At 37.1% G+C, this 72,089-nt stretch overlaps 1 protein-coding gene across 1 annotated transcript; it reads right to left on the bottom strand.

Moving 5' to 3' along the window:
• Nucleotides 1-32,936: 32,936 nt before the first annotated feature.
• LOC127100687 (golgin candidate 2) lies at nt 32,937-40,100 on the bottom strand. Its single transcript, XM_051037941.1, has 10 exons — nt 39,779-40,100; nt 38,507-39,613; nt 38,076-38,186; nt 37,876-37,935; nt 37,326-37,383; nt 36,105-36,157; nt 35,817-35,906; nt 34,431-34,556; nt 34,052-34,099; nt 32,937-33,970 (listed from the first exon to the last, which is right to left on the bottom strand). Exons 1-10 carry the CDS (start codon nt 39,830-39,832, stop codon nt 33,605-33,607), a joined length of 2,073 nt encoding a protein of 690 aa, XP_050893898.1. The 5' UTR covers nt 39,833-40,100; the 3' UTR covers nt 32,937-33,604.
• Between the last annotated feature and the right edge of the window lie 31,989 nt (nt 40,101-72,089).

The following is a 72,089-nucleotide window of genomic DNA, read 5'->3' as shown; positions in this document are numbered from 1 at the left end:
TACGTTCAGGTTTCTACCTACTTGCACAACTGCAAACTAATCCTATCCAGGAAAGAAGCAAGCATACAAGCATATAATCAATTCAAGCATTTCAAGCAAATATTCACATAGCACACACTATAACCAATCAAGTGAGGCTCACACAATGGGTTTGACTGCCGAAGCAAGTCATCTGTACATGGGTATTATTCGCTCTTAAGCTTGCCATTACGAGGCTAAGGTGAAGCAGATGAAAAGGTGAAGTGAGGATGAGACCTCACAGCTCTTATCCCTGACCAGGGAGAGCTTTTAGACAAAGGAGCGTGGGTCCAGAATGGAGGGACCCTTCTACGCTCAAAGACTCTGACTCGATTGTGCAACAGCACGAGATCTTGGGTTTGTGTCCCAATGCATCAACACACAGCCGTGTGAGCAGAGGGACGACTCACAGAGTAGTGGGGGATAGATTGCATATCCCTTGGCTTCCACCAATTGCCTCATAGAGGACTTCACCTGCTTAGGCACAATATTAAACAATCACAAACATCGCCTCTTAAGGAGGACTTCAGACAGTTTGCCCGGCCAAATAACAGGCCGGGTCTCCAGACTACATGAAGAATAGAAGTCCTACCTCAAGTGGTTTAAAAACCAAGCAGCAGCAAGCAAGTTCTTAAAGAACTGTAAGCGACTAAATGTACCTGAAATCAATCAAGTATCATCAGTACTCAGACAGACAACAATAAACAGCAAATGTTAATCAGTCAGACTATACAAACAACACAAGCACATAAATGCAAGCTACAAGCTCAAGCTCAAGCTTCACAACCTACAAAACAAAGTTATGTTAGTTCACAACACCAAACAATCTCAATTTAATTGACTTGAAGCATTCTCCTTAAGCTTTGTGCATTTCATCCTGAAAAGTCAAACCAAATGTGAGAAACTGGACCACTAGGCCAAGCCTAGGGTCCAAAAGGGAGAAAAAATTCTAAACAGCAAGCAATTCTCAACCAAAATCAAATTCAAGCAATTCAAAAGCAAATGCAATTGGTCCCATGCTCATACCATTCACCATTACCATTTCATGACCAAAACATGTCAACTTAGGTCAAATACAACATCAAAAGTCCAAACAGAATGACTTCAATCAAAAGCATACCAAAACAATTCCAAAAATCCTCCAAATAATTCACACCCAAACAGGACATATTCAAGGTATAGCATGTCAATTTTCAGCTCAATTGGACAAAAGGAACTATGTCAATGAAAATCAAGAAATACAGACACAATTATTCAAACCAAACCATGACATCAACACATGCATTCACTTCAAAAATTCATAAGTCAATGAAAACAATTGAGAAATGAATGGGACCAAAACAGGGATGTCCTACAATGTGTCTACAACCAGCATACCAAGTTTCATATTCATCTAAAACCATATGAGGATTTCACATTAGATATACAAACATGTGTCATATGAACTTGCATAATTGACCAACAGAGATGAAAAATATCAATCAAATTGAAAATGCCACATAAAAATCCAGAAAAATTCACATAGCATCTCAACATATCCATAATCATTCATGCAAAATTTCACTCCATTTCAACAATCATAGGCTAGGCAAAAATATTCATGAAGTTGACCTAGCTAGGTGTGACACAAATTGTCACACCTAAGTTCAAAAAATCATATCTCACTCCACAGGTAACCAAAAACCACAAACTTTACATGTAAATCACCAGCAACACGTCTAGAATCACCACAAAAAATCTCAAGAATTTCTTTTAAAGCATGAGTATTTCACAATGGAAATGGTAGAACATGTCAAAAATGCATACAAGTCAAACATCCATAGACCAAGTCAGCAATTCACCATGCACAACTTGCAAAATCATGTCCATAAAAAACTAGAGACAAAATGGGATCCAAAAAAAAACTCTCATAATTTTCTGATCATTAAAATATTTTTTATGAATTTTTTTAAGATTTGTATGATTTTTTAAATAATTATTGAATGTTTTAATGGATTTAATTTACAGCAGTGGCATTTCTGTAATTCTCTCGCTCAGGACCAAAACGCTGGCGTTTTATTAATGTGGTGGCAGCGTGCGGTTGGTCCAATTTCGCGCTAAACATGAATTTGAATGGGAAAGGCATTTACGCGGATCAAACAGGGAAACAATTCCAGAAAATCAAACTGTTCTTCGCGCCTTCAAGCGTTCTTCATTCCCAGCCACGGCCATGAACAAATCTCAATAAAAATGACCAAACGAGATACCGTTGGAAAGGTCTAAGTGTCAGGATCATGGATATGTAACCTAAATTGCCTAATTCTCCCTACCTCTCACGGATCGAATAGTTTAAGTTTTGCTCTCAAATCTTAAAATCAACATAACTTATCCTATGGTTCACCATTTCTAAAACCAATTGCATCATTGGATTCTACATCAAACAGTCTACAAAACGCATATAACCATTGATTAAATCATGAAGTTCGAAATTCAAGTACCTGGAGATGGCAGTGATGGATTTGATGTTCTTCGCGCTTGTATTACCAAAACAGATCAAGAATGATGATATGTGAGGTGCCTGGAGGTGTTAGGTTCAGCTGCAATTGCTTCTAGTGCACGAATTCTTCAATTCACCATTGATGCATCACATATGGACAGTCACAATTGGAGATGGTTTTGATGTTGAATCCACAAAACAGTTGAAGCATAAGTGGATTGGAAGAAGCAGCAACACGAAATCCTCAAATTGATGGAGAATTGAGAGAGATTTTTGGATTTTTTGCTTTTGTGTTCTTGAGGTTTTTGGTGAATTTGGAGGGAAAAGAGATTGTGATTTTGGGAATTGTGAATTCTGTTATGAATTGGTTATGATTAGGAATATATACACATGATTAACCAAGCCTTAATCACCTTAATTAGCAAAATGGAATGTGATTAACATAAGTGTCACTTTCAATGGCAAGGGCAAAATGGTATTTTCCTATGCAAGCCAATGATAGCTCATTGACAGCTCACACACTCTCAAAATGACATGTGTGAGCTGTTGCAACTTGTCCCATCTTCATTGGATGCATATTTTGGAATTTCACTATGTCATGGTTAATTGTCTAATTTTCAAGTTCATTTCAAAAGTGAAATATCAAACCATGAGGCCTTGACATGTTATGATGATTCAAACCATTTCCAAACAGCATTTGTGATGTGTTGCAAAAATCCCCATTCAAAAATTCCCATTATTTCTCAAGTTGGACCATTTTGCCCCTGGATCTTTAACTGTACACTTGAAATTTGACTTTTTGCATTGACCACTTTTGATGAATTCCAATTATGCACCATGAAAGTACATGTCAAATGGAGTTTGTGCATAAAAAGATCACTCAATTTGGACACTCCATGTGGAAGTTATGCCCCTCTGATTATGGGTCATTTTTGAAATTGAATGGACCATAACTTACCAACCATACATGGGATTTTCAAGTTCTTGGACTTTTTGGAAAGGTGAGAACAAGATCTACAACTTTCATGTTGAACAAATTTTCATTTGAAGCTTCCTTGGACATGTAATTTTGAGGTCAAAAACTTTCCATTTTTGGAAACTTCTATTACAAGTCACTTTCTATTTTTGGCAATCTTTGTCCTGACTTGATTTTCTCCATTCTTAAGCTTTGAAATGTCAAATAACACTTGTTTCAACATGAATGAAGTGTATCCAACTCATTTCTACCTCCAAATCCATAAAATCATGTACAGTTGACCACAGTTGACTTTTTCATCTGATAGATGAATTTGGCAATGCACTGATCAATCTGAGCTCCAATTCTCTAATGAAATGGCCCAAGGATGAAACCCTAGCCTCAATAAGCTCAATATAATCATGAAATGACCCCCGTATACATCATAGACCCCATCTCCTGATCATGCCCTGATTGGCCCAATGCAACTGATTAGGGTTGACCAGTGGTCAAAACCCTAATCTCAAGGAATCTGCTTCAACACTTGATGATATCAAACCATGATGATGATGATGAATCATTTCAAACAAGATGAAGATCAATATCCTTTGAGAATAAAAAAAAAACCCTAACTTGGACCTCCACTTCCTCAGATGATTAATGACCACTCCAATGAAACCCTAGCTTGCACGTGACTTCCTCATCTTCTGACCAAGACTTGGGAGTATGACTTGCACAATGTAACCACACGATATGCAATATGCAATGCCTAATGACCTAAAAACGATATGCAATATGTTATGCTAGTCCCAAGAGAGGAGGGAAAATTTTGAGGTGTTACACTTTAAAGCACGTAATATCATTTGGTGTCGTTTACGTGCTTTAAGTATCAAGTTGTGTTTTGATGTTTTACAATTCGATTATTGTCTCATTGCGTATTTGTAATTTGTATGTTATCTTAACTCATCTGTGTGATTGTACTATTCTTTCCATTTGATTGTAATCGCTTCGGCTACTAAATTGTACCGCTGAGAACCCTCTACATTTCATGATTATATTCATTAGATCCTTGTTGGTATTTCTCTTTTTGAGCCTATAAAAATTACTATTTTATCATTTCCACATGAGTAGCTTGAATCACAAGTTAGAACATTTAAATTTGGATGTTATGGTATTCAATTCGAACCATGTGTTATATTTGATTTGAATCACTCACCTGATGAAAATTGGAGCACCATTCTGGATCAAATAATTCTAATCAAAATTTGAACATGATTCAAACCATAACCTAATTTTATTTGAATCAAGTGCAAATAATGATTCCAATCATTAAGTTCCCTTTCTAGGGTTGTCGAGATTGATTCAAATCATAAATCCTTCTTGATTCTAATCAAACCTCAAAAAGTCCAATTTTCCATCACTTATTTAAATGGTTATTTCTAATGGTGAAAGTAACAATTGTGGGAAACCTATGGTGATCCATATAGACAAAAAAAGTGTGATTTAGAGAATGGGTTGATCAATCTTGTTAAAAATTGATCAAGCTCTTGATAACAATCAAGAAACAAGACTCACTCATCTAGAAACTTGATTGAACCTTGTGTGTGTGTGTGTTCATCATTCACCAAAAACTTAATTACTTGACTAACACCTTGTAATGTCAGCAATTGGTTAACATTATCTGGCACTATCCACCATCTTCATCCTTAGTGTTTTTTCTTTGATCATGTACCATCCTCTATAAATTGAATGTAAGGGAGACTAGTGGTACATTAGGGTATCTAATGTTTTTGTGTGTAGCTGGGTTTTTTTGTAACAGGTACGGGTATCGTTTCTTGAGTGCATTTGACATTGAGTTATTATCTATCAAGATGAGAGTTTCCATTATACTCCAAGGAAGACTTTGGCAAGATCAAGTATAAACGGTCCATGAGCCGGAGTAGGAAGTTTTCCTCTTTGGTGGCATTGGAGAAATACTGCTTGCAGACAAAGTTGGTAATTCTCCAATATACGCTTAGTTAATGGCAATCACTCAGACAAGAAATTGGTGGGATCAGGGGAATCTCCATACACAAACACTTGAAGCATGTTATTATGGATAGAGAGGTTATTGGATCAAGATCTTGAGGGATCTTATATTTTGTTAGCAGTTTAGTGTCTGCATCACCAGAGGGAATTATCGTGTCATAGTTCTTTGTAATCAAAATACTGTAAAGATTTTTTCGAAATAGTGGAAGACCGTGATTATTTTCCGATGGCATCATCCATTGAAGAGTGAACGTAGGCAAAGTGAGGACAAATGTTGAAGCACTATATATCTTTGTGTCTATTTCTGTTTCCATATGTCTTTTAACTTACAAATATTCATTCATATTTGTTATTGCATCATTGTATGATTGCATTGATTGTATACCATATATGTTAGACCCTGCTTATAGCAATTTATTGAATAAGCCTAGGTTTGTGGTGTATCAATCTTATGGAATCATCATAAATTCAATTATGCATTGTTAAGAACATCTAAGTAATGTGTTTTTAAATCGCTTCGTTTAAAGAGACTTTGATTGACGTGTAAGTGACTTGCATTAGAAGCAATCAATCTCATGGTAACTTCATGCACACTTTCATATGGCCTAATTCATTAAGATGCTTATAAGCTCTCGTGTTTTTGTGTTTTACTTCCGTGCTTCTTAAAATCTCTGATTTCGTTTTATGGGACCTAATTTTTTTTCTTCAAATTGTCTAAAGGGAATTTGGGTCTATTCAACCCCCCTTTCTAGACATAGTTGTATCCATATTCTCACCCAACATTTATTTCGGATCAATTGCATCCTGTCATACGGTGAACTGACTTTGATGTGTTTTTTAATCGCAATGTCGCGGTTAGTAAGAGTCGCCACCGACTTTTCTTTTATCCCATAAGGAAAGGTGGAAAAGAACAGGAAAGACCTTAATTTAGATTCTTAGGTTCGGGAGGTACATTATACAAAAGGAAGGTATTATCACCCTTTGTATCCATGGTTATCCATGGGCTCTTAATTGCTCAATCATTTATGTTTTTCTAGTTTGAAAAAGTGTTTGAGAAATGTGTAGGAAATGTTTTTGAAAAGGAGAATTTAACTTTGTAATGATTCTTGTATGAATGTATACAAAGTGGTTATCTCGTTTAGTTTTGAAAGTTGTTTAGAAAAATATAACTCGGCAATGATCCTAGTGCGGATGTATGCCAAATGTTAATTTTCTAAAAAGATGTTTGGAAATGTGTGAGGTGTGAAAAGTATTTTAGATTACGAATGAGCAATTAAGGGTTATACCTATCTGAGGTCTTTCCGGGCATTTCCTATCCTTATGATGGTAAAACTGTCCTTATTATTGAGAAGTAAGTAGTTTTATCCTTTGGATGTAAAAGGGTCATCGTAGGGTCATCGATTGGTCATTGAAGGCAACAGTTGTGAGGATACCTTAGCATTCGAAGGGACGATCATCATTTAACCGTAGGCTACACCGAAGGGTCATCGAGGGACAAAGGCAACATTCGAGGGACTATGATGATTTAACCGAAGGGTCTTTGCTAAGTGTATCCCCATATTCGCGGGACATGACCGTAATACCGTAATATCGTAGGGTAACAAAGAGAGGTCCAAGATCACTCATTTAAAGGCAATGTGTTGTAATTACTTAGATAGCCGTAATCAATTAGGTAATTAGGTCCATATTAAAATCAATACATTAAGATCAATTAAGCCATTAGGGTGGATCTTCGCCATGAAATGAATACATTAAAATCAATTGAGTAATTCAGGGTGAATCTCCATAAGGATCTCCCACACATAAAGTGGGATACCTAGCCGGCCGTTTCCTTGGGAATATGTAAACCTTTGCACAATTCAACACACGGATTAGAGCATCAAAGTAAAGTACAATTGAAAATGGCACTACCACACAACAGTCATAATCTCAGGCCAAATGATGCATAATTATAATAAGTCTTGGTTAGATAGACATAAGGCATAATAGAAAAGAAACAAAGCAGCCACTGTCCCGTTCGCCTCTGCTTCGCCTGGCGAAGGCTCAGCGAATGCTCGCTACAGGCTCGCTTAGCGATGTGCTAGCGAGCGGCCACGGGTTTGGAGTTTGACAGCAGCATGACTTCCGAAAACCTGAACTTGTATGGCACTTGATTACAAGAATAGCATGGACAAACATTCATGATATTCAAGCATATTTAAATTCGCATGTGAAATCAAAGTACATATTCGAAACTTTAATCATGATGCTTTATGTATATAGAGATTACCGATTGAAAGCATAAAACAATAGTGATGCGCAAACCTGCTTGCAACTAAGCTGCTATGTTGAAGAGACTGATCGCTTTTGGTATCGGATGGAGTTGGGCGGTGGTAGCTTCGGAGCGGAGGAGCGGCCTTCAGGGTTTCTTCACTCGGAACTCTCTAAAGTAGCCTCCAGGGTTTCTGTGCCAGGGTTTCCGTCCGTCTTCCTCTGTCCTCCTTTCGTTACTGAAGCTTGGCTATTTATAATGCTCTTGTTGTGACCTAATGGGCTCAGAATGAAGCCCAGAAATTCTGATATTCGCAAGCTTCGCTAGGCGAAGGAGTTGCTCGCCTAGCGAGCAAGCTAGTTTGGGCTTTTACTGGATCTGATGCTTCGCTGGGGCGAGTGTCATAACGAGGGGTTCGCTAGGCGAAGGAATTGCTCGCGTAGCGAGCAAGCTAGTTTGGGCCATTTTCTGGATTGGGCCCGTTATGAGTTGGGCTTTTATTCCTTTAAGATCAGTGCCTTGCAGAATAAGTCGGAGTGCCTTGAAAAATGCCTTGTAATATCAACGGGCAAATTTTGGGGTATGACAGCTGCCCCTGTTCAATATTCTTGAACCGAGAGAGTAGAATGGTATGTGCACCATTCGTGGTCTGGAGGTGGAAGATTATTGAACACTAAAATGCCCCAAAAATTTGCGCTTGTCAACCAGGAGCTAGTCTTGACGGAGATGGGCTTAAAGATGCCATCCAGGGAATTTGATGATGAGAACTTCAGAGTGCGTCGTACATTAGACGATATCTGAAGACATGGATGTCGTACCGAGTCATACGATAGACCGTATAGTGAGTCATCCATTATGCTGTCGACTTCGCTGGGGGGTCAGAGTGTGTTACACGCTGCTGGGGATAAGGGATCAGAATGGATCATATGCTAGACCGTATCTGAATACCAGAGTGAGTTGTTCATCAGGCGGATGACTTTGCCGAGGATGAAAAATCAGAATGGATCGTACGCTTGATCGTCTCTGAGTTGCAAAATGAGACCTCCATTAAGCGGGTGATTTCACTGGGGATAGAAGATCAGACCGGATCGTATGCTAGATCGTATCTGAGTTGAAGATCCAAATGGGTCTTATGCTAGACCGTATTGGAGTTGCAGGATGAGCCGTCCGTTAGGCTGAATCTGATGATAAAAGGGGGTAGTCGTACGCTAGACTACACTTCAGAAATGTACCGTACACTAGGTAGCATCTGAGGAGACGAAGGTCTAACTGGGTCGTACATTAGACCGTATCTGAGCAGAATGAGCCGTCCATTAGGCTGAATCTGATGATAAAAGGGGGTAGTCATATGCTAGACTACACTTCAGAAATGTACCGTACACTAGGTAGCATCTGAGGAGATGAAGGTCTAACTGGGTCGTACATTAGACCGTATCTGAGCAGAATGAGCCGTCCATTAGGCTGAATCTGATGATAAAAGGGGGTAGTCATATGCTAGACTACACTTCAGAAATGTACCGTACACTAGGTAGCATCTGAGGAGACGAAGGTCTAACTGGGTCGTACATTAGACCGTATCTGAGCAGAATGAGCCGTCCATTAGGCTGAATCTGATGATAAAAGGGGGTAGTCATATGCTAGACTACACTTCAGAAATGTACCGTACACTAGGTAGCATCTGAGGAGATGAAGGTCTAACTGGGTCGTACATTAGACCGTATCTGAGCAGAATGAGCCGTCCATTAGGCTGAATCTGATGATAAAAGGGGGTAGTCATATGCTAGACTACACTTCAGAAATGTACCGTACACTAGGTAGCATCTGAGGGCTTGAAGATCTAACTGGGTCGTACATTAGACCGTCTCTGAGTTGAAGGAGTCGTATGTTGAGCTGAATCATAATAAACCGTACGCTAGGCTATATCTGATAGTATTTGTATATGGTGTATTTGCAATAAATGTCTGGGAGGGGCTTAGAGATGCCATCGTTAGGAGGGTGTCAGAATGAATGTTGACATGGAGCATATCTGAAAGATGTATCTGAAGAAGAAAGTAGTCGTATGCTAGACTACACCTCGGAATGTGCCGTATGCTAGGTAGTATCAGAGGATTTGAAGGTCAGAATGGATCATACATTAGATCGTCTCTGAGTTGAAGGAGTCACATGTTGAGCTGAATCAGAATGAACCGTACGTTAGGCTGTATCCGACAATATTTGTTGTGTTTGCAGCAAATGTCTTGAATGTAATCAATAGGAGTATCTGTTTGACTGGATCTTTACTTTGACTGTATCAGGAGGACGATTAACCTGAAAAATAAAGTCAGCTTCATGCTATGTCATGATGCATGAGATGTTTTATGTTTCTGAAACTAAATGCGAACAATGTATGCAGGCGTATGCTGTGAAATGATGTAATGAGTGAATTATGCGTCTGAAATAAATGCGAACATTGTATGCATGTATATGTTATGCAATGATGTAATGAATGCACTATGCGTCTAAAACATTCTTCCAGGGGACTCTACTGGGGAAATAAATCTCAGTCTTCTGGTTGGAGATATTTGTATTGATGACCCTGTCTCAGCTGGGGGTATTTGATTTCTGTCTGATGGCAGGGATATTTAACAGAGCCTGGCCGGGGGTAGAAGAGATGACCAATTTGTCTAGTGATGCCAATTTCTTCTGGGGAATAACTGGCGTTGCCGGGGAATCGAATTAGCAAGGATTCATTGGGGAAGCGTGATTAGACCTTCTTCTCGATCCTGAAGTCGTGTAGTAATTGCTATTACTATTCTAGGCATGCATTTTTGGTAAACATTGATCATATTCAGATGCATAAATCAATTCAAATTAAACCAATGGACGTTTACGCAAACAAAATAGAAAAGTAAAAACGAAATCATCTTTTTGGAAATAAAATTGTATTGATTTGAAAGAGGGCCCGTAAACAGGCAATTTGTGCACAAGGAGACAGAAATCCTAGTAAGAGGAAATTGTCAGGAAAACAAAGAGAAAGCTATGCAGAAAAAGTCCTATCGATTCTAATTCCACTACTGTCATTATGTCTTCAAGCCTCTCATCTCCTGCTGTCGGATAGAAGTGATTAGCTTGTTCAGTCCTTTGAACTTGGGTGAAGCTGACTGGGAACAGGACATAGTCATACGCTTTAATCCCTAATTTTTGCTTGGACCGCCTTTTCAGGTTTTCAGTCCACCAGGATACCCTTTTTTGCCCAAGCCGCCTTTTCAGGTTTTCGACTTGCCGGGTGTACATTTTTTATATGTTTATCCCTAATTTTTGCCTAGGTATGTCGACCTAGCGGGTCTCTTTTACGCGTAGTATTTTTAACTATGTCCGCGTTCACAGGATGCGGGAAATCTTCGCCGTCCATTGTAGCAAGTATCATGGCTCCACCAGAGAATACCTTCTTAACTACAAATGGCCCTTCGTATGTGGGAGTCCATTTACCTCTGGGATCACCTTGCGGTAGAATGATACGCTTGATCACCAAGTCGCCAATTTGATATACCTGTCTCTTGACCTCTTTGTTAAATGCCTGGGTCATGCGCTTCTGATATATCTGCCCATGACAAACAGCCGCAAGTCTCTTTTCATCAATCAAATTTATCTGATCGAGTCGAGTTTGAATCCATTCATCCTCGTCTAAGTCTGCATCTTTCATAATTCTTAGAGAGGGCATCTGAATTTCCACTGGTAAAACGGCTTCCGTTCCATAGACTAAAGAGAAGGGAGTTGCCCCTGTCGAGGTGCGCACTGAAGTGCGATAACCATGGAGAGCAAAGGGTAACCTCTCATACCAGTCTTTGTATGTTACTGCTATCTTTTGTATGAGCTTCTGGACATTGTTAGCAGCCTCCACGGTGCCGTTCATCCTTGGCCGGTACGGAGAAGAGTTATGGTTTTTTTTTTATTTTGAACTACGTGCAGAGTTCAGTTTAGTACCATTATCAGTGATAACTCTTTCAGGAGACAACAGGTTTCTCGAATAGGCATTTGATAGAATCCATCTTAGAAGTCAATAAAGTGGTATGATTCAACATATACTGTCTTAGTCGGCGAGCAGCCCAAGCCAAAGCACAGCAAGCTTTCTCGAGCTGTGAGTATCTTGTTTCACAGTCGGTACCTTTTGCTAAGGCAGTAAATGGCATGCTCTTTTCGACCAGACTCGTCATGTTGCCCTAACACACACCTCATTGAATTTTCTAACACGGTCAAATACATGATTAGAGGTCTTCCTTCAACTGGTAGCATCAGAATTGGAGGTTCTTGGAGATACTTCTTGATTTTGTCAAAAGCTTCTCGGCATTCATCATTCCATACCATCTCTTGATTTTTTCTCAGTAATTTGAAGATGGGTTTGCAGGTAGCAGTCAAGTGTGGGATGAATCGGGCACCGTGGTCCAGATTCACAATTTCGATCGATGCCTCATGCGGCTGAATAGTCCTTTCTTCTTGCAGTAGTCTGGCAAGTTCTCAGGTACTTCACAATCTTCCTCACTTCCATCTTCGGCTTGGTAGATCGGATTTTCAAAGTCATAATGAACAGTAGCAGAGTTATTACCAACAGGATCCAGAGTGGATATGGATCGGCAAATTGTTACGTGAGTGTGTGCAAGAAAACATAGCTTGTTTGAAAAAAAGACAGGAAAGATAAAGAGCGCAATATTTGAATGCAAAAAGTCCATTGATTTATTGAATATGAATATGCTTATGAAATGACAAACCCTTGAAAAATTAGCTATTATGCCCCGGGTATAGACACAATGCTTTGAAACACAAAAATAGCAATAACAATTACTCCTGACTAAAGGAAATCGGGATAGTGTCTTCAGCCTTCCAATTATTGAGTCCGTCACCAATTATTGGGAAAATCCAACTATCCAAGTTGCAATTGCTATCAGCATCTTCTACAGCATTGACAGTCTTGTCATGGTTAGGCAGAGGAGCAGTGATGACATTAGGAGTCTCAGGCGGATCCAATTCAAATTCTCCGGCGTCGATCATATCCTGAATTTTATTCTTCAACGACCAACAATCGTTTGTATTATGCCCGGGGCTATCGGAGTGATACGCACACTTGGCGTTGGGATTATAACTAGGAGAAGTAGTGTTGGGTTTTGCAGGAGGATCTCTAAGGGTAATTAAATTTGCTTTTAGCATACCCTGCAGTGCTTGTGCTAAAGTCATATTGATCTTCGTAAACTGCCTTCTTCCCGGGTTAATGTGCCTCACAGATTTCTTGTCTTTTTTCTTCTCGAGCAAGAGAGCCTTCAGTTCTTCCTGCCCCTTGGATAAGTTCAAGATCATCTCCTGGAGTTGAGCATTCTGAGCATGGAGATCTTTGATAGTTTGTTCAAGGTCCATTTTTTCTGCTTGGAGGAAAACCGTGAGAACATTGATCCCTTTAGAACACCTGTTATGCAATGTTATGCTATGCAATGTATGAAATGTTTTCAAGGACTTTTGGAATTTAATTTTTTTTACAAAATAGAGCAAAGTTAAATCCCTAAGTCCTCGAAATGGTTAGTTCAATGCCATGATGTTATGATGATGTTATGATGTTATGATGTTGTTATGATGTTATGATGTTAAGTAAATGACAAGCACAAGCAATTCACACAACCATCATTCCTAGGTTTTAAGGCTTGCATGAGTTCCATAGGTAAGTACCCTCCCCACTGAAGTTTGGTTGGTTCAACCTGTCCTAGAATAGTAACCGGGTTCTAGAAGGATCTCAGATCATCGACCTTTCTTTAAGTCCACTTCAGTGCAACGCCAAGTGGTTGACCAAAGCTTCCCTAAAGTCCAATCTCAAAGAGTGTAGTATCGAGTCTCAACCAACCCCAGTCGGAACCGAAGTCAGTTATCTCACTACTTTCTAATGGCTAGGATGAGTCAATTAGGGTTCTAAAGGTCTGGTTAATGCTTTGATGACACCACGCGAATGCCAAATTTTTCCTCAAGTAAACATGAGGAACATCAGGACATCCAAAGTGTCACATTAACCGTAGCCATCATTTTAACCATTCCAGTATACGCCGGATAGTCGCGATGATCTATTGCTACTTACCTAAGGTACACTAGATCCGGGTGTAGGATCTTTCACTCAAAAATACCCTTAAAAGAAGGAACAGTTTAAAACATAAATGATTTTTAAGGTGACCTCTCTCTTTGTAGTTCCCCAGCAGAGTCGCCAGTTCTGTCATACGGTGAACTGACTTTGATGTGTTTTTTAATCGCAATGTCGCGGTTAGCAAGGGTCGCCACCGACTTTTCTTTTATCCCATAAGGAAAAGTGGAAAAGAACAGGAAAGACCTTAATTTAGATTCTTAGGTTCGGGAGGTACATTATACAAAGGGAAGGTATTAGCACCCTTTGTATCCATGGTTATCCATGGGCTCTTAATTGCTCAATCATTTATGTTTTTCTAGTTTGAAAAAGTGTTTGAGAAATGTGTAGGAAATGTTTTTGAAAAGGAGAATTTAACTTTGTAATGATTCTTGTATGAATGTATACAAAGTGGTTATCTCGTTTAGTTTTGAAAGTTGTTTAGAAAAATATAACTCGGCAATGATCCTAGTGCGGATGTATGCCAAATGGTAATTTTCTAAAAAGATGTTTGGAAATGTGTGAGGTGTGAAAAGTATTTTAGATTACGAATGAGCAATTAAGGGTTATACCTATCCGAGGTCTTTCCGGGCATTTCCTATCCTTATGAGGGTAAAACTGTCCTTATTATTGAGAAGTAAGTAGTTTTATCCTTTGGATGTAAAAGGGTCATCGTAGGGTCATCGATTGGTCATTGAAGGCAACAGTTGTGAGGATACCTTAGCATTCGAAGGGACGATCATCATTTAACCGTAGGCTACACCGAAGGGTCATCGAGGGACAAAGGCAACATTCGAGGGACTATGATGATTTAACCGAAGGGTCTTTGCTAAGTGTATCCCCATATTCGCGGGACATGACCGTAATACCGTAATATCGTAGGGTAACAAAGAGAGGTCCAAGATCACTCATTTAAAGGCAATGTGTTGTAATTACTTAGATAGCCGTAATCAATTAGGTAATTAGGTCCATATTAAAATCAATACATTAAGATCAATTAAGCCATTAGGGTGGATCTTCGCCATGAAATGAATACATTAAAATCAATTGAGTAATTCAGGGTGAATCTCCATAAGGATCTCCCACACATAAAGTGGGATACCTAGCCGGCCGTTTCCTTGGGAATATGTAAACCTTTGCACAATTCAACACACGGATTAGAGCATCAAAGTAAAGTACAATTGAAAATGGCACTACCACACAACAGTCATAATCTCAGGCCAAATGATGCATAATTATAATAAGTCTTGGTTAGATAGACATAAGGCATAATAGAAAAGAAACAAAGCAGCCACTGTCCCGTTCGCCTCTGCTTCGCCTGGCGAAGGCTCAGCGAATGCTCGCTACAGGCTCGCTTAGCGATGTGCTAGCGAGCGGCCACGGGTTTGGAGTTTGACAGCAGCATGACTTCCGAAAACCTGAACTTGTATGGCACTTGATTACAAGAATAGCATGGACAAACATTCATGATATTCAAGCATATTTAAATTCGCATGTGAAATCAAAGTACATATTCGAAACTTTAATCATGATGCTTTATGTATATAGAGATTACCGATTGAAAGCATAAAACAATAGTGATGCGCAAACCTGCTTGCAACTAAGCTGCTATGTTGAAGAGACTGATCGCTTTTGGTATCGGATGGAGTTGGGCGGTGGTAGCTTCGGAGCGGAGGAGCGGCCTTCAGGGTTTCTTCACTCGGAACTCTCTAAAGTAGCCTCCAGGGTTTCTGTGCCAGGGTTTCCGTCCGTCTTCCTCTGTCCTCCTTTCGTTACTGAAGCTTGGCTATTTATAATGCTCTTGTTGTGACCTAATGGGCTCAGAATGAAGCCCAGAAATTCTGATATTCGCAAGCTTCGCTAGGCGAAGGAGTTGCTCGCCTAGCGAGCAAGCTAGTTTAGGCTTTTACTGGATCTGATGCTTCGCTGGGGCGAGTGTCATAACGAGGGGTTCGCTAGGCGAAGGAATTGCTCGCGTAGCGAGCAAGCTAGTTTGGGCCATTTTCTGGATTGGGCCCGTTGTGAGCTGGGCTTTTGTTCCTTTAAGATCAGTGCCTTGCAGAATAAGTCGGAGTGCCTTGAAAAATGCCTTGTAATATCAACGGGCAAATTTTGGGGTATGACACATCCACTAGATAAAAGATGATTCAGTTCATACCTTTCACAACTATTAGATGAAATGACTTTTTCTTTTCTCATTTGATGCAATAGATCACTTATAAAAGGGGAAAAGTGAAAGAAGTTCAAATTTTACTTCTTTCAACCTTCCTTATGTTAGTATGTTATGTTCAAGCTTTCTCACATCTATCCATTTTATTTAACATAATCCATTTTTATAGAGTAAATAATCTCCATATGACATTCTCTTTTAAGGGTATGAATCATGCTCTTAGACATTCTCTTAACGTTGATCTCCTTATTATCTTAATTTTTGTTAAGATTATAACTGCATTTCCCCCTTTTTCTTCATTTTTATATGTTTTAGCATGTTTATTTATTAATTTGTTTGATACTTTAATTGTTTCCCCAATCGCAAACCATATGGTGGTGGTAATGGTAGATACATACCCTGTCCCTAAAACATCAGTATCTTTTAACCCCCATGTCTTAAGAGAATGATGATTTTCTCATTTAGACATGTCCCATTAATATCAGAATAATGATCACACATGCTACACATATTATTAGCCTTTTTTACAAGTATAATATTTTAATACCAAGTAGTATACTTGGTTTTGGTTAGAAAATCGATATTTAGAAGTTTGTTTACAACTTTCTTAGTTACTTCGACCATCTAAGGAGATTTTTTTTCTTCCATATTGCATCCCCTAAGGTGCATTCTTGTTAAGGAAGAGTTTATGTAATTCCATTTCAGGATCTATCCCTTACATCTCTGTTTCATTCCACGTGAAGAGGTCAATGTTCTTTTAGAGGAACAAAGTAAGTCGTGTTTTCACATCTTTAAGTAATTTAGACTTTATTTTCATTTTTTTGCAGGGTCGTCCCTCAACAGGATATATATGAATTCACCATCGGGCTCTAGCCTCTCCGAATTAATCCTTACCTCAAATAAAAATGTCTCATTATCATCTCTAATGAGTCTAGGCTCGAATCGTCCTTCAAAATTAATAAGGTTCACTTTTCATGCAATGGTGATTTGAAGGTTTTGATTCGTCGTCGGCCTTCAAATTCAAGTCTAATTTGTAGCTCTTCAACAAAGCTAAAAATTAGCCTTGGTAAGCTTCTAAATCGGCTTATATGGTGGTAAATTTGTCATTCTTAGTATGTTATCTCATCTAGAGGTGGACAGTAGAGGAAACAATGTTTAGCTCATGCGAAATGGATTTTTGGATAATGGATTTATACATTGATTTCAAATTCATTGGCAAAAACTAATTTTTCATAATCCTTCTAATCTTTTCTTCACGAAAGCCACTATAAACTCAAAATAACACTAAAGTATGCTTGTTGATCCATTATAAGGCAAAAGGTTATTCTCCTTCAATTTTAGGCCATGGAAAAGTTTGGAGTAGATGATGTCGCAAGATTTTCATTGGTCTACTAAAACACACAAAACTTAGTAGTTATCCATATTTGTGTGTCGTTCCCGTAAGGGGGATGGGGTGGTTTGTAACTCCATTTAAGAGTTTCCATCATAAAAAACAGTGATTGTTTCTTCTTATTCTTCTTCTTAGGGGCGGATTCTTGATTCTTTGTAGGTGAAATATTATATCTCAATTTCCATGTTATGGAGTTGGAGAATACTTACTCTGAGTTTGGGAATCCCCTTGAAGCTACATTGATAGTTAAGAGATGGTTTGACTTTTGGATTAACTCCTTCATTGTGGAAACGATGACCAACAAACTCTCCTAAGATGGTTTGGATTTCCTAAGATGTACATGATGGTGGAAAAGTTCTCTCGCGATTATAAATCCCATAAATTATGGTGAAAGCCACTAGTTACTCCTTATTTTCATGATCTTCTGACTCCTTTTATAATTTGGTTGTGCTAGAGGGCTTAGTCTTTTTCTTTAGAGGGGTGAATCTCTACATATGTATTTGATATCTAGTCATATCCATTATTCCCTTCCTCAAACTTCTTTAGCTTCGATTTTTGGACGAGGTTTTATATTGTGTTCCTTAGTTGAAATAAAATCTATGTGTTATGATCGTGACTTTTTAGGAACTTGTAAAACTTTAACTTGTCCACCTTGGGTCTATATAACACCTTTTTAGGGAACTCCTCTCATTAATCTTTCAATTTGGAATTCACACATTCTTGAATGACACTCTCTCTTGGAGAGTTTATGGAGGAAGAGGTACTTTACGTACCGAGAAGATGACCATCGATTTTCTATGCCTTTGTTGGGCTTTCCATTGTAATGTTTCTCAATCTCAAGTTTTTCATTTAAGTTATGCATGAATCTAGTTGTGCCCATCATCTCCTCCTACTGACTCTTTCCATCAAGTGGTTAAAATATTTATAGGCCTTTATTGTGATATTTTACTTATTTCACATAAAAAGTCCTTATTGTAGTATGTATATTTTCATCCTATCGCTAACGTCCTTAACTAGGACCATTATTTTTATTGAGTGTATCCATGTATTCTCGTAGAGGTTCGTCCCTTTTCTATCACACGACCCCCAAACTTTCCTTTAACTTTGGCTATCATTAGAATCTAATGAAGTGTTCCATGAAACAACAACAAAGCTCAGTCCACGAGTTTATGGATCTAGGTTTTAAAAGCACGTGATGGTGTCAACAGTTTTGGCATGGTCATTTAGTTATTTAGTGGTGTTTTTTAGTAAACAATCACGAGTTCAGTTCATTTAAAAGATTAAATCGAAAAATCTCAAAGATAAATTGTGCAAAGACAAATTATGGTGAAAAGTGCGTGTGTTTGGGTTTAAATGTTTGGATAGTGACCAATTGAATGAAAAGATAAACTTTCGATAAAGGCAATAAACGAAAAACAAAGTAAATGAAGTAAATGACATTTAATGTAAATACTTTGAATACAAAAGATTTGCAAAAACTTTAAATGGTGGACGCATACTCACATGTATCACAAACCGTTTTACTCTGTAACATGGGTACTTTGGTTCTATAGAGAGTTAGTGAAAATTTGAGACCCCGACTATAATGAATGAGCCTGTATTATATACTATTACAAACAAAACTGTCCATAACAGTTGAATCCTATAAATCTTACATGTATCTCACTACTTAGGCCTTCATGCTCTAACTTGCCTCCACGCGTCTTCAAGGATATAACTGCTGAAAAACCAAGCAAACGTGTTGATAACTGTACTCATAAATGTTTCTAAAAGTGATGCCTTTCAATGTCTAATGTGGATACATCTCCAAATCATATAATCTTAGGACTTAAAAATATCCTAAGTCCTTAACACTTAAAAGTGTCGACTTCGACTTCGTGTCGAAGGGTTGTTATGTGATCTTTCAAGATTATAAACATGTTTGGAAGAGAGAGTGATTATAATCTTGTGGATCATTTCCTAAGACTCCTCTAAACTATTCTTGTCCTTGACTCCACTTACAACTTATTCGAACCTACAGGTCAATACAACCACTATGTCGAAGCTTTTGGCTTAAGCTTTTAAAAACTTAGTAATGTTAACGTAGCTTGACCATCAATTTGTTGACTTTTCACTTAGCTAAAATCATAGGCTAACATTAGATTGATAGTTATGTCACATGACTCTAACAACAAGGGTTTTTACAAATATTTTAAGTTGTGTTGTTCGTTTATCTTGCTAGTGAAATGGTTTTGTCATGGGAGTTTAGAAATTTATGGAGAAATTTATAGGTTTAAGGGTCAATAATTTGATAATGGGGAGTCATTTCTTCATCCTCGTCTTCCATTCCTCTAAGGAGATGGGGAAAGTGTACCTTGACTCCCAAAATGTGACATGGGATGACAATTTCTACCCCACTCCCCGTATATGGGCTTAGAAGACTCAAATGTGTTGTGAAATTTGGAAACAAGAGCGTTTATTTGACGAGGGATAAATATGGAGGTTCCTTGGAGGATTACCATGATTTGATATGAGATGTCAAGGTTTTCATCTACGATTAATGGGAGGTTATGTTGGATGTTCTTCACTTGAGCTAGACATTCACCTTGAGTCGCAATGAGCTAGGATTGTTGTTGCATGAACGTCAAATAAATATTTGGGTAGATTATTGTTTTTTTGTCTATCAATGAAGGGTAAAAATTTGGAATCCTCAAGATCAGAGGGGGGAACTTGCTTCCATGGTTGATTCAGAGTGGTTTTTTGCAAGGACAACAACTTAGTAATGGGTCGAGTTGATGGAACCATATATTACCAATAATTACATTCGCCACCTGATGTCTTGTGAAGGACATGGATCTTTAAATGAAATAGTAGTGAAAAACTATAAGTATATTTTTTTTATAGAAAAGCCCACTAATCATTATCAAAATCAAGATATATGACATAATTATTCATATATGCACATATAGTAAAAAAGTCAACATAAAGTCAATATTTTACATGACGAAGAAATTGACTAAAATTGCATTTTTTTCATTATGAATTTTGAAAAATAAATTCATTTGATTTATCATCAAAATATCCATTTGAATTTTATTAATCATTTTCATGCATCATAAAAAAACAATGTTTCTAGAAAACTTAAAATATCTCTCATTTATTACATTATTATTCCATGCATATATTGTATCATTATTCCATGCATATATTACATCATTATTCACTATTTAATTAAATAAGTTTCTAGAAGGCACTCACACTCTTTGCATAATTCATAAACTACCCTTTTTAGAGCATATAAATAAAATCATTCTCATTCACAAATCTCACCGCCAATCATTCACAAAAAATAAGTCAAACCTCTCTTCATTTTCTTTCAAGTTATTTCTTTCTTTTTATTGAATACGTATGCTCTTATGCTTGTTCTTTATTTAATTCTATTGTATTTTTACTCTTACTTTATTTATTTAGTACCTTAATCATCACCGTTTTCACTGAAAACTCAATTGATTTTAAATCAAGAGTTGAAAAGTGTTCTTAAACCTCCACAAGCAAAAGTGACTTGTTGTTTAAATGGATCTTATGCTTGTTCTTTATTTAATCATATTACATTTTTACTCTTGCTTTATTTATTTTGTACCTTAATCATCACCATTTTGTATGGAAACTCAATTGATTTCAAAATCAAAAGTTGAAAAGTGTTCTTGAACCTCCATATGCAAAAGTGGTATGGTGTTGTTTAAATTGATCTTATGCTTGTTCTTTATTTAATTCTATTATATTTTTACTTTTACTTTATTTATTTAGTACCTTAATAATCACAATTTTCTATGGAAACTCAATTGATTTCAAAATCAAGAGTTTAAAGTGTTCTTGAACCTCCATGAACAAAAAGGGTTATATGCAAATTGATGTTTGTTTTACATAAATAATATATCCAATAACTTCCCAACATCATCCCGAGTATGAATCCATAGTTCGTTTGTCATGAAGGTGAATAAAAAGGGCAAATCAAACAAATATATGTTGTTGCATTTTGTTAATTTTTGAATTTGTTGTTGTTTAGTTTTTTATTTTGAATATACCATTATGTTCGTGAGATCGAGTAGATAAATTTTCATTATTTATTATCTTTTGTATATTATTTATTTATTTATTATTTTCTTATTATTGCTTTATCTATTTATTTTTGTTCTTTCTTTTATTTTCTTTAGTTTTTTAATTCTTTTACCTCTTGTGTTGATAATGTCCCTTCTCCCTTTTATTATTTTTGTTACCTTTTTTATTTCTTTATTTTTTTAGTTAATTTTAGTATATTTTTAGTTGGTGCATAATTGTTAATCCAAAAAGACAAAATGACTATTAAAATTAACCTTTCAAAAATACTAAAGTCAAAGGTGCTTGATCAACATCAAGTACATTTTTTTAAAAATCATTTCCAAATCCTTTTTTGTTTTAAACATAAATTCAGAACCATGTTAAACCATTAAAAATCAAATGATTCTCGATTCAATACCGAGCCCATTTTCAAATACCTTTGTAAGTCGGTAGCTTTTAGCATCACCATCAACCTCACATAGCTTACTCTTGGGCTTTATTACAATGAGAGTTATTCAATTTTAATTAATTAATTAGGTGATTGATTCACCAAACATACTCTTAATTCATCCGCAAACACAAATTCAAACCTCGATTTAATGTCGGGTATTTTATTAAATCGAAACTAATACACTCTAATTACACTTGAACATGATTTAGGAATGAAAGGGGGATGATTTCGAGCCTTCGACTCCTCTCCTCAATTGTTTGGGTACGAGTTCCCTTACTTGTGTAAGACCCCAATTTTGACCCTAAGATCCCTCATGTTATCTTATCATTTACATTGGCTTTGAGATCACACATTGGTATCCTTCTTACCCCTCATTCATTTGGTTTGCATTGGGAGAGATCACCAAGTACATTTGTGATTGTATCATACTTTATTTTCTTTTGTTTATGAAGTAAAATACAAAAATATGTCTATGTGTAGCTTTGTTTCTTTTACAGGTGTATGTGTCAATCTGTGTCCCCACCAAGTTTACAACTAGGGTTTGAGACCCTCAATATAATAGATCAATTAATAAAAGGTTCACAATAGTTCTAAGTATCATATATGGATCCCCATGTTCTTTAATTGTCATTTTGATCAAGAATTCATCAAGAGTTTGAAGCTTGTTTGCTTTAGAAGCCCTAATTCATCTTGGTATCTTGTGTGACTTCCTCATCAAGTTTCTTCATAAATTGGTCAAAGATATAAAGGGATACTCCATTATACATCATTCAAGCATATATGATCCTCCATGAGCCCCAAAGATCAAAATAACTTCAAGTTTGCAAGTTGGTTCAAAGAGGTTGACCATAAAAGTCAATTGGTTAAATTTAGGGTTCCTTAGACCCTATCTCCTACAATTTTTTTCATATGAAAATGATTCCAAGAGAAACGTTACTCTTTATGACATTACAAACAACTTTCATGTTTTCATTAAGAGCTAATTTTGCTTGGAAAGTCATTTTTTATGGTGAAAGATTATAAGTCATTTTGTCTGTGCCCTAGATGGAAGGTCAACTTCCAAGAACCATAACTAGCTCAATTTTATGATATTAAGTCCATCCAAGTTTCATGATCACTTTTAAGATGTCCTCTCCAACTTTGCTTCTTTGAGAAATATCAAATTTTACTTGCAAGGGCATGTGCCAAGAGGAAAAGTTATATGTCATTTTGGGCCATCATCATTGAATAAACAATTTTCCTCAACTTTTAAAATTCATAACTCCCTCATGTAAGATTCAAATGGTGTCAAATTTGCAACCAAATTGAATAGGAATGAAAGATCTACAACGTTTAAGAAGGAACCATTTTCATTTGAAGCTCATAGCAAAAGTTATTCAAGGTGGAAAAAGTGGTCATTTGACTTTTAACTTAGAAAATTCTCAATTATGTTTGATTTCTCCAACTTCCACCTCAAAATTCATCATGATCCAAGCTCCAAATGGAAAAAGTCTCAACATAAAAGTTGCTCCCTTTCATGTTACCTTCCAAAGAGTCCAGGATCATGGCATTTGGAGCATTTTTGAGTGACTTGCGCATGGGTGTAATGCATGGCCCCATTTGGAAGATTTCATGACCAAATTTCAAATCAACATTGCATGGTTCCATGTCATTGTTTCAGCATCACTTAGATTCGATTTTGGACCTATTTGCATCATTCCATGGGCCTTGTACATGCCCATGCAAGCATGCACCATGACATTGCTATTTTTGGCAAAATTTTGAAAAGGTGTGGAAAGCAATTGGTAGCCTATAAGTACATGGTCCTTGAGCTCAGAATAAAGATCCTCTAGCCCAAGCTTTGACCTGCTTCTTCCCTAACCCCATTGAAAGGATAAACTTGAGCATTTATCTTGAAACCGAGTTTCAATTCTCATTCTGTTTTGGAATTGAAACTCCAAGAATCCAAGCCCTTTGATGATCCATTTCACTTCCTGCAAGTTGTTAGAGGCGAGTCAAGGCAAATTGGAAGCAAGATCAAGCTCAATTGAAGCAAACATAAGGTGAACTTTCTGGATTTTCTCTTATTCGGTTCTCCCTCAATTCTCCACTGTTTTGCCTATTTTTTGGTTATCCAAAGACCTACCAATATAGGCAACAATATTGAGTTGATTTGAGGTCAAATCGAAGCAACTCAGTTCATACTCCTCAATTTTCAATTCCATGTATCTTTCAAAATAGTGAGAATTAAAAAATTCTGAGGGCAGATTTGGATTCCTAGCATTTTTCTCTTTAAAATAGTGTATGCACTTTTTATTTTCATGAAGGTTGGTGGTGGACCAGTCCGGAGAGGTCCACCGGAGAAGATGACCGGAGTCCTAGCTCCGGTGGTGTGGTGAAAAGGTCCTATCCATCAGATCATCTCTCCACGTTTTAATCTCAGTCTTTGGTTCGCATTACCACTCCTGCAGTGCGTTGACTTGGTTGTATGATGGACACCACACGAGTGGCCATCAAATTTGCCACCTCAATTAATGAGGGAGATCTGATGGCCCTTGTTTTTTTTTCCCTTTTTATTCTATTTTCTGATTTTCTTTTAATCGCTCATATTTTATTTAATTCATTTTTAATCCAAACAATATGGGACTTTCTTCAAAAATCTTTAAATATTTCCATCTTCCATATTTTGAATTAAAACATTTTTTGAATTAATTTTTGATATTTTTTGTGAATTAAATGATTTTTGACTTGTTTTTAAATATTTTAAAATACTTCTGACTTTCCAAAAATTCTAATTTTTTTTGTCTAAGGTCCTTTGACCTTGTTTGACCAGGATAAATCCCTTGACCATTTATTTGATGATTTGAAGGGATTTAAGGTTTTTACTTTTGAAAAATGCATTTTAATACATTTTAAATTTGATTTTTTAATTGTTTAAAAATATTGTTGAGTCATTTGGTTGACTTTGTGATGTTTGACTTTCTGTTTGACCTTGATCATGGTTGATTTGAACTTCCATTTGATCAATACTATTGAATTTAGGCAATTGATGAAATGTACATTTCATCCCCCAAAATGAATGGATAATATTGATCAGATGAAATTCCTCCCGTGATCAATTTGAGTTTCTATTTCCCCTTCCCTCTTCATCTTCATCCCTATTCTTCCCCAATCCATCATTGACCAATGAATTCTCTTCAAGTTAAATGCTAATTGATTCATCAATGACCTTGTGTCAGATGAATCAACATGAGCCTGACTGAGATATGTCCTTCCCACTTTATTTTTGTGTGTGATATGTTTTAGGAGCTTGGTTCTTTGTACCATGTCTCTAACATGCATTAACACCAATATCTTTATTGTCCGACCTCAGATAGTTATGACTTCTACATAAGTCCAATTACGATTGCTTAACATAAAGCTAAATTTGTCCCAAAAGGCATAGCATTCTTGTAAGTGAGATTGTAAGTCTCCCATTCTTCATGGCATTGTGTGAAGACTTGACCTTTTTTTCATTCATGAGAGCTAGTGGCATACTTGTTGATTTATCCAAGTTGGAGCCCTTCTCATGGATGATGTCTTGGTTCATGTATTCATACTTGTGAATGGATGGTTGAGTGTTATCCAAAGAATGACTTAAACAAATGGAACTCTTCACTAACATTTGACTAACTTCTTATTAATTTTGCTTTATTTTCAAGTCATTTAATTAATACAATTTAAATTTCAGTACCTTTATCATCCATTGTCATTTACATTTCATGCAACTTGTTTATGTTTCAGTCCTTTTCACTTTGCTCACTTGAACCATATCTTGTGATTGTATATATTGTGTGCTTTTGATTTTGTTATGTTTATGGTCTTAGGACCTTAAAAACACTTAATAACAACAAAAACCCTTAAAAAATATCTTGGTGGACTGTTGGACTTGATCTAAACTTTTGGACTTAGAATAGGAAACTTCCCTATGCTTTAAGGACTTGGCCAATGCCATTATTTTGAGAATGAGCTATCCTGGGTTGTACTTTTTATCTGATGCAAACCTTGAAGTGCTCTTGGTTCATCTATCACTTTGTCTCTGTGTTTGATTATTATACTGTTATTATTGTTTATATCTGATGATTATTTCTGAGAGTTTGCCAAGGAATATTTCATCTGATACATTGGAAGACATTGAAGACTGCTAGCTATTGGAGTGCTTGCTTGGATATTATGGCTATCTTTATTTGATGCCTTGGCCTTCATATGATTTTCTTGGATGTTTGCTTATGCTTATTGCTTGCTCAAAAGTCCAAAGGAAATGGGTTTCTATCTGACATTCTTGTCTTGTGGATTGCATCCCATTGGTCAGATATTTTCAACTCTTAACTTTTAATTTTTGTCTAGGGTATTCCCTTCATTTCCTCCCACTTCTTTAATTTCAAAATCTTTCTCTCTTTTCAAAATCTTCCTTGCTTGTGTTTTCAACTTAGACATGTTTTAATGATTAGAAACTTTGACCTTATGCCATTGAATTTTCAAACATTTTCTTAAATAAAACTTGTAAACAAACTTAACCATATTGACTTTAATCTCAAAAGACAAAAAGAACTAACAACCTCATTTAAATGTTTGACCATTTTGTGCTCTTTTCTTTTAAAACTTTGTTAAAATCAATTCACCAAATTCTTTAAAAAGTTTACCGCGAACTACGAGGTTTTGATCCCTCATTTTTATGTTGCTACGTAGGCATAAGAACGAAGGTCTTGTCAAACACAAAAATATAATTAATGAATTATTTTCTCATCCTCTCATTCTATATTTTTATCAAACATCTTTTTGACCAAAACACTTGCACACAAAAAAGGGCTCCCTAGGAGTACCTAGGACACTTTGGGCGCTAATACATTCCCTCTGTGTAACCAACCCGCTTACCTGTAATCTCTGACAGTTTATTAATTTTAATTTGAAAACTTCTTATCTTTGGGTTTTATTCGTGCTTTTGCCCTTTTCCTTTGGAAACAATAAAAGTGCGGTGGCGACTCTGGTTTCATTGACGTCAAGTTAACCAATAGCTTGATGGTCATGAATTTAATGCTACAACTTGATTAGTCAAACAATTGTTGTTTCTCTTAAAAATTCTAAACCAATTAAGCAAACCATTTTCATAATAATTTAAACGAAAAGGGATATGGTCTAGAGCCTTGGATCCCTCTCCTCAAGTACTTGGATATGAGTTACCTTACTCAGTCATTCGAGTATTTGTTCGTTTATCTAAAATGCATCTACCATACACCAACCTATTTTCATAATAACTTAGATGAAAAAGAAAGTGGTATAGAGCCTTCTATTCCCTTTCCTGAATACTTGGATATGAGCTGCCTTACTCGACCATGCGAGTATTCGTCGTCCCCTTAAAATACCTTATCTATTACCAAACCATTTTATAATTAAGGATGAAAAGGGAGATGGTTTAGAGCCTTCAATTCCATCTCATCGATAATTTGGATACGAGTTGCCTTACTCGATTATCCGAGTAATCGTCATCCAAACAAAACTTCCAACATATTAATCCAACTTGTCACCTCCGTGTGATCAAAACTCTTTTCAGAAAGAGCATTGCTCAATCCCTTCTAACATGCATAATAAACTAGTGCTTAAGCTTCTGCCGAGAGTAGACAAGCCAATATTTAGCCCTTAGAATATGATCTAAACAACTGTTCATTAAAAGACACCAACAAACCGTAGTTCTCGAACTACGAATGCTCTGATTTCCTTATTGCAATATAAGGATACGTAGGCATGAGATTGCGAGATCTTGGCGAGCACACTAATAAAAAAACCTCTATTTTCCCCCTTCTGAGGTTTCCATTCATTTCTCTTTTCAATCTTTTATCCACTCGAAGAAAACAAATAACATTAGATAACATTTAAATCATAAATTAGACTAAGAGGTTCCCATTGAGTACAACGGACATGATGGGTTCTAATACCTTCCCCTTACATAATCGACTCCCGAACCCTGAATATGGTTGCGACGACCATTATTCTATTTTAAAAGGTTTTATCGATATTTTCCCATTCCTTCATTGGAATAAATAAAGTTTGGTGGCGACTCTATTTGAAATATTTGTTTTGCGACCATCGCGAAGGATCATATATTTCGAGATGCGATAATATGCTTTATTTTTTTAAGTTATTAATTTATTCTTTTTGAAATAAAATTCTACCCTTTTGAACTTAAAGTTTGGCGTTGTTCGTGTGTCACCCTAGTTGTTATCTTCATATTTTCCACACTATTTTATAAATCATATTTGAGGTTTTAGGGTGTCACATATTTGGTATCAGAGACTGACTGGTCCATTCGGCTAGGTTGTGAACAAATTGCCATCCTTTGTGCACGACATGTGTGCAACACTGTCGGTATCTTGTTTTGTTTAATGTTATTTGCTTTACTATTTTCACTTAGGTAATCTGTTTTGGCTGATTATGCAGAAAAAATGGATGGAGGTAGAAATATCAAAGCAATTGATGAATCTCTTCAAGAAATTGCTCAGGCGATGGCTCTGGAAAACACGACTTTGTAGGCGAATCAGAATAATCAGAATTGGGGTGCTAAAAAATTATGTGGGTTAGGGAAGTTTTAGAGGAACAATCTGCCTACCTTCAAGGCAGATATGATCCAAAAGGTGATAAAACATGGCTTCGAGAGATTGAGAAGAGTTTTTGAGGTTATGGCCTGCAGGGATGCCCAGAAAGTGTTGCTTGGTACTCATATATTGTCATAAGAGGCTGAATAGTGGTGGGAAAATGTGCGTCAAAGAATGGAAGTTGATGGTACTGAGATTACTTGGATTGTGTTCAGAGCTGAATTCCTAGAGAAGTATTTCTCGGTTGATGTGTACAATAAGAAAGAGATTGATTTCCTTGAGCTGAAGCAAGGAAACATAACTATTGTTTAGTATGCTGCTAAGTTCGAAGAGTTAGTGAGATTTTTTTCACACTATAATGGTGTGATGGTTGAAGTGTCAAAGTGCATCAAGTTCGAAAGCGGCTTACGTACTAAAATCAAGCAATTTATTGGTTGTCATGAGATTCTCCAGTCCTTTGTGCTAGTGGACAAGTGCAAGATATATGGTGAAGATAATAGAGTTAGATCTACTCAGTATAAGAGTGTGAGTGAGAAGAATAACGGGGATCAAAATTGTGGCAAGCCGTATGCAAAAGCAAGTGTTAGAGGAAATTAGGGAGCTACAACCAAAAAAGGAATTAGTGGGGGAGCCACTCCCTTTACCCTAACTTGTTTTAGATGTGGGAAGGTAGGTCATCATGTTTCCGAGTGCAAACATACCGCTCCGACCTGTTTGAGATGTGTAAAGTAGGGCCACATTAGTACTTATTGTCAAAACCTGAAGAAGGAACCAGATGTAGGTCAGAATGGTCAGCCCAAAGGGAAGGTTTTTGCTCTTAGTGGCGCCGAGGTCTCATGGTCAGATAACTTGATTCGAGGTACGTATCTCATAAGTGGTATATCTTTAGTTGCAAATAATCGATAAGGGTAACATTGTGTAGGGGGTTAGATAACCAAATGAGAGATATTATCTGAAGTTGTAACACTTCATAATTTCTATTTGAATTAATAGAATTTTATTAGATCTTTATTTGAATTTTTGAGGTATTTTGTGATTTAATTGGTATTATTATTGAGGGCTTATTAAATGAAAATAGATTTTATTCTATATATAAAATATAATAATAATAATAATAATAATAATAATTATGAGATTTGGTAATTATTTAGAATTAAACGGCTAAGATTAGAAATAAATAGGGGAATTAGTGTAAATAAATAAAATAGGGTACATACTTGATTTTACAAAAGGGTGATGGAAAGTTTTAACGTGTCAGTAGAGTAAAAGGAGAATAGTAGGAGAAAAATCCTATAAGAGGAAGAACTTTCATCACCAAAGAGTTGAAGATTCAACTTAATCAAGTAAGAGGGATATTATTTCATGATGGGTGTTTAAGCTTAGGGATAATGGGGTTTTTCTTAATTCTTTATTAGGTATTGTTGATCATTGATTTTAAGGTTTTGTGCAAAACCACCACATTTATGAATTATGTATGGTTGCAATGTTTGTTCCTTAAGTAAGCACACTAACACTTTTGTTTAACGGTAGTCTTGAATTGATTTGTATAGCATAACATGGAATCTGAATAAAAGCCTGATGATTTGAAACTGGTTGCTTCTCATTTATGATAGTGAGGTATCTTGTTGATGTTTTAAAATTGATTGCTTGTCAGGAAAATAGTTACGTTTAATGACACAATTAACGTTATATTGACTGAAATTGAAATTAGTGATTATCTGTAGGTTGAATTTTTTATTTTCGATCTTGATTGGATGATATTTAATGGAAGTTTAATATAAACATTTAGGTACTTGTTAATGTGTTCCAATTGAAATATAATTATAAATTGAATAAGGTTATCATGTTTGTTTGTATGTATGAGATAAGAGGAATTTTACTTTGTATGTTGAAGGGGATTAGATATGTTTAATCCCTTAAATAAAATCTAAGCATTGTTTTACCAAGTATGAATCCGACTATTATTTTGAGTATGAAATGTGATCATTTATAAAAGAATTATGAATTCCCTCTTTTCCAAACTATAATTTTTTGTGTTTTTGTTATAGTGGCTGAACTAAATTGAGAAATTGTTGTTGCCTAGATATTTTGTGAATAATTACATATATAGGTTTGCAAAAACCTGAATGAAAATTAAGGTTGATCAACTGATTACATAACTGCGTCAAGGATGCATTAATTTATAAGGAAAATTTTGAATGTGCTAGTAAGATTAGATCCCTTGCATAAATTGTAGATTGTGTTCTATACAATAGATTCTTATGCATGGTCAATGTTTTCGTTTGAAAAAAAACAGAGATAGATTCTTAGACTATGAAGAATCAGTTTGATATTTGTTAATGCTTTTAATTAATTTTCTCCTGGTATCTCGCGATTATTATGTTTGCTAATTATGACCAGATATTATATATGCTTGAGTTGAATTATAAGTTAGGACACAAACCCGGTGTTAATGCGATATAGTAGTGTATGTGAAAATTTTGTAAGTATTTTGTGGTTCGATAATAGCCAGTGTCGTCTATTTTTAGGTTCTGTAAGACCGATGTTGTTTATGTTTAGGTTTGAGAGAATCAATGTATAACACTATTAGGTAATGATTGATGTGAATCATGTTTAGGTTCAAAGAATCATTGTATAGTATGTTTTAGGTTCGAAAGGACCAGTGTTAGCCTTAACCGGCAGTCTTGAGGATCACTCAGTAACATAACTCTGATATCCAGTGTTGAAGTACTTCGGTCCAGTGTTGTGATTGATAATTGATAATGGGAGAGAGAGAGAGAGAGACTCAGATGGAGATTGTTTGCATTTGTTTGTAGCATCATGCATCATGTATATTGAAGATTAACTTAGAACTTCAGTTCAGTGTTATAGGACTTTGGTCCAGTGTTAAGGATCCCTCAGTAACATAACTTTGATATCCAACGTTGTAGGACTTCGGTCCAGGGTTGTAGGATGGTACCACATGCATGGGAGTAGAGGAAATACACATTCCATAATGATTTGTATGTTGTACATTGTGTTGACTGATTTTATTTGATGTGAACTATCCTTGTTGTTTATATACCGTTAAACTTATGCAATGTATTTTCACCCCTTTCTTATTTATATGTTCTCTACTATTGTACTTGTCACAGGTGATTCTCAGATTGAGGATGAGGAGTGAGTAACTATTTGTTACCGAAGATGGAATAGTTATCATATTCGCTAGTTTGTTTTGCTTATGTATGTCGTATCTTTATCGATTGTTTAGTTTTGTAACATCAGATTGAATTTTTCTATCTTTAAATTGTGTTGAATAAATTACTTTATTATAACTTATTTATTTTTTAAGTTATTAATGTTATGTTTTTTGAAATAAAATTATGCCCGTGAACTTTAAGTTTATAGTTTTTAATGTGACATCCTGGTTGTTATCTTCATATTTTCCACACTATTTTATAAATCATATTTAGGGTTTTAGGGTGTTACACTCCGTCACAGAGATTTTGATGAGATATTTATGGAGTACCATGATCATCTGGTCTTAGAGGAGGTACGTAGTGTTTCAGTTCCTCAGTCATAGAGTACCGCATTCGACTACATCTAATGTTTTTTAAGTGTCACATTCTTACTTGACATCCGATGTTTAGGAAGAACAACCTAAATCAATTCATCAGGAGATATTAGAGAAGGAGCAGGCTAGGGACGACCATGTCGTTGATGTGTTTTCGATCTATCAGCGTATTGTGGATATTGGGAGAACGTGTATAAAGAGAGGAGAGTTTCAGGAAGGCATTCCTTGGAGGACCACTGTAGAGACCATTGTAGCCTAGACACAAATGTCTTGCAGTAAAAGAGGCAGAAGAGGAATCAGGGATCAAATATACCCAATAGTTAACTTTTTCTTTTTGTATTTAAATAATTGATATTTTAGTTTATATTTCGTGAATAATGTATGATTTGCATTTTGACGTAATATATGGTATTTTGATTGAATTACATGAGTGTATGATTTGATTGAGTTATATTTTGGTATCAATGTATGATTTGATTGAATTATATAAGATTTATTAAAATATATCAAATTTTGACAAAAATATTGTTCATAAAATAAAATTTTACTCTCTTGAGATGTGAAATAAAGACGCTTAAAAAATTCAAAATATGTTTCAAGGGTTAGTCCTAAATTTTACCTACGGATTCACTATTCCATTAATACAGGAGGTTTACTTCCTAATATTCCAATGACATTTTGGAATGTTCTAGGTTAACTTCCATAATATTCCAATGGCATTTTAAAATTTTCTAGGTTAACTTCCAATGACATTTTAGAATTTTTGTAAGAGTATCTTCCCCGCTAAGGTGAGAATAGCAATCCACTTATTCATTACAAAATCCAAGTGTACTGAAACAAATAGATTTTTTATTTACTCGAGAAACAATTAGACATATATTATACTCATGAAAAAAGTCATCAAGATTCCAATGCGTTACAGAAATGAATGAATATATAATTAATAACCGTATATATACCAAAAATGAATTGCTTTTTCTTTACAAATTCAAAAGATAATAATCCTTAAACTGCAAGCTGCTGCATCTTCGATTATTAATGCTAAGGTCAAAACAGTGCACTCACAACACAACCATGTCCTTCCAAACCACTGATTAGAGGCTCATTCTGTGGTTGCATCAATGCATCCGTTTCTACACTGTACATACCAAATATCTACTTTTATCATATGACAAGCATTGAAAATTCAAACCCAATCCATCCCTTCTTCAATAAAAATACAGCAGGACATTGCTTATCTCTGATGGAGTAACTTGTTCTCGAGTTAACTTCCACAAATATAATGAGATTGAACTCATGGAGATAGGAAGTTACATAGTCCTATATTTTCCTTCATCACTATTACATTTTTGTGATTATGGTTAAGTACTTTGCAACATTTCTATGTGTTGACTGTGTATGCTTGATGTACTCCAGAGTAACACATCATACCCAATGTAGTGAAGACAACTTAAGAGCCAAGGAAAACGAAAAGCTATAATATACATCACAACACAATCATACTCCTCCCGTGTTATTGATGTTTTCCAATGAGATCACAGCACCAGATCTACCTTCATCCGATGGGCCAGAATGTGATGTCAGAATGTAAATCACCCACAAATGAAGGCAAACAAGGTAAATCACAGCCCATAGTTTGGCCGTTGAGTTCCTTTTTAAAACAAGTGCACCAGTGACAAAAATATAATCTAATTGTTGAAGCAATGACCCCAGGTGTTTTTTGCCAGAGTGAATTCTGGCTTTTAGCATAGGCTTCAATTTTGAATTAGAGAGCTCCCACATTCCAGATTCTAAGTCACTTGATGACGAGGCAGGGTTCATAGCTGACACTGACATGTTCTCATCCAGCAACCTTGACACTGCCTGCTGAGTTGATAATCAAAATTAAAAATCAAATGTATTGTGATTTCAAGAATTAGTATCATGACCTCCGAAAAAGCATACCTCAATTCTAAATGTAAGGCTTGCCTTCTCAGAAGAGAGTGATTCAACCTGTTGACAAGCAGAATAAACTTTTTTAAAATAAAGGGGTCTGAGGTAAGCCAGTAGGTTCCAATTCTGTTTCAATGAACTTGTTTTTTTTTATAAAAATAGTTTGCATTTAAACCGGCTGGATTCTGTAAACCAGATGCAGATGATTTATCGATCATTCTTTTTACAATCTATTTTTTACTGCAATATCACACAAGATTTTATACAAACTGCTAATGTCTTCAGTGGGTTTGTAGGACAGACCAGACTGGCTGGTTGAGCCTGAATTAAAGCAGTGAATCTTGAGCATTTGCAAAAATATTACAGCCAACTGGATGTATGAAAGACTCACCTTAGATTGTTTCTGTATTAAATGATCAGTCATTTGATTAAGCCTTCGCTTGAGCTCAAATTCAACTTCCGTTGGCTCTTCTATCTCTTTCCTCGTCATTTCAATGTCAGCTTCAAGCTTCCTTGCCTGTGAAGTTTAAGTGTATTAAACAACTACAATGCCGATAGAATTCATATTGACTTTGAAGTACTGGCAATATATAAAGAAAATTTTCAACTTAATGAATCATAGTTATATAGGATCAAGTGGTGATGAAATCAGTAAGCTATTGGACAAGTGAGGTAGCTTCCTTTGATTATCTGAATTTGGAGCATCTTGATAATCATTGAGTGTGGTGGATTGCAATCTTTTGTCGTGAAAATTGAAGCTTCACAAGCTAACCAAACCGTCTTAGTCTGTCTGCAATTGAAATCACTTCACTTTAAATTTTCAAAACTCTTTTTTTTTTCATGATCTCTTCTTCCAATTTGGAAAAATTCTCATTTTAACCAGAGTGATGCCATCCTTGACTGTGCATTGTTTGCCTCTGGCACCATCACACCAGATGGAGGCAGAGCTAGGGTTTGCACTTTGCACTTCTACAATATTTTCTTTTTTTAAAATCCTTATAGAAGGATGTATAAGTAAATACTTACACATGTTTACATGCAAGTTGCCTTTAATATATCACAACCGTTAACTATTTTACAATTAAATCTAATGGATAATAATGGCTCTTCCCTGATGAGGCACCTTTATCATGCCACACCTTAGACAAGCCATGGCTAAGGAAAACATTTTTGTTTTACATGAAGTCAAAAGTGGATACCAACTGAGTATAGAATAGATTATATTTTGGTGTTAACCCTCTGGTTTCCAGGGGAAGGGGACACTGGTAACGCAGAATCCGACCGGGAGGTAAGTAAAGCCTGACCAAGAATTGTTCCACTCAGAATTCAAATTCGGGTTCTCTCAAATGATTCGACCTTAAGTAGAGCTCATAAACCACTTGAACTCAAATCACTGGGTTGGGGATAGGATAGATAACACGGCATATATTTGGGCACATTTTATAAGCATGAAAAAGTATGGAGAGCATGCAAAAATTCCAAGTTTCTGGAATTCAGTATATTCCAGTTCTGGAATATACAAGACTAATCTCATTTGATAAGAAGATTCATTTTGATCATTCAAAGAAGATTCATTTTGATCATTCAAAGACTTCTTTATCTTCCTAAAATATAATTTTGAAGTTAGAATAAGAAAAAACCCTATTTAATGCAACAAAAGAAACAGGGAGACACCAAATTAATAAGGAAATACATTACATCTGAAACATAATAGCTCTTCAAGGTCATGGAAAAAGAAGTGAATATGATAGGCACGTGGACAAGTATAAAAGCTTACCTTTTCCTGTAACTGTGCAACTTTATCATTAGTAGAAGAGTGCTCAGCCTCAAGAATTTCTCGTTCAAACTCAACTCCTTTTGAAGCGAGCTACAACATCACAGCATAGATAAACAGATGTCAAGAATACTCAACTACGAGAAAATGAGTATATAAGTTTAAAAGGGGGAATATGTGAACAAACGAGAAGAAAATACCACAAAGACACCCTCTTAAAATCCCCACCTAAGGAAAAAGTAAACAAAAGAAGCCAAAATACCAGATTTAGTAAAGAATAGGGTAGCTTACTTGATTTCGTAAAGCTCCAGTTTGATGAGGATTCCTCGTGCTCTTTTTGAGCTCTACAAAAGTTAAAGGGTTAACCCATTATCAGGCCAGCTCATTAAAACATAATCTCGACTACTCCAGCACTCTAAGTAACCAATTTGCGATGATACATAATGATTATTAAATGTTCACTGATGAATGATAAGCAAAGCTACCATTAATCTATATAGAAAGAAAGACATTTCCAGAACATATTTGTAGTCAACTGTATTCTCGGGCAAAAGTAAGGGAAATCCTAGTTGATGTGTGTGCTTGGGCATTCCTCGTCTCTTGAGCTAGCATATAGAGTTGAGTTAAACCTAGCCCAAATTATAATATGGCCATCTTGGATATGTAATTCAGTCACCTACATTTTTTTGTGTGCTCATAAGTAGCATGTTGAGATCCCAAAGATCAAAGTAGTCCATGTAAAGCTTGAGCAACCCTACCACTTGAGCTAGCTTTTGGGGTGAGTTAGACCTAACCCAAATTCACATAATGTGGCTCCTGAAAACCCTATTGAAGCCTAACACAACCTTGTTTGAAACCTAAATGGCCTGTCCTTTAACTGCATACTAACCACCTATTTTGTCCAACATGTAAGTAGCTAAAAGTTCAAATCATGAATAATCATTGTTCTATTGGGCATATAAATGTACCCAATAATTCCAGTGCATATGCTCATTATGCTGTTCAACAAGCAAGAAAATTTTCCTTTAGGCCTATACTATTAAGTTACTAACCTAAATTATCTTTATAGGCCTATTCTAACCTTTTGCCATTTTTTATTAAGAGCTCGTAGACTAATACATACTTAAGAATTAAGATTTGAAAATAAGTTTCAAGTTAAAATGAAACAAATATATTATAAACCTTGGTAGCTAATGAGCCCCACGAAATGACACAATTAATGGTTGAAATGAAACATAAGGGTCTGTTTACTTTGAAGAAAAAGTGATTTGTTTTCATTTCATGTTTACATTTTTAATTATAAAACGGCTGCTAATTGCCAAAGATTTGTACAAGAAACACTTGATAAACTTATTTTTGTTTTCAAAATTTCCTGTACAAATCTTTGAAATCAGGAAGAACAGAATGAAAACAACGTGGCAGTCTTATGATAAAGAGAGAAAATAAGAAATGAAAACAAAAGAGACCTAGTATTTCAGATTACAAATCAATGGCTTTACAAAAAGGCAGTACCTTCAAGAACAGATTCTTTCAATGCAATTTTTTGTCTGAGTTCTGCTACTTGTTTGGCCTGATACAAAACATATCATAAGTAACGCATAATAATTTAATATGCTTATCCAGATCTGAAGATGACACGCGGATTTGGTTAATTCAACTCTAATATAAAAGTCCCATTCTAAGCCATTAATAAAGCTACATTTGTAATCAAAATATCTTTAGGGAGCTGATAAGCCAATTCAATTGAACTTTTAAGCTTTTAGTTCCAGCAGTGTTTAGGGAATTTTTCCAGACAGTGTCAGAGAGTCAGTATGGAGATAAAATCTTCGATTAATTGTCTCTCATCAGCTTTCATTGTGATGCCATGACCATTTGGCCGTACTATTTTAAGAAATCATAAGTTCCTCTCATATTTAAGATCAAGTGCAAAACTTTGTGATAAACAGTGGCAAGTCTATTTTGTATTCAGTGACTTCAGAATTTTATCAACACTACAGACAAAAACCATGGATTCTATGAATCATGAAAAATGGAAGGAAATCATCTTAGAATCTAAAAATACCTCTACTTCAAAGCTCCACTGTACTGCTGCGAGGGATCTTGCAAGATCGGCATTAGCAGTCTACAACCAATGCATACATTTATCAATGACAAGCTTATCTAGATATTTGCAAAACTAGAGCATCATGAACAACATATTTACCGAGTGTGCTGTAAGCTTTACATTACAGACAGATGGCTTAAATCGTTCAATTAACATACCTCCAGTTTAGCTAACCGCGTAAGAATTTCCATTCTAGTATTATTATGTTTTTGCTTTTCTAACTCAACAGCTTCCATTGTTTCCATCATAGTACTCTGAAGGTGTGAAGCCTGAGGGAAAGATTAAAAGAGGATCAAATAAGTAATCAACACGGCGCAGCTTGTTGCCCATTTACCTTCTATAATAGAAGATCGAGATAAAAAAAAATGTAATCAACACGTCAAAAACATCAAGTGCTATCCAAAACAGTGATCTAGACAGCAATTAATTTCAATGCGAAGTCAGCTCATTATGAGAAGCTATTATCATGCGAAAGCTTGAGTAGTCATTTTATTTTTCTAAACTAGACACCCTGTGCATAACCATTGGTATAACACAGAACTTAAAAGAGTAAATGTAAAGATCAGTTCAAAGAACTACGTAAAACTACCTCTTGTGCTTGTTGTTGAGCTCGCTCCTCAAGTATTTTCTCTAGACTTTGTTTCTCCCCCTCTAATTTGGCCACTATATTCTCCTTTTCCTTGATAGCAATCATTGCATTAGCTGCTGCTCTCTCAGCTAGGATCCTTTCTCTCTTCTTTCTCCTTTCTTCCCTCTCATGTTCACTTTCGGAATCAGATGTTGAACCGGACTCTGTATCCGAATCAGAACTTTCGCCACTTGCCATGGAAGAACCTCTTTTCAAATCATTGGATGTTAAATTGTCAGACACTGAATTAAGCTCACGCCTCCCTTTTATCACATTTTTCAGACGACTGCCAACGTCAACTGGGATCTTAGCTGCACGAACTTTATCAACCCCCCTTACTGGTATTGCCTCAGCAGCAATATTTTTGTCATCTTCCCGTAAAGATTCAGGTGAAGAGAAGTCCCTATAACTAAATCGATGCTCACGGTCTTCCTTTTCCTTATTGTTGACCTCAATCACAGGCTTATCAGAACTTTTATTGCTAACATATTCCGGTCCTCTAGTACCATCCGTATCCAATTCTACATTAGACTGCCTATCGCTCGAACCAGGAGAGGTAGATTCCTTCCCATCATCACTGTTTTTTCCACTCAATTTAGCTCCTTTAACAGAGTCTGATCTCAGCAAAGACCTTGGACCACTGTTACCACTTTTCTGATTCCTCTTTATATCAGACACAGATGAACTCTTCTGCTTCCTACTATTTTGCCTTAAAAATCGAGCTGCAGGTACACCGTTACCGTGAATTCCCCCAGAAGCAGAAGCTGTAGGCTGAGTAGGTGAACTAAGAAGTTCAGTCCAATCACCATCTGTGATTGTAGGGCTAGATTTTGGGGAATGTTTAGGTGCAATCGTTGGTGTAGTTTTAAGCACACTGAAATTAGGATCACTGAGCAATTTTCCATTATAATCATTATTCTCATGGATTTTCTTCTTCAATTGATTCTTCAATTGATCCTTCAGAGGCACACCGCTCCCTGGTTTTACAGGAGCATCGATACTGGCTTGTTCCTCTAATTGAAGCCTCTCGTCGTTCTTCCGAAGAGATTCCGCCGCTTGCTGATCGATCTGAACCGTAGAAGTTACGCAATTGCGAAGGGAAAATTGAAATCAATTAAATGCAAATAGAATAATACACGCTATAAACTGAAATTAATGATGAAAATTGCAATTTCGCGGAATGATTATTAGGGAGATAAAGAACATGAGAAGAGTTGTTGTAGAAGGACTTGCCTGATGGAGAATATTCTCGGCGGCTTTGAGTTTGGAGGAGATCCAATTTGCCATGGTTACGGCAAGTGAGATGTGAAGGATGAAAATGAACTCGGAGATAAAATTAGGAGGTGGTTGAAGAAACGCAGATTTGAAAGGAAGATTTGCGTTTGCAGAAGAGAAAATGGAAGAACATGGTGATTTTCTGTCAAACCGTGATGAAAGAAGAAGAAGACGACGACGGTGAAGAAATGAATTAGGAAGAAGATCGAGAGTGAGATGCGAGTTCGGAAACGTGTTTCTTGGCCCAATTACTGTTTTGGGTCCCACCGAGTATTATCCCAAAGACAATTACATACTAACTAACATCAATATTGTACACTTTACCTCTCGATTTATCCCCCTACTTCCACAAATTAATTTTTTTTTTTACCAAAATAGTCCAATTACTTAGAAAAATACACCCTAGATAATTTGGGCGTTAGTATTCTGATTCATAAATTTTTAACACCAGAGAACTAGCCATGAAGTTATTCGATTTTGAAAACTTTTTCGGAGAACTTAGTTCTCTTTTTTCCGATTCGTATTTTTGACTTTTTTTAATGGCTCGTATTAGAGACCGAGACGAGAGCATTTATCGACGATATGGTGATGAACGACAACCTCAACAGTTAATGAATCGAGAGAAAGATTAAATAGGTGCACCTGAGCCTCGTCTCGTCCATTACATCCATCATTCCCCGGAGGACCGTCTGATATGTCTCTTCTGGTGAGGTATCAGGACCATGTTGCTCACCATTTATGGTTCGGCGAAGTAAGTTAATCTCTATCATTTTATGTTGAGCCAAATTTAATATTAATTATTTATATTTTATAACATATATTATGAATTATTTTTAGGAGAGAGTTCCGAAGAAAGAATTGAAGATTGTTGCACATGCTAGAAAATTGATCAAATGGGTTCCGTAGAATCTCCCACCGGTGATAGAGAGATGATTGTCTGATTCTGGTCTATCCTCTCTACAGAGAACCAATTTGTCGAGGATAAATCAGAATTTAGTATCAGCATTTGTGGAGAGATGGCATCCAAACACATCGTCCTTTCATATGTCATTTGGAGAGATGACCATTATATTGTACGGTGTTTCTTGTCTTCTTCATATACAGTGTATGAGAGATTTTTGTAACCCTACACACGGTTTCATTAATTCTGATGTTATTACTCTAGCTATTGATATGTTGGGTGTTTCGTTGGAAGAGACAGCTGAAAAGGTTCGTAGTTGTAGATGTGCGTATTATAGGTTGGATTGGTTGAAGGTGATTTTTACGCGTCAGCGAATTGAGAGTAGATTTAACTATGCAGCTAGAGCCTGTATGTTATTGTTGGTAGGCTGCACCATTTTTGTCGACAAGAATTTTACTCTTGTAGAGGCAAAGTATTTATCACTATTTAGGGATTTCCCTGGATGTGGTAAATATAATTTGGGCCAACTGCACTTGTCACCCTCTACAAATATCTAGGAGATGCTTCTTTTTATACTTGCAACCAGCTTGGGGGATATGCCTCTTTACTACAAGTACAAATATTTAATTTTAATTTTATTTTGAATTATATTAACTTATTTATAATCATTTTAATTGATAATATTCATGTTGTGTAACAATGTTGAATTCATCAGTATTTTTCAACTGTTGGCAAGAGAGGATTTTCTAAGATTGCTAGTATTGGTAGTCCACTTCCTAGGGCGATGAAATGGATGTACAAGCAAGGCAAAAGGTTGATGAGCTCAGACATGTGTTGGATGGATTGACACATGTTTATGTCATTTGGCGCCCTTTTGAGGATCATAGACAACACCGGTCATTTGATGATATATGTTTGTACATTGATGACTTGAAATGGTATTGCATAGTTATACTTGTTGGTGTAAGCCCTAGAGGCCAATACTTTTGGTACTTGTATCGAATTATTTATTAATAATAAAAGGCTTTTTCTTTATTACGTTTGTTTAATAAAGTCCCTAGAATAGCTAGTCTGTTTAATGTATCAAGTATGACTTAATCATGAGATCACATTAAACATAAGGACATTATTCTTAAAGTATCCGTAGTCGAGCTTTATTGTAAAGTGGGATGACATTAAAGCATTAAGACTATTATGTATATAGACTGATGATCACATCTCATGGATCATGGATAAGGAGTTATCAAGTCTTAAACATAGGTATGAATATTAAGAGTAATATTTATACCGGATTGACCCGCTATGAGAATACTATATAGAAAGTTATGCAAAGTGTCATAAGTTATTCTCATGGTGATAATGGTGTATACCACTCTTCGACCTGAAACCACTATGGACCCTAGATGTAGAGTCGAGTGCTTTATTGCTGATCAAACGTTGTCCGTAACTGGATAACCATAAAGACAGTTGATGGGTACTCCACGAAGCATGCTGAGGGACATGAGTGACCTAGATGGAATTTGCCCATCCTGCGTAACAGGATAAATGTCTATGGGCCCAATATTGAACTGGACAAGGATGACACGATCTATGCCTTGTGTTCAATATAGACATAAGGGCAAAAGGGTAATTATACACATAAGCATTATCACAGAAGGAATTGTCAGATCACATGATATTTTCGTGTCTTGGGTAGCAGTGATGTGTTGCTAGATACCGCTCACTGTTTATTATGTTAAATACATGATTTAATATAATTGCCAATGTCGCGAAAACCTACAGGGTCACACACAAAGGACGGATTGATGAGAGATAGAGTAACTAAGGAACACTGTAAGGTACGGTGCCCTTAAGTGAATTGTAGAACATCGTAAAGGTACGGTATACTTAAGTAGAATACGAAATATGGTAAGGTATCATGAGCTTAAGTGATTTTGGCCAAAATACACTTAAGTGGGCTTTTTAGCTTGAAGCCCACACAAGTGGTTCTATAAATAGAACCCTTGTGCAGAAGCATTCATTGCGGTTGCATTATTTTCGTTTTCTCTCTCTCTCTCTCTCTCTCTCTCTCTCTCTCACTCAAAGCCTTTATTCGTACCAGCTAGCACTGAGATTGAAGGAATCCGTTCGTGTGGACTGAGTAGAGACGTTGTCATCGTTCAACGTTCGTGATCGCTCCGTGGATCTGCATCAAAGGTTTTGATCGTCACAAGAGATCTGCACCAAAGGTTTCAATCGTCACAAGAGGTAAATATTCTATCACTGATCATGACCATTCGTAAGGATCTCTAAAGGAGAAAATTTTAATTTCCGCTGCGTTTTGGATCGCAATTCTCCTTCAATACTATACTTATCTCACGGATGTTTGCATCAATTTATATATAAGCAGTACATACCCTCTTCACCTCATGATGTTGACAAACTCGATGTGGATGTTAAGTGGATTGCATATCATGCGAGCATGATGGATGTCATCCGTCCGACATAATTCACTACTACACCATATGATGTGGCATCCGATTACTTGGATTGGTACTATGAGGTGAGACAGATCCTAATTCCTGTCTATGACGAAGGACCGTAAGATCCGAGGCTATCATTCGTTTTACATGAGCTGCATCGTTATTTACATCGTCATGAGGCGGAAGTGGATGACGATGATTTTGTTGAGGTCTTTCGAGCATTACGTGTAGCTCAGGATGGATTGATACCTCAGGGCGGACCAATAACTAATGCTGATGAATTATGAGACTTATGTACTATTCAGACTTATGTAATATTTTTTAGACTTAAATATTTTGAAACTTCTTTACTATTTTATGACTTATGCAATATAATCCAAAATATAACATGAATTAAATATAACATGAAATCAATCATCAATGCAAACCAAAATATAACAATCACATTTCAATTATAATCTAACATATTGCGGCACTACATGCGTAAGGTATTGCCAATGCTGTAACCATCTAGCAAATCCTATCATTCAAGAAATTGCATTTGTTGTGCGATACTTCTTCCAATCCAATGTGATCGGTGGCAATGGAAATCCCTCATTCATGTTTACCTATTTAGGAAATTAATAAGTAAAACATAAATAAAAGATAAGTAATTAACATAACAAACATGAATATTTACCTGAACCCAATGATCTTGGTTTACAAAACCAATGCAGTAAACGGATACATTAGGTGAAGGTGAAGTCTGTTGGTGTAAGCCCTAGAGGCTAATACTTTTGGTACTTGTATCGAATTATTTATTAATAATAAAAGGCTTTTTCTTTATTATATTTGTTTAATAAAGTCCCTAAAATAGCTGGTCCGGTTAATGTATCAAGTGTGACTTAATCATGAGATCCCATTAAACATAAGGACATTATTCTTAAAGTATCTGTAGTCGAGCTTTGTTATGAAGTGGGATAATATTAAAGCATTAAGACTATTATGTATATGGACTGATGATCACATCTCATGGATCATGGATAAGGAGTTATCAAGTCTAAACATAAGTATGAATATTGAGAGTAATATTTATACTGGATTGACCCGCTATGAGAATACTATATAGAATGTTATGCTAAATGTCATAAGTTATTCTCATGGTGATAATGGTGTATACCGCCCTTTGACCTGAAACCACTATGTACCTTAGATGTAGAGTCGAGTGCCTTATTGCTGATCACACATTATCCGTAACTAGATGACCATAAAGGCAGTTGATGGATACTCCACGAAGCATGATGAGGGACATGAGTGACCTAGATGGAATTTGCCCATCCCGCGTAACATGATAAATGTCTACTGGCCCAATATTAAACTGGACAAGGATGACACGGTCTATGCCTTGTGTTCAATATAGACATAAGGGCAAAAGGATAATTATACACATAAGTATTATCACAAAAGGATTTGTCAGATCACATGACATTTTCATGTCTTGGGTAGCAGTGATGTGTCGCTAGATATCGTTCACTGTTTATTATGTTAAATACGTGATTTAATATAATTGTTAATGTCGCGAAAACCTACAGGGTCACACACAAAAGGACGGATTGATGAGAGATAGAGTAACTAAGGAACACCATAAGGTACGGTGCACTTAAGTGAATTGTAGAACATCGTAAGGTACAGTGTACTTAAGTAGAATACGAAATATGGTAAGGTACCACACACTTAAGTGATTTTGGCATATCATAAGATATCGACCACATACACTTAAGTGGGTTTTTTTAGCTTGCAGCCCACACAAGTGGTTATATAAATAGAACCATTGTGCAGAAGCATTTGTGCAGTTGTAATTTCGTTTCTCTCTCTCGCTCTCTCTCTCACTCTCACTCAAAGCCTTCATTCATAGAAGCTAGCACTGAGATTGAAGGAATCCGTTCGTGTGGACTGAGTAGAGGCGTTGTCACCATTCAATGTTCGTGATCGCTCCGTAGATCTGCATCAAAGGTTTCAATCGCCACAAGAGGTAATGATTCTATCACTGGCCGTGCCCATTCGTAAGGATCACTAAAGGAGAAATTTTTAAATTCCGCTGCATTTTGGACCGCTCTTCTCCTTCAAAGTCATCATATGAAAGAAAGTAAAACTAGGATAACCCAATGAGACAAGAATGACGTTATACCAATTTTCTATCACATAACCCATTTCTGGTAATATCCCTCAACCACACTTCAACAATGTGTCTTAAAGCTGCTATTGATACTGAACCACACAAATTCCCATAAAATGGACTAGTATGCGCGTGCTCAACTTCATAAAAACTCTTCTAAAATGAAGCTCTAATATTTCCTAGTTGTACCTTGATATTTCCATTCATAGCCTCCCAATATTTGCACATATCACCTAAACTGTTCTCCAACATCTACTTTAGTTTCCAATGGCCAGACTCAACCCAAAAAAAATAACTTAAATCAATATACTTAATATTAAGATAAATAAACTATGGCTAATTTCAAACACCGTACCTATTAGTTGCGGTGTTGCCCAAATGCAACACTTGGTTGATCCAAGCTCCGACAAATTTATGCCTCTGAGGAGTCAACCATGTGTCTTTAACACAATCAAAAAATGGTCTAAAATCCATACATGTGTGCTCAAGTTGTTGCAACTATTGATGGTACTCCACCTCATCATTAGGCCTTACAAGTTCATACCATAGTTTCTCTATCGACTCTTGTATATCATTCACAACATACTCCTTGCACTTTGCTTTCACATTTGTGTTAATGTGAAATCGACAAAGCAAATTAACTGCCATTGGAAATATTATTTCAATTGCTTTTATCAAAGCAAGGTCTCTATCAGTTAGAATCACTTTTGTCCATAACCCTTGCTTAGTAAACAACTGTTTCAACTTATTCAATACCCAACAAAAATTATCTATTTGCTCAGACTTCATATAGGCAAATGCAACAACAAATGTTAACTCAGTTGATGTCATACCAACTACTTCCAACAAATGTTGTATGTACATGTTTATCTTGTACGTATTGTCCATAATCAACACACTAGGAAACATATTCAACAACTTCACTGATTCTGGGTGGGCCCATAAGATATCTCTCATAACTTCTGACTCGTCTTTTTTCCTACTCCAATAAACATAATCTGAATCCTATATCATCTTACATAAATGTTGCATTTCCATTCTAGGCCCCCTGATGTCTTTCTGCATCTTACTCTTATGTTTATATATTTGGGTGATCCGAGTCACATTCTCTGGATCTTGTTCTTACAATGACAACAATATGTGTCTTGGTGGAACATGATGTTTTATCAAATCAACAACATGTTGTTGATCATCAGCATTAAGTTGACCTACAAACGAATGACCTTCAAATCTATCTAATAAACCATGGTTGTGAAGTCTATATTTTATGTTAATCTTCCAACCAGAACCATCTTTTGATGGTGTTGACCTAATTTTGAATGGACAACCACATTTATTGGTAGCACTTTGTGTTTCACTATCTCCTTTTTTATATTTTCCACCTCTATCACAACCAAATATAACTTTGTCACTTCTTCCTCTCTTGCCAGTTTTGATGTCCGAACGGGTTATCATAACAATCACTCTATTCCTGATTCCAACCTCCATAATCCACCTAGTCACATTTTCTCGTGTCTCAAATTTTTCTGCAGTTAAGAATATCTCAGTGGTATCTACATGTGTCTGGTTTTTATTGCATATCATCAAAGTCATATCCATACTTGCTAAATATAAATGTAGCAAAAATTAATAAATTTTTATAAATAAAAAATTAGTTCTAGAACATTTCAAGGTAAGATATCCAGTTTAAAAAATATAACATCGGAACACTTACGGAGACGTTATTTGGTTAATGAAAACAAAACGGAAAAAGGTGAGCAACCAACATCACCTAGTTTTAAGGTTTTTGTGATTTCTTGCTTTTGAAGCCACAATGATGGATGTTTTGAGTTTATATGATCATATCATGATGGGAAATGAATTTTGGACCTTTGTGGATGATTTTAGGTCAAATTGGTGGGTGGATAAAGTCATGGAAAGTTGAAAAATCAAGCATGAACCAACTACTTGTAACATGGATTAGAGGGATGTTTAAATGGTTGATTTTGATTGTAATGGTCATTAAATGATGTTAGTGAGTGGTAGGGTGATTGGATGGGCAAAAATAAACAAGGTCAATGATCAAAGGAACCTCAAACTAGGGTTTCTTGAGCCATAAGTTTCATCAAGAACCAAGCCAAGATGCATTAGGGTTTTAGGTGTAGGGGTCCAATTGAGATGTTTCAAGGGTGTAAGGCATGAAAAAACTTTATATTTGAGGGGTATTGATCGGGAAAATAGCAAGTGTACTATTTTTCCTTCTATAGTAATAATGGGGAAATTCCCCGAATGTCGATCTCAAGGACTGCAAGTTAATATTGAGTTTAAATTATCATTCAATTAAACAAAAAGTATTAATTTGGTTTTTAGGTGTAAAAATATAATAATAAAAGCAAAGGTAAATAAGGATGAAAATAAAGGTTTATAGAGAAAAAGGAACAATGCCAGGAAAGGTGTATGATTTATCCTTGTAACAACTCTGAGTCACTATTGCATCAACACATATCAATTACTACCAGTTCTTAAGGGTATTTTCTCCCAAGTCCTTGGTGAGAAAACCTTTAATCAATCTACCCTAATTTCCATGTCCATAGCCAATTAGGGTGAAGTTAAGTTGTATAATATCAAGAATACTCTGGTTCATACAGGGTATCCCTAGTCCTAGGTGATATCTACTGTAGAGTAACCTTATGAAAACCTTATCAATGGCGGTCCAACCTAATTGATAACCATAAATCAATCTCGATTGGTCCGAAAGAGAAAGCAATAAACACATCAAAAGGTTACCGTAAAAACAATATTATAAATGCAAATGTAAACTCAAATTCGTTACAATTCTAAATTAGGGACACCCCCTAGCATTGGGGGGTTTAGCAACTCATATTGTTTAAAACAAATTCAAGATAAAAATTACACATTACAAGTAATTGGATGACTTTGATCTTCAATCGCTCCCGCTCATGAATATCTTCAGCTCTTCGAATGCCTTGATTTCTGTAATCCTTGATTGCTTCACAATACTGTGTTTTGCCGTATTCCAAGATGATTTTTCCTTTGGCAGAAGACCCTCTTTTATAGTGAAAATTCCAAGCAGCAGTTGGACAGGTCCAAAAATATCTTCAAAAATCCCGACGAACAAAAGCCCGAGAAAAACTGAATTTTTGGGCTTGGGCTGACACGACCCGTGTCAGCTGACACAGGTGGCCGTGTCAGCCTACTGTTCTGGTTAACACGCCCCTGGCAGGGGGTGACACGGTTGAGGATGCTGCATGACACGGCCCGTGTCAAGCTACTGTTTTTCTTCACATGTCCTCCCTTGCCTGACACGGCCCATGTCAGGTGACACGGGTGGCCGTGTCAGGCCTCCTATACCAGGGTTTTCTTCTCCTTTGCTTGCCGGAATCTCGCACTGTCTCGTTCTGAGTTCTCTGGTTCTTCTACCTGGACCTGTTCGACAAAAACACAGCTATCTCACGCATAAAATCACGAAATAAAAAGTAAAACATAACAATGATTAAAATTGCTTAAATAAAATGACGGAGTAAAACTAACTCGAAACGTATCATAAATGCTTGCATAGTGTGTCAAAAGCCTTTGTTTTGAGTCGGATCAGTTACGAAAACTCAATGCAAATGGTGACTGATCACAACCCCAAACTTAGCTCATTGCTTGTCCCAAGTAATGTCTCAGACACATTGTCACTCCCCAGAATTCTTTATGTTTTCCACCCCTGCTGAGATCATTCGCTAACGTCTTCCCTTTTCCTTCCACAAATCTTGCTTTTATTTGTAAGTCTTCCTTCGCACTTTCACTTCAAAGAACCGTTTCACCTGTCAGCTTATATCACATTCTCACCAATTCTCTCGGGGTAAACTGTGTACACTCATAATTCAAAGTATGCAATATCACTCATAAGTTTGAATAGTCTCTCTTTTCCTATCACCTACACACAACACACACACTTTTGAGGTCTTTCGAGTTGTAACTTGGCTTGGGTTAGGGGATGGATTATAAAAAAGGAAAACAAGTGGCTTTTGGTTCAGAGTCGATGTCACATCCTGTGTTTGTTTCTTTTATTTCCTCGGTTTTCTTTTCTTATTATTTTTTTCTTCACCGAATGCCCTTTTCCATGCTTCTTTTTGAATCTTCGAGTTATCATTTTTCTCTTTTTATTTTTCTTTCTTTCTCTCGATTCATCAATTTTTTCTTTTTCTTTTGTTTTTGCACTCTCTTGGGCTTTGGGAGCTTTGGGGGTTTTACCCCAAACTTAGCTTTTCAACACAGTTTGAATGTATTATCACGACTCTGAATAGGGTGAGGAAGTGTTTTTGGTCAAGGGGGTACATTTATGGGGTTTAAACAAACAAATGGATATAGGCCCAAATGGGGTTAACGAGGGATATAATTATTCGGGATGGCTAGAAAGGCTCGGGGTTAATTTCAAACAACGTGCCTCAGTATGTGTATCATGCAGTGACAGTCCCAGAGAGTCTATGCAAATTTAGAGTGATAAAGACAAACCTGAATGTCGCTCATGATGATCAATGTGTTTGACTTTTTATGACTCTCTTTGTTTGGTTCAGCTTTGACAGGACCCACAGTACTCATTAGTTTGGTGCGATCTCTTCCTTACTTCGGAATGTACAAGATACTCATGTCGGTTAAGCTGTATATGTTGCGTTCGATCTTTACTTTCAGCAGTGTCAACTTCCTAGGGAGATCCTTCACAACCAACCATGGTGAGTGGTGTGATCCTTTCATCCACTCTCAATCGTGATCATTACTATTTCCATCCTGTCAACACAGACTTGACACACTCGCAGCATAATGTACCTTCAACTAGAAAAATCAAATCTAGAATGCACAAAAGTAAAATAACACAATAACAAAATACTGAGAATAAAATACTAATAAAAGACATAAAATCTCCCCCACACTTGAACTCAAGATTATCCACAATGTTTTCGAACAAGAGCGAAGGAGGGCACTTACAGTGTCCTACTGAGGAGGTGGTTGCGGGAAATGCAACATAAACTGTCGCATCATGCTGCTCATCTCATCCAACATCGCCCCTTGACGGGCTTGCTCGATGCCTTACCGTTGTTGTTCCGTCCTCAAGTCACCTATCTCGGTTTGTACCCAGCTCCATTGGTCAGTTGACCAAGATGATGAACCTGCCGCCTATTGGGTGGGTTCCTGATGCGGTGGTACAAACTGCTCAGAAGGTGCTTGAGGATCTTCTTCTTTTACTTTCGTTCCTTCCACCTAGTCATCCATAAATTTCTCACCTGTAGTAAAATGGTCATTTTCGTGGCCTTCATCCGCGTCGGGGTCAGGGCTCACATACAACCAATTAGCACAGTCAGTAATAGCGACTCTGTCCGGATTCGGCAAAGCGATGATAAACCTCTTATGGATAAGTACGGAATAGTAAGTAGGGGCAACATCAATCATACCTTGTGAAATTAGAGCAGGCATGTCAATTTTGGTGATACCTGCAATTGGCGTGTCTTCGAGTAAAACAACTTGATACCCGAAATGCTCAGCGATTTGGGTGATCATTCCCCTTACGGATATGCCTCCGGAGTTTGCTCGACCGACTCTGCCCAGATAGTCTGTTGTAAAGGCAGCTACATTGATGGCTTTGTTTTGAGTCATCAAGTACATAAAGAATAGCTCTCTCTGAGTAGCTACCCATGTGCTATCGTCTCTTCCAAACAGGCTATAGGCTAAACCCTTATGAGCGTACCTGAAACATGGATTCTGGATGCCCGAGGCTTTCGCACCTTTGGAGGAGTAATCCGTCCTCCCGGTTATGGAAATCCAGAAATCCTTAGGTGAGAACCCGTCTGGGACCGCTCCTGGTCCATTAAGAGGGAGTCGGAGTATTGCTGCTAACTCCTCAACAGACAGCTCATGATAATTATTAAACAACCAGAAACGCAAAGTGCCAAAATAATACCTGGTCGTGTCTATCCACCGTTTTCCAGGTGGAATTCCAACGTGCTAAGGAATTCGAGAGTAACGCGCTCGTATGTCGGCGCTCCCAGACTCATGAACTCGAGCATTCCCAAGACATGGAACATCCGGTATACCTCCATCTTCAGCCCCAGAGCGTTCATAGTATGCTCACACATATACCTCGTCAGCGTGAGTTTGCGCTTCCGGTGAATTTGGTATCTCCGTTCTTGTTTCGGATTGTCAAACACGATGTTGTATGGATTTGGATTTCGACTCAGGCGCTTTCGTGATTTCACCATTTCCGCGAGTTGTTGCTTTCCGGTGAGGATTCTCCGCGGGGGCATTTTGGACCTGCAAAAAATAGAAATTATTTGAACTTTTGAGTTAGGAAAATCCGAAACCGTGGTTAGGATCGGGACGGCGAGTGGAGTAATATTAGTGAAGGGTGTTATGGCGATAGGTGAGTGGAAATGGGGGTTATGGAAGATTTTAGGTGGTGAGGTTTATGAGTTTTAATGGAAGTTGAAAGGTTTTGAGAGAAAGAGATGAAAAATGATGAGAGAGAATAATGAGTTGTAGGAGAAAAATCTGATAATGATAAGGTGAATGGGGAAAATATATGGTTAATGGTGGATTAAGTGGGTGGGTCCCACGAAAATTCAAAAATTTCAAAAAAAATTCAAAAAATTCGCCTGCCTGACACGGCCGTGTCAGCTGACACGGGTGGTCGTGTCAGGCTACTGGTTTCCACAAGGTTTGGCATTCATCTTCAGTGCTCCTGACACGACCGCCCGTGTCAGGCTATTGTTGATAAAAAAAAATTGTTCATTTTCAGTGCTCCTAACCCGGCCCGTGTCAGTTGACACGGGTGGCCGTGTCAGCTAACACGGGTGGCCGTGTCAGGCCACTGTTTTCCATCTTTCTCGTTTGCTTTTCCCTTTCCTGACACGGCCCGTGTCAGCTGACACGGGTGGTCGTGTCAGGCTGTCATGTTTGGCTGTTTTTAGGTTTTCTCTCCGATTCAACTGCTGGTACCTTTGGCCATGTTGATCGTTCTTTTTCATGACTTAGACATTTGTTGATGTGATGTTCCCTCCTTGTAGAGCTCCTGTATAAACCTACAAACACACAAAGCTGATTAGATATAAAAAGCGTGGGTTGCCTCCCACGAAGCGCTTCGCTTAACGTTGTATGGCTCGACGGTCCTTCGTCTGCTTAGGTGAGACAGATTTTATCGATTGGACCACCCTCCTGGTCTTGTATGTACGGTTTAACTCTCTGCCCATTCACCTTGAACGTGTCTTCATTTGCTGGATTTCTTAGTTCAACGACCCTATGCGCAAATACTTTCTGTATCTCAAAGGGTCCCGACCATCGTAACCTTAGTTTCCCTGGGAATAGCTTCAACCTTGAGTTAAATAATAACACCAATTGTCCTTCCTGAAGGTTTTTCTTCTGAATGCTCCTGTCATGCCAAGTTTTGGTTTGCTCTTTGTATATCTTGGCATTCTCATATGCTCGATTTCTGAATTCTTCCAGCTCTTGTAATTGGAGGATCCGAGATTTACCCGCTTTGGAAAGATCATAGTTGAGGAATTTGGTAGCCTAGAACGCCTTATGCTCAAGTTCGAGTGGTAGATGACAAGCTTTTACCGTAGACTAATTGATTTAGGGACATACCTATTGGTGTTTTGAACACTGTTCGGTATGCCCAAAGTGTGTCATCAAGCTTGATTGACCAATCTTTTCGTGAGGCACTGACGGTCTTTTCTAGGATTTGCTTGATTTGCCGATTGGATACCTCAACCTGTCCACTAGTCTGGGGTAGGTATGGTGTGCCGATTCTATGCTTGACATTCTATTTCCGTAGTAGGTTCTCCATCAACTTATTTAGGAAGTGGGGCCCTTCGTCACTAATCAGTGCTCTTGGTACCCCAAACCGCACAAAGATACAATTCTTGAGGAAATTTATTACCACTTTTGCATCATTTATGGGCAGTGCAACTGCTTCCACCCATTTCTACACATAGTCAACCGCAACCAGAATGTATTGCTTTCCAAAAGACGGTGGGAAGGGTCCCATAAAATCTATCCCCCGTACATTGAACAGTTCGACCTCTAACATGGCATTCTGAGGCATCTGATTTCTTTTGGATATGTTTCCTGTTCTCTGACATCTATCGCACTCTTTTACCACTACTTGTGCATCTTTGAACAGTGTAGGCCAGTACAATCCTGACTGGAGGACTTTTACTGCGGTTTTGTCTCCGCTAAAATGTCCTCCATACTCTGAGTTATGACAGGATTTTAAGATGTCCCTATGCTCTTCCTATGGAACACATCTCCTGACTAGGCCATCTAATCCCTTTTTTTAAAGGAATGGATCGTCCCACACATAGAACCTGCAATCATGCAAAAACTTTTTTCTTTTGTTAGAGTCAAAGTCATCAGGTATCAGTCCACCTACCACAAAGTTCGCGTAATCGGCTAACCATGGGATATGCGTAACGGCTAGAATACGTTCGTCTGTGAACTCATCTCTAATGGGGTGCGTTTCTTCTGTTTCTTGAATCAGAGTCATCCGAGACAAGTGATCAGCAACAGTGTTTTCACTACCCTTTTTGTCTCTGATTTCCAGGTCGAATTCTTGTAGTAGTAGGATCCATCGCAGCAGCCTTGGCTTTGATTCCTGTTTGGCAAAAAGATATTTTAAAGCAGCATGGTCAGTATACACAATTACCTTTGATCCCAGCAGATAGGATCTGAACTTGTCAAACGCGTATACCACATCCAGGAGTTCTTTTTCTGTGGTTGTATAGTTCATTTGAGTAGGGTTTAGTACGCGGCTTGCATAATAGATCACATACAAGAGCTTCTCCTTGCATTGCCCTAGTACTGCCCCTACTGCATTATCACTCGCGTCGCACATTATCTCAAAAGGAAGAGACCAATCGGGGGCAATCACTATGGGGGCTGACACCAGCTCCTTCTTCAAGGCCTCGAAGGCTTGCCTACACTCCTTGTCAAATAAGAATGGGGTATCTTTTACCAGCAGACTGGTCAGTGGTTTGGCAATCTTGGAGAAATCTTTTATGAACCTGCGGTAGAAACCCGCATGTCCTAAGAAGCTTCGGATGCCTTTTTCATTTACCGCTGGTGGTAAATTTGTTATTACCTCCACTTTTGCTATGTCCACTTTGATACCTTTGTTGGAGATCTTGTGTCCCAAGACTATTCCTTCCCGTACCATGAAGTGACATTTTTCCCAATTCAGGATCAAATTTTTTTGCTGGCATCTTTCTAACACAAGTGACAAGTTAGTCAAACAATTATCAAATGAAGAACCGAATACTGAAAAGTCATCCATAAATACTTTCATATGCTTTTCGAGCATGTCGGCAAAGATTGAAGTCATACACCTTTGAAAGGTGGCCGGTGCGTTGCACAATCCAAATGGCATTCTTCTATAAGCAAAAATACCATAGGGGCACGTGAATGCAGTCTTCTCTTGGTCTTCAGAGGCAACTGCAATCTGGTTGTACCCTGAGTAACCATCTAGAAAACAATAGTAATCGTGTCCGGCTAACCTTTCCAGCATTTGATCAATGAATGGTAACGGGAAGTGATCCTTCCGTGTTGCCACGTTAAGTCTTTTGTAATCAATGCACACTCTCCAAGAGTTTTACAACTTCTTTGCGTACCACTTCTTTCATGGCTGGGTTAAGTCTTCGTTATGGTTGCACTACCGGTTTGTGATCATCTTCCATTAAGATCTTGTGCATGCAAATAGTCGGGCTTATACCTTTTAAGTCCTCAATTGCCCATCCGATTGCACCCTTGTATTTTTTTTAGCACTTGAATGAGTTCTGCTTCTTGGACACTCTGTAGACTAGCATTCATAATAGCTGGGCATTTTTTTTCAGTGTCTAGAAATACATACTTCAGATTGGTTGGTAACTGCTTCAGATTAACCCCTTTTTTTGGTCTTCAGTGACATCTGATGGTGGTGGTCTTAGATCTTCCCACCGGTGTGGTCTAGATCTAATCTATTCAGGTTGTTTTTCCATCATAGCAAGCACTTCAGACTCTCCTTCATCTTCATTACTTTCAAAAATGGATAAGCTTAAGACCCGGTTTAGTGGTGACTGGGGTCTATGCTGTTCATTTTCTTGAGCAATTATTTGGTCGATTATCTCTATAGTGTTTCTTGTGCCGATATCATCTTTGTATTGCATTGTGTTCCTCACATCTACTTTTAACTCTTCATCATAGACCTTGAGGGTCATAGTTCCTTCCTCAATGTCTATCATGCACCGTCTTGTCTCCAAGAAAGGTTTGCCCAATATGAGAGGAATCTCCTCATCTTTCGGCATTTCCAGAATGACGAAGTCAACTAGGAAGACAAAATTGTCAATTTTTACAAGAACATCTTCCACAATACCACAGGATCGCCTCACAGAGCGATCCACAAACTGAAGTGTCACTCGAGTATCTTAAACATAGCCGATGCCTAATTTCTTATAGATGGACAGTGGCATCAAGCTTACACTTGCTCCTAAGTCAATCAGAGCCTTCTTGAATTTTCTATCACCAATAGTGCATGGAATAGTAACCGATCCCCTGTCTTTCTTTTTTACTGGGATTTTCATGCCTTGGAGAATGGCACTGCATGTTTCAGTTAGGATGATTGGTTCCGTATCAGTGGAACGCTTCTTGGAAATTATGTCTTTCATGAACTTGGCATATATTGGCATTTGTTCCAATGCTTCAGAAAAAGGGATGTTGATTTCGAGTTTTTTGAACATTTCCAGGAACTTCTCAAAATTCTTTTAATGTTGATTTTTCTTTTTCTGTCTTGGAGGGTAAGGGAGTTTGATTACTGGTTTAGGAACCTTCTCTTTCTCCTTGACAGGAGGTGGTATTGCTTCTTCATCTTGGTTTTTTGTTTCCTTGATTTCTAAATCCACCTCTATCAATCCATCTTTTTCTATATCATTTTCCTCTATTGACTTTCCACTTCGGGTTGTGACAGCGTTAACAGTGTTATGTTCCCGCGGATTTATCACCGTAGCACTAGGCAGGGTACCCGGGGCTTGAGAGTTTGAAGCTAACTATTGTGCTATTTGTCCCATTTGTACTTCAAGATTTTTAATGGAGGTTGTGGTGTTTTTCTGATTAGTCCTTGTTTCTTCTTGAAACTGTATGCTATGGGCTGCTAACTTTTCAATGGTAATTTCCCATTCAGCCTTTTTAGGTGCCTGTTGTTGCTGCTGTTGTTGATACTGAGTCTGATATTGCCCTGTACCTTATTCCGAAACATTCCCTCTATGATCTTTCCAGGAGAAGTTTGGATGATTCTTCCAACCTGGGTTGTAAGTGTTAGAATAGGAATTATTCTGCTTCAAGAATTTGATCTCTTCAATTTGTTGGGGAGTCGCAAAGTAGTAGACCGTGTGATGAGGTCCATTACAGATTTCACAAGTGCTCTCCTGAGCTGGCTGAACCTGCGCTATCTGTTGAGTACCTATATTCATAGCTTTCAGCTTTTTGTCTACTTCGGCAGCAACTGTGTCTTCCAGACGGATTTTATTTGTCTCTAATTTTAGATCAATCACCCCATCTGGCTGACTGGTACACCTGTCGTATAGCTCTAAATGCTCATTGGCAGCTATTGCTTCAATAATCCTCTTGATACCAGTGGCTGTTGAGAAATTTATTGAGCCACCGGCTGCTGTATCAATCAACTATTTTGTTTTTATTTTCAGCCCATTAACGAACATCTGCATTTGTTCGGTCTGATCCATATTATGAGTTGGACACGCTACTAAGATCCTTTTGAATCTTTTGTAAGTGTCTCCCAATAATTCACCATCCTTCTGTTTGAAATTAAGAATTTCATACCTTTTTCTCAGGAATACTGATGCTGGAAAGTACTCATTTAAGAATGCAGTTTCCATCTCCTCCCAGGATGTGATATTGCCGACAGGAAAAGAATAGAACCATTCTTCTGCGTCTTCAGCTAAAGTGAGCGGGAACATTCTTAATTTTTTTGCTTCATCAGTATGACCATCAATTTTCAGGGTGGTGCTCATGGTCAGAAATCTTTGCAGGTGTTTGTTGGCATCTTCATTAACCTTTTCGGTGAAAGGTTTTCTTTCCAATTGATTGATCGTGCTAGGATGTAGTTGAAAATTTGTCGCATTCACCGGTTGGTTGATAATGGTCAGTCGACCACCTGGTGCATTTGCACCTCCATAGTCACCCAGAAGTCTTTCCGGAGGTGGAATTGGAGGAACTTCAGCCATTGGTTCCTTGACTTCTAAGTGATTAGAGGTACTTTCTTCTGTAGAATCCACTCTTTGTTCTTTGCGTCTTCGGTGAAGGGTTCTCTCGATCTCTGCGTCAAAAAGAAATTCAGCTGAGTGTTCTCCTCGCGTACACAAATTAGTAAATTTTAAATGATAGAAAAATAATTTTATTGCAGAGCAACAAAATTTTAATTGAAATTAAAATTAAACTCTATATTTTTGGCAGTCCCCGACAACGGCGCCAAAAACTTGACCGGGAAAATAAAAAATGTACTATTTTGCCTTTTATAGTAATAATGGGGAAATTCCCCGAATGTCGATCTCAAGGACTGCAAGTTAATATTGAGTTTAAATTATCATTCAATTAAACAAAAAATATTAATTTGGTTTTTAGCTGTAAAAATATAATAATAAAAGCAAAGGTAAATAAGGATGAAAATAAGAGTTTATAGAGAAAAAGGAACAATGCCAGAGAAGGTGTATGATTTATCCTTGTAACAACTCTGAGTCACTATTGCATCAAAAAATATCAATTACTACCAGTTCTTAAGGGTATTTCTCCCAAGTCCTTGGTGAGAAATCCTTTAATCAATCTACCCTAATTTCCATGTCCATAGCCAATTAGGGTGAAGTTAAGCTGTATAATATCAAGAATACTCTGGTTCATACAGGGTATCCCTAGTCCTAGGTGATATCTACTGTAGAGTAACCTTATGAAAACCTTATCAATGGCGGTCCAGCCTAATAGATAACCACAAATCAATCTCGATTGATCCGAAAGAGAAAGCAATAAACACATCAAAAGGTTACCGTAAAAACAATATTATAAATGCAAATGTAAACTCAAATTCGTTACAATTCTAAATCAGGGACACCCCCTAGCATTGGGGGGTTTAGCATCTCATATTGTTTAAAACAAATTCAAGATAAAAATTACACATTATAAGTAATTGGATGACTTTGATCTTCAATCGCTCCCGCTCATGAATATCTTCAGCTCTCCGAATGCCTTGATCTTTATAATCCTTGATTGCTTTATAATACTGTATTTTGCCGTATTCCAAGATGATTTTTCCTTTGGCAGAAGACCCTCTTTTATAGGAAAAACTCCAAGCAGTAGTTGGACAAGTCCAAAAATATCTTCAAAAAGCCCGATGAACAAAAGCCCGAGAAAAACTGAATTTTTGGGCTTGGGCTGACACGGGTGGCCGTGTCAGCCTACTGTTCTGGCTGACACACCCCTGGAAGGGGGTGACACAGTTGAGGATGCTGCCTGACACGGCCCGTGTCAGCTGACACGGGTGGCCGTGTCAGGCTACTGTTTTTCTTCACATGTCCTCCCTTGCCTGACACGGCCCATGTCAGGTGACACGGGTGGTCGTGTCAGGCCTCCTGTACCGGGGTTTTCTGCTCCTTTGCTTGCCAGAATCTCGCACTGTCTCATTCTGAGTTCTCTAGTTCTTCTACCTGGACCTGTTGGACAAAAACACAGCTATCCCACGCATAAAATCACGAAATAAAAAGTAAAACATAACAATGATTAAAATTGCTTAAATAAAATGACGGAAGTAAAACTAACCTGAAACATATCATAAATGCTTGTACAGTGTGTCAAAAGCCTCTGTTTTGAGTCGGATCAATAACGAAAACTCAATGCAAATGGTGACTGATCAGGTATCCAACGGCATGGCCAAGATTCATGGTGAATCAAGACTTGTACAAGCCAAATGAGGGGTCAATAGCTAGGGTTTGGTCCTTAGGGTGACCAGATGAAGCTTGAGACTTCTTCAAAAGGGACTCACCATCCAAATTGGACTTAAGGAATGAGTGAGATATCTTAAGTGATCCTCCAAGCTTTGTAGGGTGCTTGAGGATGAGGTTAGGGTTGAGGTGGCTTGAGCGCACCTCAACATGATCAGAGGAAATTGGGACTTTGCAGATGAATACCATGCCTTGAGTTTGTGGATTGTTAAAATGTCAATGCATATGAGATTATGTATATGGAATGCATGCTTATGGGTTAAGGCTTAAGAATGTGATATGAGGTATGGCAAATTTTAGGGTATGACAAGGTCCTAAGGGTGGTTGAGGGTGAATTATGTGTTGAACACTTTTTACATCGTGTTATTCTTTGGTTATCATTTAACAACAGTCATGGTTTTCGTTATGTCCTTGTGTTGCGATTGTGTTTTTTCAACTTTGTTTTCTCTATATCGATTTTTTCCCAACACGGTCAGATAAAGACATTTGTGGAGACAAAAGTCATGGAAATTGTCAACATTTATGATAAGTGTCTTAACTTTGGTCTTCTTAAAGCATAATCATTAACAGTTCCTTAGAAATCATTATTTTAAACAATAATTTCTATCTTTTATAAATTTAATTTCCTTTTCAATAGAAATTATGTAGTAGTGATGATAATAAATAGTTGGCATTTATTCTTGTCTTTCTTATTTTAACTTTTTCTTACAAATAAGCATTTTCCAACATCTATGCATAGAGCTCTCAAACTAGAAAAAAATAGACACAAAAGCTCTTACTCCTATGTTTAGTAACTTGAGCCTCAGAGTTTTTGGAGACACCATCTTTACCATTCATCAATCCACGGAGTCACTTGCTCTTTTTTTCTTGAAAGCCATTCATCCTGATCAAATTTGGATCAAGATACAACTATCATGAGATAAACTTTCTCTCTCCAAAATACTCCATCCGTCTCATAAAAAGTGTCCCATTTGCACTTTTTTCATGTCTCAAGATAAATACTCCCTCTGTTTAGTTACAGTAACTTCATTAGCTAAGTAAATCTCTCTCTCATTCAAAAGCTTAATGTTAGAACAAGATTTTGATTCTGCAAAATATCTCTAAGTTTTGATGATAACAAAGAATGAAACAATTTGGTACCCTATCAGTTTTCTTAAGTGTGCAGGATTCTAAGTTAAAATGACTCTGATAAGTCACCTTCTGATTATTAAGAAACGAATATCTAGAATCTGATTTAGGCCAGAAGCACTGGCCCAACACAAAGAGAAACACATATCTGACACCGAATAAAATGCATCTAAGGAGCAGTCATTTGAAGAATCTGACTATGAAGTTCAAGCTCTGATGATCTGATACTAAGAACTCTATCTGAAGACTCTGCAAGAGATATCTAAAGACTTTAACTCTAAAGACTCTGATCATGCTCACCTCACTCTGACACATGCTCAGAAACACGCCATCAAATGTCACCTGGTCAGAAACTTAAGCTAGAAGCATTCAAAATGTAGAACAATCATTTTAAAGAAACATTTGATTATGCTCCAAGACTGCTATGGAAAGGACAATAAATTTACTATATTTATCTCCCCCAGCTGACCCGAAATCTTCATTGATTTCCCCCAACGGCATCATCTCAAGTGCTATATAAGGGCCTCTTCACCACTTACTGAAAGATAGAACTTTGATACAACAACATTATTATACTCTGATTATTCATTCACCATTATTGTTGTAAGAAATAGTTTTCATACAATAGTTGCTGCTCAATATTGTGTGGCTATTTTCCTTGGTCTAAAATTGAGTCTATACTGCTTATCTAGAAGCATCTACCAAAACACTTTGTAATTATTGTAATTGCTTTTGATTCCTCAAGTGACTTGTTTAGGTCTGTAGACTTGAGAGGGCTAAGAAGTTGTTGAACTCTTAGAATATGTTGAAATCAGTGGATTAAGTCCTTGTTGAAGGCAAAATCACCTCGACATAGTGGACGGGAGTAGCTTCGAATTTCAAGTGAACCAGGATAACTAGTTTGTGTTGTTATTATTTATTTTGTGTGTGTTGTTGCAAAAATCTTTTAATTCCTGTGAAAACTATTCAAACCCCCCTTTCTTGTTTTTCTCTACCTTCAATTGGTATCAGAGCTTAGGTTGTGTTATTGATTTTTGAATCAAACACTTAACCGTGTAGAGAGACCCAGGGTGAGAAAAACTTCATGGCCAACGCAAATGAAAGAGATAGCTACAACGTAAAACCTCCAGTTTTTGATGGAGAAAAATTTGACTACTGGAAGGACAAAATTGAGAGTTTCTTGCTAGGCTATGATGCTGATCTCTGACACATGGTTACAAATGTTTATGAGCTACCCATCTTTGCAATTGGTATTCATATTCCAAGAAGCAGAGTGAGCGACGATCAGAAGCATGATTTCAAGAATCACCATAAAGCTAGAACCATTTTGTTCAACGATATTTCCTACAACGAGTACGAGAAGATAACCAACAGGGAAACATCCAAAGATATTTTTGAATCCTTGAAAATGACGCACGATGGCAACAACCAAGTTAAAAAGACTAAGGCTCTGGCCTTAATCTAGAAGTATGAAGCCTTCAGAATGGAAGATGATGAAGATGTTGAAGTGATGTTCTCAAGTTTCCAAACCTTGGTTGCAGGACTCAAAGTTCTAGACAAAGGATATACTACAACAGATCACATCAAGAAGATAATCAGAAGTCTTCCCAAGAAATGGAGACCTATGGTTACTGCTCTGAAGTTGTCAAAGGATCTGAATAGCATAAGTCTTGAAGAACTTATCAGCTCTCTCAGAAGTCATGAAATAGAGCTAGAATAAGATGAACTTCGGAAGAAGAGAAAATATGTCGCTTTAAAGTCTAGATCAGAAAGAAGAAAGCCAGAAAGGAACAAAGCCTTTCAAGCTGAAGAGGAAGAAATTGATGACTCTGAGAATGAAGATTCTGATGATGAAGAAGAATTATCTCTTCTTTCCAGAAGAATCAAACAGCTCTGGAGAAAAAGGTAAAACAACTTCAGAAGGCCAAGACAGAAGGGAGACCATCCAGATTTAACCTCCAGAGGTAGACCCAACAAGGAAGTAACATGTTATGAATGCAAGGAGACTGGTCACTACAAAAATGATTGTCCAAAGATAAAGAAGGATAACTCCAGAAAATAAAGCTTCAAGAAGAACTCATTCAAAGCAAAGAAGAAATAACTCATGGCAACATGGAGCGACTCTGAATCTGAAGCTTCAGAATCTGATTCTGAAGAGGAGTAAGCAAACGTAGTATTCATGGCCACTACCTCTGGAAATTCATCTGAAACAGAGTCTAACTCTGAAGAGGTATTATTTGATTTCTCTCATTCTGATCTTGAATCCTATTTGCCAGAATCTCTGAGCTTGTATCAGAGGCTTTGACAGAAATTCAAGAACCTGAAAAAGGTTCATGAGGAGATTGTTGAAGAGTGTGATAAGCTTGAGAAAGAAGTTTTTGAACTTGAAGAAAATAATTTTATTCTTGAAAGAGAAAAATGTTTTTCAACTAAGAGATGTTCAAAACTTGAGGAAACTCTTTCCAAAGCTTCACCTACTTCTGACACTATTATATACAAATATGATAAAGCCTTTCAGAAATTTTTGAACAACAACATTGATAGAAGCAGAATGGCTTCTATGATTTATGGTGTAACTCATAATAGAAAAAGAGGAATTGGTTATGACTCTGATGACGATGATCAGGAACCTTCCATAGAAAAAAAATCAAAATCTCCTTTTTCTCACCATTATACATCGGTACAGACACAGAAGTTCAGTAACGCTAGAAAACCCAAAGTTCACAAAAACTCTAGGAAAACTAATCCTAAAGGACCCAAAATATTTTAGGTACCAAAAGATAAAATGGTGTACATTGCAGATATCCTATGTAGCAGAATTAAAACACCAGTCATGGTACCTGGACTCTGGATGCTCGCGACACATGACAGGAAAAAAGCATATGTTCCAAGACCTGGAGCTTAAAGATGCCGATTTCGTAGTTTTTAGAGGAAATCAGAAAGGAAGAATCAGAGGATCTAGAACAGTTGGTAATTGATCTCTTCCCTCTATTTCTGATGTTCTTTATGTTGAGGGACTAATGCATAATTTGTTATTCATAAGTCAATTAAGTGATAATGGTTATGATATTATTTTTAATCAAAACACGTGCAAGGCTGTCAATCAGAAGAATTTTCACTGGAAAGAGGAAGAACAACATTTATAAAATAAAACTTTCAGATTTGAAAAACCAAAATGTGAAATGCTTGATGTATGGAAATGAAGAGCAATGGGTGTGGCATAGACGCTTGGGTCACATTAGCTTGATGAGGATTTCTCAGCTAAATAAACTTAAGTTAGTGAGAGGCCTGCCTAAGCTGAAGTTTTCTTCAGATGCTCTTTGTGAAGCATGTAAGAGATGGGAATTTTCTAAAACCACTTTCAAAACCAAAAATGTTATTTCCATCTCCAGACCTCTAGAACTTCTACACATTGATCTTTTTGGACCTGTTAAGATAACGTCAGTAAATGGCAAGAAGTATGGAATTGTCATTGTTGATGACTGCAGTCGTTGGACATGAGTGAAATTCTTAAGGCACAAGAATGATTCACATTTTATGTTCACCAGTTTCTGTTCAAAAGTGAAAAATGAATATGACTCTAAGATTATCAAAGTTAGAAATGATCATGGTGGAAAATTTGAAAAGAAACTTTTTGAAAAACTTTTTGACTCTAATGAAGTGTCCCATGATTTATCCTGTCCTAGAACTCCACAACAAAATGGAGTTGTAGAAAGGAAGAATATGACTCTCGAAGAAATGGCCAGAACCATGATCAATGAGACTAATGTGGCTAAGCACTTCTGTGCATAAGCTGTGAATATAACATGTTACATTCATAATAGAATCTCTATCAGACCTATTATGGAGAAGAATCCGTATGAACTGTGCAAGGGAAGAAAACACAACATTGCTTATTTTCATCCTTTTGAACAAATTTGACTCTAAGGCACAAAAGTGTATTATGTTGGGATACTCAAAACATTCTAAAGGATATCAGGTATACAATACAGAAACACAAATTGTGGAAGAATAAATTCATGTCAAATTTGATGACGAGCTTGACTCTGAAAAGTCAAAGCTAGTTGAGAAATTTGCAGATTTGGAGATCACACTTGCAGGCTCTGACGAAAAGATAAATGATTTTGAAGAAGGAGAGAAAGGAACTTCATAAGCACCTGAACGTATAATCAGTCAGAAAAGACAAAGAAATAGGCACAATGTTTCTGAAGAACTAATTCTGGGAAACAAGGATGAACCTGTCAGAACAAGATCAATATTCAAAGTTTATGAAGAAACACTTCTGGGGCTAGTATCTTTGATAGAGCCAACATCCTGTGAAAAAGCCCTTCAACATAAAGAATGGATTCTGGCAATGAAAGAAGAACTTAATCAGTTTTCTAGAAATAATGTTTGGGAAGAACAAAGGGAACCCATGTGATTGGAACTAAATGGGTTTACAGAAACAAGATAAATGAAAAGGGTGAAGTTATTAGGAATAAAGCACGACTGGTGGCACAAGGTTATAGTCAACAAGAAGGAATTGACTACAATGAAACCTTTGCTCCAGTCGCGAGGTTAGAATCTATTTATCGCCTTGTATCCTTCGTTGTTAATTACTTTATTAAGTTATATCAAATGGACGTCAAAAGTGCGTTTCTGAATGGTTACATTTCTGAAGAAGTGTATGTTCATCAACCTCCTAGCTTTGAAAATTCAAAACTTCCAGAACATGTTTTCAAACTTAAGAAATCTCTTTATGGTATGAAACAAGCTCCCAGAGCTTGGTATGAAAGACTTAGTTCATTTCTTATGGAAAATGATTTTATTAGAGGCAAAGTGGACTCCACTATCTTTTGCAAAAACATCAGAAAGGATCTTATGATTTGTCAGATCTATGTTGATGATATAATATTTGGTTCTGCTAACCCCTCCGTTTGCCAAGAGTTTTATGAGTTAATGCAGGTAGAATTTGAAATGAGCTTAATGCAAGAACTAAAGTTCTTTCTAGGCATTCAAATCAATCAAACATCATAAGCCACATATGTCTATCAAAGCAAATACATAAAAGATCTTCTGAAGAAATTTGATATGTCAGAAAGCAAGCCAACCAAGACTCCCATGCATCCTACTTGCATTCTGGAGAAGGAAGAGGAAAGTCAAAAGGTTTATTAGAAACTATATCGTGGTATGATAGGCTCTCTCCTTTATCTGAATGCTTCTCGTCCTGATATATTATTCAGCATTGTCTGTGTGCTAGATTTCAATCAGATCCAAGGGAATCTTACTTAACTGCTATTAAGAGAATCCTTAGGTATCTGAAAGGAACACCTAATTTTGGCTTGATGTATAAGAAAACATCAGAGTACAGGCTCTCTGGGTATTGTGATGCAGATTATGCTGGAGATAGGTTAGAACGCAAAAGCACATCTGGGAACTGTCATTTTCTGGGAGGAAACCTCATCTCATGGGCAAGCGAAAGACAATCAACCATTGCACTGTCAACTGCAGAAGCATAATATATCTCAGCTTCACTTTACAGCACTCAGATGCTCTAGATGAAGAATCAACTTGAGGACTTTTAGATCTATGAGAGTAACATTCCTATCTTTTATGATAATACTGTTGCCATTTGCTTAAGTAAGAATCCAATTTTTCATTCTAGAGCGTAGCACATAGAAATCAAACACCATTTTATTAGAGATTATGTTCAGAAAGGGATAATTGCTTTAAAATTTATAGATACAGACCATCAATGGGCTGATATCTTTACAAAACTCTTAACTGGAGATAGATTTCTCTTCATTCTAAAAAATTTATATATGGTAGATTGCCTAGAATGACTCTGAACCTGTGCTTCTCATCTCTAATGTAAAATTAGACTCTGACTCAAGTATATGATGTTTATCTAATTCTGATTCTGACATTTCTACAAGTTAGAAGACATCTTTATCAGAAACCTCTCTAGTCAGAAACCTTTTGGTATTCTTGACTCCAGATACATCAACATGTGGTCTCTCAAACGTATGGCTCTGGCTCTTCTAGACACCTCTCTAGCTCAGAAATCAAGGGCCAAATAATTGAGATCCCCTCGAGCAGTGTGCAAATCCTGAAATTAGAATCACATCATTAGTTGCATTTAATTTTTCCCATGATTGTCAAACATTGGTTTTTGAAACAATTAATTTTGTGTTCCTTCTCAAGTTACCGTTTGTTTTTGCAAGTTCTAAATTTTGTTTATATACTCCCACGACTCCCAGTTTCACACTTTCACTCTTCACTACTTACACAAACCTAAAACCTCCAACTTTTCTCTGCAACTTCTCTCTTCATCTTTCTCCGCAACTTCATCATGAATGCTCAAGAACAACAAGTTTTCGAGTTCTCTCAAGAGATGAACGCCATTGAACAACAAGTTGAATCCCCACAACAAGTCGCATCCACTACTGCTATTCAAACAACAACCTCCTATAAAGAACCCCATGTTCTTGATCGTCCAACCCACATAAACCTTTCAACTCCATTTGAACAACTTGAAGTTCTTTGTGAGTTGTTGGTGGACTTTGAAAACCTCAAAGAAAATGGTATGAATATAACACCAGAATTGAAGAATTAAGGTTGGCTCACCTACTTCAACAGTATCTATGGCCCTATCTACATAAACCTGGTGAAAGAATTCTGGTGATTCACTGACTACAATGATCATTACATCGTATCTCACGTTCTGGGTATCAAGATGGTAATAACTGAGAAGTCAATTGTTGCGCTTCTGAACATGGAGAAGGCTGGGGGAAGAAGAATTTACAACATAAATCCTAGGGCTAAGTACATGTCCCAGGAAATCATCCCCACCATCTTCTCCCAGAACACTAAAGGACGAACATCCTCCAAGAGTCAAGAGCTTCACAAGAATCTGAGGGTGTGGCTCAAGATAATTCTGGGATGTATCCACCACTATCCATCATCCACCTCTTTTGACTACGTCAACACATATCAAAATTGCATCCTATACTATCTACACAAGGGTCTGAAGCTCAACCTTGCTTCTCTCCTATTCAAATACCTAAGAGATTCTGTCAGAAACACCGGGAACAACATGAAGCCAAGGAACTAAATCCCTATGGGCAGGTTGATCTGAGATATTCTGATTGAGAATGGTCGGGTGGATCATCTCATTTCTCTGAATCTGATGGAAGACGTCACAGTGGATGTTGGGAAGCCTCTCAATGGGAGGAATATGAAGAGTATGGGACTGATTGATAAGGTCTGTGTCAAACCCACCAGAAACACCTTCTAGAAAGCACTGAAGGACTAAAGATAGAAAGAGAATGAGATGTATCTCTTCACAAAGATTGATCCTTCAGAAGTCATAGCATGTTATCTGCAAGATCTGGAAGCTCAAGGCTAAGACATCTCTGGCTTCAGCTTGGATTGGCTCCCAGATCAACCTCCTAACTTCTTGAAGAGAAAGAGGGAACCTTATCAGAATACGACCATTCAGAAGAAGAAAACTCTCAAGCTGGGAGAGTCTTCAGCTAACAAGAAGCTAGTGCTTCTGACCTCTTTGTTAGAACCTTCTGGTAAGATCACTATCTCAGAAGCTCTGAATTCTTCTGGCTCTAGGAAACTTGCCTCATCACTCTCTCTACCATCCCCATACTTTCAACCACAGTTACAACCTCCTCCACTCCACCAACCATAAATATTTCTGCTCCCACAGAAAAATCCAAATCTCAACAACCAACAACCTCACTCCCTACCTCCTCTGAACCTACACCATCCATACCAACTCTTTATGAACCAAACTCATCTAACCAAACCTTTCCATCAGAACCCATAACCTTTAACCCTATCCCTCTCAGAACCATCACATATTCTCCTTCATTACCTATTTTCAACCTCCAAACAACCTCCCACCCACACTCTGAAGCCCTCTTGCTTAACGAACCCCTATCACCATCCCTCTCCACCACCCCTAGCTCCCCTCCTAACTATGACCTCACCTCTGACTCTGAACATTCTGGTTTAGATTACCCTGACCCATTTCCCCAAACCTTGAAGACCTTTAAGCCACAATTGATTCTGAAAGAACTCAGTCTGTACCAAAACCCTCATAACCAATTCCTGAACCCTATGAACCTGAACTCACACTACCCATCTTTGATGATGCATTAGCCAAATTCTTAGGGATTTCAGCTTCCAGGTTCAAGAAGCTCTCTGACGAATCCAACACCAGTGAGAATCCTTTTGAAGTAAGGACTAACTGGAATGGATTCCTCAGATGAATGACTTCTGAGATCTTCAAGCTGAAGGGTCTCTCTGAACAAGTCAGAAATGACTTCATTAGAGATGCTGAGGAGAGGTTAGAGGCTCGGATGACGAAGGAAGCGACTGAGAAGGCTGAAAGCGAAGCAATTGAGAAAGCTGCCAAGGAGGCTGCTGAGAAAGCAATTGTAGAAGTTGTTGCTAGGGAGAAAGCTGAGCAAGAAGCAGAAGCAACAATGGTCGCTGAAGCTTCTCAAAAGGTTGCCTCTAAGAAAACAGCTGAGGTTACTCTGACTCAGGGAGAGTCATTAACAACTGATCTTTTCCCCCTGGTTATCAAAACTCTGGAAGAGTTGCATAAGGAACATCAACTGGTTAGAGCAAGACTCGATAAACAAGATCAGGTCAACACCAGTATTCACAGTCTACTAGCTGAGCTACTTCAGAGGATGCCTCCTCCACCTAACCCTTAGACACTTTAGGATTTCTATGTAATATTTTTTTAAGTGTTTTTAATTCTAAGGCTTAGTTTATGCTCCTTTCTCGCTGTAATCTCTGAAGTTTTTCTTCTCATCAATGAAATTATAAATTATTTACTTTTTGAGTCTGACAAAAAGGGGGAGAATTAGACAGAAGTCTTTTGATGAATTATCTTATCTAAATCTCAGAAATACACTGCTTACATTCTGACATAAAATTATTGCATAGTTCTAAGTCATTTTTCAGGACCTATCTGAACCAAGGGAAAACTGAATTTCTATCTGAGAAACTACTAAATCAAGTCAAGCAACCTAAGAAGATATGGTAAGAAATTCTCTACCCCTGAAACCCATATCTGACACTAAATATCTTTAAAAAAATTTCAAGTATCAGACTTAGGGGGAGATTGCTAATCTCAGAGAGAGTTACTCTTCTATCTGACTCTAACCTTTTTCAGTTTGGTATCTCTGAAAGTACTTATTGTTTCATCAAAATCCTAAGTTTTGTCATCATCAAAAAGGGAGAGATTGTTAGAACAAGATTTTGATTATGCAAAATATCTCTAAGTTTTGATGATAACAAATAATGAAACAATTTGGTATCCTAACGGTTTTCTTAAGTGTGCAGGATTCTAAGTTAAAATGACTATGATAAGTCATTTTTTGATTATCAAGAAACAAATATCTGGCATCTGATTTAGTTTAGAAGCACTGCCCCAACACAAAGAGAAACACATATCTGATGCTGAACAGAATGCATTTGAGGAGCAATCACCTGAAGAATCTGACTCTGAAATTTAAGCTCTGATGATCTGATTCTAAGAACTCTATCTAAAGACTCTACAAGAGATATCTGAAGACTCTAACTCTGAAGACTCTGATCATGCTCACCTCACTCTGACACATGCTCAGAAACATGCCATCAGATGTCACCTGGTCAGAAACTTAAGCTGGAAGCATACAAACTGTAGTACAATCCTTTTAAGTAAACATTTCATTATGCTCCAAGACTGGTATGGAAAAGACAAGAAATTTACTATATTTATCTCCCACAACTGACACAAAATCTTCATTGATTTCCCCCAATGGTATCATCTCAAGTGCTATATAAGGACTTCCTCACCACTTGCTGAAAGATAGAATTTTGATACAACAACATTATTATACTTTGATTATTCATTCACCACTATTGTGTGGCTATTTCCCCCGGTCTAAAATTGAGTCTATACTGCTTATCTAGAAGCGTCTAGCGAAACACTTTATAATTCTTGTAATTGCTTTTGATTCCTCAAGTGACTTGTTTAGGTCTGTAGACTTAAGAAGGCTAAGAAGTTATTGAACTCTTAGACGAACTTTGTAATTTGTTGAAATTAGTGGATTAAGTCCTTGTTGAAGGCGAAATCACCTTGGCATGGTGGACTGGAGTAGCTTTGAATTTCAAGCGAACCAGGAAAAATAGTTTGTGTTGTTATTATTTATTCTGTATGTGTTGTTGTAAAAATATTTTAATTCTTGTGAAAATAGTTCAAACCCCCCTTTCTTGTTTTTCTCTACCTTCAATTGGTATCAGAGCTTAGGCTCTGTTATTGATTTTTGAATCAAACACTTAATCGTGTAGAGAGGTTAGCTTCAAGTGACTATACTCTTTATGATGGAGTATGATTTCCAGTAAAAACTGTTGTGAAAACAATGTCAGAATAACAAAGTATAGTCGGTTTCTTGATTGACAAGAAACCCACAAGGGTAGAAAAGAGGGAAGTAAGAAGAACACAAAAAATTGGTTATAAACTGCTATTATTTGCTTTCTCTTTGAAACAAGATTACAAGTGTTATAGAATAACAAATAACCTCTCTTCCCCTAATTAGGATTTGTGTTATGCAATTGTAAGACCCCAATTTTGTCCCTAAGATCCCTCATGGCATCATAACATTGCATTGCATAGCCTCAAGGATCATTGAGCATCTTGGCTCCCTTTCCCTTTGGGTAGGGATCTCTTGTGAGTGGTTTGAGATCACCAAGCATGCTTGAATTGTATATCATTACTTTTCTCATTTTATTCACTAACCAAAAGCACAAAAATATGTCACTAACATCTGTTGTTTGTAGCTTAAGCAATCACCAGGTCAAGAGCTTCAAGGAGATCCTTTGTGCAAGAGATGAGGTATTTTCTTGAGATGGGGATCACATGATTATTATAAGGAGCTTACATGAGCTAGGGTTTCATTCTGAAGCAATTTCACCAAGTGGTAGAGGCTCAAGTCAATCAAGACATTTCAAGGTCATCTGAGGACCAAAAGTCAACTGTGCAGTCAACTGAGGGCTATGAGGTGGGGAAATGAGTTGAGACACCTCAATCATGTTCAAATAGGGCCTATTCATCATTCTAAACATCCATCTTGAAGATTCAAAGGTCATGGAAAAAGTTACTAAAAATGGAAAATGACCTGTAATTCAAAGTTTCCAAATTTGGCAAGTTTTTGGTCCACATTCAACTTGACTTTTCAATGTCAAAGAAGTTTCAAATGGATTTTTGGTGAACATAAAAGTTGTAGATCTTTGCCTCCCCTTTCCAAAAAGTCCTAATTCATGTCCATATGATGATTGGTTGAGGAGTTATGGTCATTTGATCACAAGGTGTGCATGGAAATTCAAAATGGCATAACTTTTGATACAATGCTCCAATTTGGTTCATTCTTTTTGCAAAATGCTTCTCATGTTCAAGGAATCTCAAAATGATATCATTTGTCTCAATTGTGCAAAGGAATCATGACCAAGAGTTCACTAGTTCACACATGTGCAAATTGAAGCAACACTTCATTATTCATTTTTGGCTTAAGATACAAGCAAATTACTCTTCAAAGCATGACCATTGGATGATTTTGAGTGGATT

The sequence above is a fragment of the Lathyrus oleraceus genome, chromosome 7, assembly GCF_024323335.1.
Source record: "Lathyrus oleraceus cultivar Zhongwan6 chromosome 7, CAAS_Psat_ZW6_1.0, whole genome shotgun sequence".
NCBI classification, from domain to species: domain Eukaryota; kingdom Viridiplantae; phylum Streptophyta; class Magnoliopsida; order Fabales; family Fabaceae; genus Lathyrus; species Lathyrus oleraceus.
This window is presented reverse-complemented; position numbering and strand designations above follow the sequence as displayed.

Bases quoted from the DNA above. Each gene is read 5' to 3' on its own strand.
- LOC127100687 (XM_051037941.1), bottom strand. From the start codon at position 39,832: ATGGCAAATTGGATCTCCTCCAAACTCAAAGCCGCCGAGAATATTCTC. The intron at 37,384-37,875 runs GTATTTTTAGAT...GTTTTGTATCAG, and splicing joins AGTGGAGCTTTGAAGTAGAG to GCCAAACAAGTAGCAGAACT. The intron at 35,907-36,104 runs GTAAGCTACCCT...GTGATGTTGTAG, and splicing joins CTGGAGCTTTACGAAATCAA to CTCGCTTCAAAAGGAGTTGA.